This window comes from Globicephala melas, chromosome 12, assembly GCF_963455315.2.
Source record: "Globicephala melas chromosome 12, mGloMel1.2, whole genome shotgun sequence".
Classification (NCBI taxonomy): Eukaryota; Metazoa; Chordata; class Mammalia; order Artiodactyla; family Delphinidae; genus Globicephala; species Globicephala melas.
Window position 1 is genome coordinate 64,815,365 of NC_083325.1, and position 72,089 is coordinate 64,887,453.

A 72,089-nucleotide genomic window follows, 5' to 3' on the forward strand; every position below is an offset into this window, starting at 1 on the left:
GGAACAAAAGAAAGTGTATTAGTGTTCTCCAGAGAAACAGAACCAATAGGAAGTGTGTGTGTGTGTGTGTGTATGTGTGTGTGTATAATATTTTGCTCTTATAAAAAAGATCCCAGAGAGGTTCCTAGTCCCATCTGCCATGTGAGGATACAATGCGAAGTCTGAACATAAAGAAACAATAGCTGCCAGAGACAAACACTTTAAAAAGCGTATCTATGATCCCAAGAAGCCCAGAAGTCTAGGGATATTTTACTATAACAGCAAAAAGCTGAATACATCTCAGTGACCTCTAAGAAAGGGCTAAATTATATTGTAAGTTCTACTTAACAGTAGCAATAATAAAATCCCTCTACAAATATTTTTGTTTCTTTTAAAATGTGAGGCCTAAACTCTCACTGACACATACATTTAGACATATATAGAGATGCAAAGAGATTATAATAAGGAAGTAGCTCACAAGATCATAAAGGCTGACAAGTCCCAAGACATGCAGGGTAAGCAGGTAAGCTGAAGACCCAGAAGAGTCAAAGGTGCAGCTCCAGTCCAAAGGCCAGAAGGCTCAACCCAGAAAGAGTTGAGTCTGAGGCCGGGGAAAAAACAGATGTCCCAGCTGGAGGCAGTCAGCCAGGAGGAATTCTCTCTTACTGGGAGCAGGGAGAGGAGAGTAGGCCTTTTTGTCCTATTCAGGCTTTCAACTAATTGACTGAAGTCCACCCACCTTAGGAGGGCAATCTATTTTACTCTGTCTATATTTAAACATTAATCTCATCCAAAAAACATTCTCACAGAATGTTAGTATCTGGGCTCCACGTGGCCCAGTCAAGTTTACATATAATATTAACCACCACAAAATAGAATACATAAAAATGTTATCAATTTATTAGATAATAATAGTTTCACTTGAATTGGCCTTATATTTTATCTCAAATGGCATATTATATTTCCATATTTTATTTTTAAAATTTTTATTGAGTTATAATTACCACACAATATCACATGTATTTCCATTGCTTCTTTTTCACGTTTTTAGTTTCAATCACTTTTAGTTCCTGTCAAATTAATTTATAAATCTTAATTAATAAAACATTCTATTCTGGAAAACCTAAATAAAAATAAAACCTTTTAGTAAGGACAAATTTCTAAAAATATTTTCATATTCTAAATGTTTGCTCTGATTTCAAAATCTCTAATGAAGAAAATATACAAGGCTTGATAAGATTTCCAAATTACCTTTGTAGTTCTAGCACTACAGGCTGCCACTGAAACCAAAATATAATTCCAATTATCATTATCACAATTCTAAGCTCTTCATATATTATTTAACTTTCTCAGAAAAATTTTACCTTTATTTGCTATCACAAATTTACGATAGTAAATATATAGTTTACTGGGAAAATACTTAAAAGTGATTCATTTATTTACATCCTTATTACATCATTTGGAGATATTTGAATTTAGTGTCTTTGGGCCAAGTTAAAACATCTGGAAATCTTTCTAAAACTTTGGCTAAATTTCCAGATTTTTCCCCTAGCATTCCATAGTACTGGCTGTTCAAAACCCAGTAAAATTTCTATATAGTTTTTATTGGAATCATTTCACTTGAATGCCTGTAATAAATTTTGATATCTTCCCCCAGATGTTACTTTTAGCTCCACAGCATCTAAATCTTATTTTGCCTTTTAAGTAAATTAAGACACTTTTATGTGTAACAATTGAAGCTGTGCAATAACGACTGAAGTTTTTCTTTCCTGTTTTTGTCAGATACGTTTTATAAGACCATAAATCTAAATTGCAATAAGTCTGTATTAATGTTTTGTTAAACGTTTCATGCCTAAAAGTCTTTTGATTATACTTAACATTAACAACATAGTAGATGGTGTTAACAATTTGAATGGTATTTAAAAATATTTTTTGTTTGATCAGTTGAAACTCTTAGGTGAAATTCTCAGAAGTCATTATTTCAAATTCTTTATTGTTGAAAATGATTTATGATTATCCTTTTCTTTTCTCACTGATGATTGCAAATCTTTGTTTGAACCATGAGCTTTAAGTGAACATGATGGCTTTTTGGATGAAATATTAGTTTAGCACTTTCAACACTACAATTTTGAAGAGTGTCTGCATTCGACATTCATGTCACTTGCAATGTCATGTTTTCATTTCAGAAATGAAAATCATTTGTTTTATTTTATATTAATTCTTACACAATATCAAAAGACATTTCAGGACGTTTTAAGAAATGTTCCAAGCTATAGTTCATTATCATGTTCTTCCACAGTTTTAGAATATGAATATTTAAAGCATTTAAAAGGAATGTTAAGAAGCTTAACAACACTTTGCTAACACTCATTCTGGGTGTTTTTTTCTCTCTCCAATTTACAACTTTTAACTCAAACACAATACCTTTACAGAAAGGTGTACATGTAAAGGTGTACATGTTACATGGTGTACATGTAAAGGTGTACATGTTACAACAGCTTGATAAATTTTCATAAATTGAACACACCCATATGATTAGCACCCAGATAAAGAAATAGAACATACCAACATCCCAGAAGCCCCAATACCCATACCTTCTCTGTTATTTCCTTCCCACTCAAGAGTAACCAACAGCCTGTTTTTGTACATTACATAAATAGAATCATAAAGTACGTATTTTTTTGTGTATGGTTTCTGTTGCTCAACATTAGGTTTTTGAGATCATCCGTAATCTTACACGTAGTTATACATCTTTCAATCTTATTGTAGTCTATTGTGTGACAACACCATAATTTGTCCATTTGGGTTGTTTCCAGGTTTGGATATTACTAATGGCACTGCTATGAACACTCACTGCTCTGACCAATACAATAGCTACTAGCCAAATGTAGCTCTTTAAGTTTGAATAAAATTAAATTGAAAATCACTTCCTCAGTTGCACTAATCACATTTCAAGTGCTCAATAGTTATGTGGCTAGTAGCTACTGTATGGACAGCACAGAATAGAGCACTCGCATCACTGCAGCAAGTTCCATTGCACAGTGAATTCACGTGTTGGTGAACATATGAAACTGCTGGGTCAAAAGCTATGCATATGTTCAACACTGACAGCAGATACTGTCAAATAGTTTTGGGGTGTTCATTATTATTTTGTTATAAATTCTTCTATTTTAAAATATTAAACCACTGTATTTACTTTTCACCTAAGAATTACAATGCACTAAAACAGTAAAACCAAATAAAAAATTAAACTACTTAGGAGCAGTAACAACTGTTAGAACATGGAATGATTCGTAGGTAACGTACAAGGCAGTGACATTATTTACTATTATTTACTATAATTTACACAGGCCAAGCTAACAGATGTTGCAAATGTTTCTCAGATGTCATTACAACAAAAGGTCTGTTATCAATGGCTGTCACAGAAGAACTAATGAACTTATCTTAGAATTTACACAATCTATTTATTTTAGTGCTATGACAGTTACAGTAATACTATTTACCACTGGTACAAATTTCAGTACTTTAACTGAGACAGCTATGCTGGTGTCTATCAGCTAAATATCAGATCTGCTCATAATCCCAACCAATTAACACTGCATATTATCAATCTTTTAAAGTTTTGGCAAACGGAGGGCCAATGTTGTTGTCTAAACTGTATTTAACCATGAATTTGTGCACCTGTACATATATATGTTGGTCTTTATCATTTCTCCTGAGGTGCTCATTTATATTCCTTGTCCATTTTATCAAATTATACTTTTACTATTATATATTATATACTGTATGATTGCCCATGTATATCCTTTGCCCATTTAAAATTACTAATTTGCAAATGTTCTTTTTATATTAAGGAAATTAGCCTTTTGTCTACATGTCTTACAAATATTTCCCTCCAATTTGTAGTTCATCTTTTTCCTATAGAATTGTTTTAAATGATATGTAATCAAGTTTCTTAATCTCTTTTTTGGCTTTTGTATTTTATGTCATGCTTTGAGAGCCTTACCTTCTCAGAGTATATGAAAAATTCGTTTTTTTCTGACTTTGTTTTTAAAATATTTGATATATCTGTAATTTACTTTGGCATAAGAAGTACAGATCTAGCCTTGTATTTTTCTAAGTGGCCTATAATATTTTTGTTAGACACTGCTAGTTACCTACCTGGCATCCATTCTTCCTTACTAACACAATGTGACTTTGTTTAGGGCAGCAACTGTGCCCAGCTTAAAATACTTTCCCAGACTCTCTTGCAGCAAGGGGTGGCCAAGTGATTCAGATCTGTCCTGAGCTATAAGGGGAAGTCACTGAATGTGGCTTCCAGACAGATTTTTAAATAAAGGCAATTTTGACTGACATGCTCCATTTGACCTTCACCTTTCTTCCTGCTTAGAGGTGAAGCAGCTACCTTGAGACAAGGATGAAAGCTGCTCACCAAAAATGGCAGAGTAAAAAGATAAAAGGAGCCTGAGTCCTTGATGACATTAAGCTGCCATAGTAGTCCTGTATTATACACTCTTGGATTACTTATGAGAAAAATAAGCTCCTATTTACTGAAGCCATTGATCATAGGGTTGTTTCTTGCAAACAAATACATTCTTATTGATGCAATATCTCACTTATTTAATAATCCATCTTTTTATACCAATTTGGCACGCTACCTCTAACTTCTAACATACTAACTTCCTATATATAATTGAGTATGTTTCTGGAAACCCTCGTTTCATTGATGTAAATGACTTCAGCTTAATAGCTACTATTTACTAAATACTAGGCTGATTCTATATGCTTTATATTAACTAGATCGCTTAAACCTCACAACAGCCCTTTGAACCTTAATTATTTAATATTAATGTGTAGCACTTGTAAGCCTAGAGCTAATAGTGGATTTTTGTGTGTGTGTGTGTGTGGTACGTGGGCCTCTCACTGTTGTGGCCTCTCCCGTTGCAGAGCACAGGCTCCAGACGCGCAGGATCAGCGGCCACGGCTCACGGGCCCAGCCGCTCCGCGGCATGTGGGATCTTCCTGGACCGGGGCACGAACCCGTGTCCCCTGCATCGGCAGGCGGACTCTCAACCACTGCGCCACCAGGGAAGCCCAATAGTGGATTTTTAAAAGTGGAATGGAAAAGATCAAAAAGTAAAGAGAAAGAAAGGGTGTTTCAATAATCTATATGATGGATTAGAGCTGAAGGCAACTATCTATGTTGCTCTCTTAACTGGCAACACTGTTGTTCCACATTGTAATGGAAAGAGCACTAGACTTAGGGTTTGAAGACATAAGCTCTTATTCCAACTCTGCCGGTCAACAGTGTTACTTTAGACAAGCCTTCCTTAGGCTTTACTTTCCTCATCTGTATAGTGACGTATGATTACACTCATTAGTGATCTCTAGAGTTTTGCCTAACTCTAACAATCTATGAAAGACTATAATTAAGCTATTGGTTTTGAAATTCACTGGATCCGAATATGATTTCGGGATTCAATGACCAGGTTCATGTATTCATTCAACAAAAGTACTGAGGATACACTGATGAACGTGTCCGAAAATGTCCCTGCCCCAATGGAGCTTACATTACAGTGGACGAATGAAAAAAATAAAAACAAAACCTAGACACCAAGAGTAGTAGTACTACAAAGGAAATAAGCCATGATGTGATAGAGATAAACTGGGGCACATGGTTGGACAGTTACAAGATTCAGGGAAGATTTCTCTGAAGAAATGGTTATGAAGTTTGTATGACATGAAGATGGCTATGGCATAATAATACATGAAAAAGAGTAAAATGCAAAGTGGCAATTTAACTACGTTAAAACAATTATAACAATGTAAGGATGCACTGTAACACACATACAGAAAAGTACATGAAACATACAGCTTAATACATCATTAAAAACCACCCATTAAAGTCCCTCAAGAGTCTTTCCAAATACAACTCTTCTCCCTCTCCATTAGGGATAAGCATTAAGACTTTTGGTGGTCACTTTCTTGCACAAGACTCTATTCATTTTCATTGCATAAGATTCCACCATATAATTGTACCATTTTATGTTGATGGATATGCTATGTCCAATTTTTCATGTTACTCTGCACATGTCTTTTGTGGCATATGTACATGCATTTCTGTTGGGATATATCAAGAGTAGAATTGCAGACCTTGGCCTTAGTTTTAAAAGCACATGTTTCAGATACCGTATTTCTAATTAAAAGCTCTGACAAAGAAAACATAGCTTAGAATGTCAGGTATGGTGTGGTACCAATATACCCGCTCAATTTCACAAACAACTAAACTTCAGCCAAACGAGTTTTCGTTTCCTTCTACTCACCTGCTATTCCCTCTGTCTGTTAACAGTCTTCCCTCCCTTCTCTGCTTAGTTAGCTTTTACTTATCCCTAAGGATTTCAGCTTAAGCATCATTGCCTCAGCAAGGCTTTTCTTGTCTAATTCCTCTGTTATACACTCCCTTGCCACCACAGGCCTTTCTCCATTTGTTGCAACTGTTTTACACTTCGTTAAACTAATTGTCTATCTTTCAAAAAATACTGGCTCATTAGGGTGCATGTGTGGTCTTTGTTGCACATCATTGTATTCCTGCACCTAGTGTAGTACCTGGCACATAGAAAGGGGTCAATTAATAGCTGATGAATATCTACTATCTCTTCACATTCAAGTTACCCAATTCGAATGCTGTTTCTTCTGAACGTTTCATTCTTGGGGCCATCACCAGTACCATCCTTGGAAAATAAATTTGTATTAGGCTAAAGAGTTTCCTAAGTCCCATTTAGCACAGAAGATGGAGTATGAGGGACTTAGTACCTAGGCCCATCATCATCAACAAGAATATTTTCACTGTTTTCTATGGAGACACTAAATTATCAGAGTGTAATTCAGCATAAGGATTACAAAACATATGGGTTGTTTCATTATCAAATGGTGCACACAATTTAAGTGATATTTAAATAGCAACTGATTAATTCCACAAAAGAATCACTATAAAACCAAGAAAAATGTAGAATTTCAATCATTTATCTTCATCAGTGAGCACTTATTTGTGAATAGCACCAATCTACTTTTATATTAGCTTTTTCTCTTTATTACCAGATGACAAATTTCTCCCATAACCAGTCATTCTGTGTAATTTCATTTGATCCTGTATAAGTACTTTGGTAAGATATTTTTGCTTGCTTGATTTTTAATAAAAACAGCTCAGTGGCAACTATTATAGAAAAACTAAGGTTTCTACTCCTGATAAATCTAATTTACTTATATTCCAAGTGTTAATTTAACAAAATTATTACAGGTAGGAAAGCTTACTTTCCCCACCCCATAGGCATTAATAACCTTCATATACTCTAATTACAAGTAAATTCAAAATATTTCATTAAAATTTTTTTCATATTAATATCTAACTTAAATCTCAGTGACAGCATTAGTATATCATCGAACTGTTCAGAAGGGATGTTTCAGGAATTTTTTCCAAGCACTTGCAAATTTCAAATTAAGTATCTTCAAAGTAAAAACCTGTGGATATCTTGCTGAAAATTAGAAAAGTTGAAACCATGGTTACTACTAATACAAAATGTAAAATAGGAAATTATTTTACTAATGCCATCTTAATCATCCTGACATTCTTTCCTTAAATTAATCTCCAAACTGCAACCTCAGCACATCAAAAGAATTTCAAATGAGCAACCTAACCCTAAGCTGCAATAATATATGCTTTGCACCAGGGAATAAGTATTCTCTTAACCATTTCTCTTCAGACCACTATACCCCATAAGACACAGTAGGGCCTAAAATTGTTATAAAGAAAATGTACAGGAAGAAAGTTTGATATAAAGAAAATGTATTCACAAGCAGACTTTCTTCAGAAAATATAATGATTTCTAGTGCAAAGATATAAGAATGTCTAGTCTTTACTAATGTCAAAAATCATATTTTGGAATTTATTTGAAAAGTGACAACAGATTCTCAAACACACAAAGTACTGTCAGGAGATTAAACAAATGAGGAATAGAGTACTTGTAATTCAGTTTCTAAAGGGAAATTAAAATGTACTACTAGGTACAGGGTTCAGTTAAAGAAACCTTTTATGAAAGATAATAAAACACTTATATTGTTTATGTGACTAAAATTTCAGAGAAGAGAATACCTGAGGGTGATTTTTGGCTCTATTAAGACTTATTTCAGACTGCCATGAATTGTATTAACACAAGCCTAAATCCTGTAATAGGGCCTTTTAAACACTCTGAGACACCCTATGGTTGGTTCCCCAAGATGTGTGTTGTTCTCCTCTGCTGCAAAGAACAAAACAAGAAAACCAATTTGTTCAATTACCAAAAAAAACTGTATGGAAGTAAGACATTTTAACAAAACTTAACAAACGTGTCACAATTTCCTGAAGCCTAACACTAGCTAAAATATGTACTGAAAATGTAAAAGATAAATAAATAACAATCATTTTAAAATACTGTTCTGTTGAATATGAAAAATATTGTTTTTATTGTTTGTAGAAGCATTCTTTTATTCAATGTTTTATTACATCAGAATTTTTTAAATGAACTAAATTTTAAACAATATTTAAACAAAAATATCTACCTCACATTTTAAGTCAATGCAAATTTTCACTAATTTAGAATATTAATATATTAATATTGGGGGAATTTTTGGAAATAGATATATATAAAACTGTCTTATAGACCTTAGAAATTAGCAGGTTTAGTAATGGTTCATAAAACTTTACAAATCTCCCTAAACTGTATTTTAATACAAAGAAAATTATATATAGACTTTGATTTATATTCAAAATTTCAGTTATTTTATAATCAATTTAAAACAGAAGTAAATGTCTCATAATTCTTTTCTTTTTTTTTGAGGATTAACATTCATCAGGATTACTACAACTGAAAACACTTAAAACATGTATACGCACACACAGACACCTAGAAGAGGCTATCTGGGTAATTGTTTTAAAAACACTAATGAACTAATAATTAGGCTGGAAATCATGATTTACAATCAATATGACATAAAATATTATTATATATAAATTCAAGGAGAGGACATTGTAGTCAGCTTACCATTATTAGCTGTAGCAGTACTGTATCTTGCACACATTTACAAGTCATGTTTTCAAACTAACAATCTGTTTTAACTGCTTTGCTCATTAGCACATGAAGACATTGGCTGAGCTTGAAACATTATAAATTGTATTTATATATATCCTAAATTGGACAGGTCCCAAGATTAAATGCTGTTATTTTTAGAACACAAATATCTCCTTTTATCTTACATCATCAGGAATAAACGTGATTCATATAAGTGAACTTTTTATTCACATCTTAAAGAAATGATAGCTTAAAAAATTTTTAAACCATCTTTTTGATGGAGTTGGTCCTAAAATGCCTTGGCTTATTGCTTAGTAAAATTCTACTGCCGGGTGTGGACCCCTAAGCTTTCTGAGGAAGATTTCAGGGTCAACACTATGACCATCAAATATAATAATCTACTATAATAAAGTACTGATCTCAGAAACTCCTGAAGTATGACAAATGTTCATTTTACAGTTGCTGCTTCTGTAGCTGTAGATCCTTCCTCACTATTCCATATTATTTTAGGTTCTAGAGGTTCTATCCTGTTGCTTCTAATCTGCTTTCCTAAACTTATTTAAATAACCAGCATTATGTAATTTTTCCACATTATTCTGGCCCAAAGGTAGCTCCATAGTTTTCCTTAAAATAAGCTTTTTTTTTCTTTTTCAGGTGGGGGAGGGGAGAGGGGAAATGGAAGAGAGATGGGCTTGATATTTTGCTAATCTGTAGGCTTACTTCAGAGTTGCTGGATATTTCCTGACAGATTAGGTTGCTAAAGGAATACATACCAAGAGGTGGCCACATTACCATATTGAAGACAGCAGTTAACTCTTCCAGCTGAGACCAGAAAGGATAATATAATAATATGCTAATGGTTATTAGGCATTTGCTATTTTATCGATATAAATTATTTTATCTACTGTACAAACTAAGATTAAACGTACATCTACAGTCTATGAAATTATTTGCCAAAAAAATTTCTCTAGTTAAAATTTAATACTTTCCTTTGTAAATATTATTGTATTCTTGTTAAAGAGTACCTGATACTTGTTAAAATATCAAGTAATACAGGACAAGGTGTTATAAAAACAAAACACACAGCTGGGAAGCATTTTATTTTCTTCTACTTCATATAACATTGTTCAGGACCACAAGACTCTAATGGTCTCTTTCCAGCAACTTTTATGACTTCGGAGTACCACTTAAAAATATTTACTGATGCTATAAATATTACTGTTTTTCTACATATTGACAATTTTAATGAATGCCATATCCATCATATCTCTTGCTTTTTTGGTCAGAAAGATAAACAGAAACTTTAAATCAAATGTTTAGACATTCAAAAGTGGTTTTTAAAAGCACACCCAAATCAACCAAATCTACATCAGCAACTGTTATTAGTTTCAATTGTTATTATTAAGAATTCTTAACAAGGACATACTGACTGAAGCATGTATGAGATTTTTTTAATTATATATAATTTAAAAGCAAAATTAAATTTATAAATAAAAAGATTAATGGCCAAATTAAATAAAGTTTAAGCATCAGATTTAAAATATCTTAATTTTTAGGTTATTCAGAAATACATTTTGTGAATAATAAGAATTACTTCATAAATATATATATAAATATAAATATATATCTACAGGATCTGCAATGCAGGAGAAAACCCTTTAAAGAAAAAAATTGCACTTTTGGATTATCAGGATGCTGTCATATTTACCCTTCAAGTGAAATGTAATTACCATTCCAGGTGCTTTTGGCACAAGTTTTTAGGAGAATATTGACACAATCTTAAAAACACAATGCTTTTATATTTTATTCACTGGAATATGATGAATCAAACAGAATTCAGAATTCTGACCAAAAATATTCAGGTAACTGCAATTGCTTAATTAAATACAAAAAAAAATATTGTTTTAAAAAGACCTTAGACTGCCTTTACATCTGGAACATGTAAAATTTTACCAGCAATACGTTTTTTTCAATCCCCTCAAGCAAGAATTCCCAGCCTACACAGAAAGGTAACATTGTCTTTTTCTACTCATATATGACTTAGATCACACCCCAGTATATAAGGACAAAAAATAAATGTATAATAAAAAGATTGGATAAATCAGGAGAGGCTTTTTGGTCTTGAATTCTTCACCCACTAACAATGAAGCAGCACTGTAGGCAGCCCAAAACACACCAAAGAGCTTTAAAAAAACAAACAAAAAAGACAAAAGGCAGCATATTAGCAAGTTAATTAACATTTTGGGTATCATAAAAATAACATTTACAGTATTTTTTTAAAACAACCCTAACAACCAATTGTAGAAGCAGTAACACTTATTGAGAATGTTTAAAACTTGTTAGGAATATTCATCCTTGCTCTGCTCCCTGACTTCTGCAAATGAAGTCTTTTGTTATCAAACTTGTCTAATCATAGGAATCACCCTGGGTGCCTATTAAAAAACAGAATCCTGGGATTCATTCTAGTTCTCCTGAATCAGAATCTTTAAAGGGAAGAAGGGTCTAATTATCAGACTTTTTAACAAGTGTCCCTGGTGACTTAAGATACGGCAACTTTCGGAAAAACTATTATAGGGATAGGCAGCTGAAAGATATTTGTTTCCTGAAAGAAAACTAATTGATCTTCACAAAATAGAAATTTTTCCTTTTTTTCCCCCAAGAAGTAGAAAAACATATTAAGTGAAAATTTTACACAACATTTATTAAGTATCAAATCATTTTCCCAGGACAAGGTAGAAGTATAGTGTTACATGGAAAGGAGGAAAACCATAACATTTTGGTTGAGTTTTCTTTTTTTTTATTGTTTGAAAATTTTTCATAATAAAAAAATTTTTTTTGCTTTTTTTAAAAATTGAAGTATAGTTGATGTCCTAATGTATAGCACAGGGAACTATATTCAATATCCCATGGTAAACCATAATGGAAGAGAGTTTTCTGATTATGCACGTGCTTAATTTTAAATTATTTCAACTAGAAATTTATATAATACTTATCAATATAGTCACTGAAGGCATTTTACAGAATAAAATGAAAGGAAGAACTATAACGGTAGAAATCAGGGAAACTATGACAGAAACAGACCTGGCACAGACCAGGGTTTCTCAACCATGCACTAATCAAAATAGTTGTGGGAAGTTGTCCTGTGCACTGTAGGATGTTTAGCAGTATCCCTGGCTTCTAGTCACTATATACTAGTGCCATCCCAGCCCTCCCCATTTGTGATACCCAAAAATGTCTCCAGACATTGCCAAATGTCCTAGGGGGGCAAAATCGCCATCAGTTGAGAACCACTGGTACAGAGGTAAAAAATAAATACTGGCAGACTGACTGAAAATGTATTTGAGATGGTCCGATTTTATATTGTGCTTTTTAAACTAAAAACATACAAAAAAACCTGCAAGATATTTTAAACCTACAAAAGTATAGGGAAATAAATGAAGTAAAATTATAATCAAATTGCATTTGTATGGCATGATTAAATTTTTTTTGTAAATAAATGGTTAAAGATTGGTAAGAGTTACAGAGATTTAATGTTAAAAAATGAGTGCTTGTAGATTAAACTGTATTCTAATGCTAGAGTTAAGTGATGAGAGTTTTGCAACGTTATTTCTCAGCAAACTTTGGACTAAAACAAGAAACATGTAAAACAGATTGCTACACACAGAAGATTAAGTGATTAGGGAAAGAAATGTGGGGAAGAAAATCTAAAGTTTAAAAAGAATTGTATCCTAAACTTTTAATGATATAAAAAAGATTCTTCCGCTTTATAATAAAACATTCACATGTTGCATAAAGAACATTAAGACCAATTTTCAGTTGAACTCAATGACTAAAAATAACCAGAGGACAGTTTTAGCAATTTGGGCAGTAGTCTCAGAAGCATTCAAACATGCTTTAACCCAAGTAAAACAACACACAAGCAGTGATCCTGAATGATTCAGTAAAGTGGTATGTTCACTAAGGCTAGATAATTAAATGCCAGCATGGGGCTAGCTCTTGTACTGTAAGACTTTTAAACTAAGTGCTAATAATGACAATTAAAAAAATATTTAGGATTAGAGGAAAGAAAGCTCTTCTCCTTGGTCTCTAAAGTGTTCAAACAGTTCAAACATACAGAGATGTTCTCAAAATATTCGATTAACATTTATAATAATAACAGCTACCACTTTGCCTACTCTGTTAAGCACTATACTAGACATTATTTATACTTTAAAATCCATAACAAACCCTAAAAAGTAGTTAAGACTCCCAATTTGCACAGGAGGGTACTAAAAGATATCTCCCCAAGGCAAACAGCAAGTAAGTGGCAGAACCAGAATCTGAATTCAGAACTGACTGGTTCCAAAATCCAACTCTTCTCAATACCCAAGGCTTATATAATGTCAGTATTAGCCTGTAGTTACTCAATTCTAAAAGGAATAATTTTATATTGGAATTAGTAATAAACTTTAAGTAAAACCAAAACTCATAAAAGTTACTCTACTTAAAAATTTAAGTCGAAGTTCTATTTTCCATAAAGAAAAAAAATTATATTCACTATGTTATATACATACATGTGTTAGAGTGGTCATTTATTTCCAAAAGTTGTTCAAAATTAATAAATGCCAAAATTTAAGTTCAATCACTACTCATTAATATTTAATATTATCAGTAAATGTTTAAAGTGGGTACATATGTTAATATAAGCTTAACACAGCACAAAGAAGTCCTGATCTCTGCAACACAGAAAAGCCAATTTATTAGAACCATATATATCATATTTGGTAAAGAACTTACTATTCAAATGAGTGACAATTATTAAATAAATGTCCAGTCCCAGTGGAATATTATTTTATTTATTTTTAGCGAGGTTTTTTTTTTATTGGAGTATAATTGCTTTACAATGTTGTGTTAGTTTCTGCTGTACAATGAAGTGAATCAGCTATATGTATACCTATATCCCCTCCCTCTTGGACTTCCCTCCCACCCCCCTTCCCAATCCCACCCATCTACGTCATCACAGAGCATCAAGCTGAGCTTCCTGTGCTTTATAGAATATTCCCGCTATCTATTTTACGCATGGTAGTGTACATATGTCAATCCTAATCCCCCAATTTGTCCCACCATCCCCTTCCACACCTGTATCCACATGTCCATTTTCTACATCTACGTCTCTATTCCTGCCCTGCAAATAGGTTCATCTGTACCATTTTACTAGATTCCACATATATGCGTTAATATATGATATTTTTTTCCTCTTTCTGGCTTACTCCACTCTGTATGACAGACTCTAGGTCCATCCAGATCTCTACAAATGACCCAATTTCGTTCCTTTTTTATGGCTGAGTAATATTCCATTGCACATATGTACCACATCTTTATCCATTCATCTGTCGTTGGACATTTAGGTTGTTTCCATGTTCTGGCTACTGTAAATAGTGCTGCAATGAACATTGGGGTACAGGTGTCCTTTTGAGCCAGTGGAATTTTAAATAAATACCTCCCACAAAATCTAAGTCAGATGAACTAGAAGAAAATTTTAACATTAAATTAAAAAATTCTCTGAGTGTAATACCCCAAGGTCTGATTTGCTCTTTGTTCTTTATTCTGCCATAGACATACATTATAATTTATGGCAATTAAAAGGGGAAAATAAAAGAAATACAACTGGTATAATTAGTGAGTAAGGTCCCTGTTCCAAAACACTACGAACTGTTTGATAAACAGTTATAGATTACAAGATTCTTAGCCAGAGAACTAGTACAGTCAGCTCTTATTACCTGTGGGTTCTGCATCCACGGATTCAACCAACTGTGGATCGAAAATATTTGGGGGGAAGAAAAAATACCAGAAAGTTCCAGAAAGCCAAACTTGAATTTGCTGCACTACAGACAACTATTTATATAGCATTTACATTGTATTAGGTATTGTAAGTAATCTAGAGATGATTTAAAGTAGATGGAAGGATATGCACAGATTACATGTAAATACTACACCATTTTGTACAGGGAACTTAAGCATCTGCAGATTTTCTTGTCTGCGGGGGGGTCCTAGAACGAATCTCCCATGGATACGGAGGACAACTGTATACTTTTTTTTTTTTTACTGGGAAACAGTAAACTACTTTTTATAACACACTACTTACTTTTATAAGTGTAGACACCACTTCAAATGATCCAACCACCAAAAGTATAGGGGCTATTACAATGAGAGGAAGTAATGAATATCCTATAACTCCAAGAACTTGGCCATATGCAACCTGTGAATTTTCAAAATGTTAAATAAATATCACAGAAATCAAGATACTTATTTTAACCACTATTAAACATCATATATACTTTGTTGTACTTACATAAAGGTGAGAATTAAGAAAAAAGTATCATACCCATTATATTTCAAATTATCATATAGTCTCATATTCGTGGACAAGGTCAACAACCCACCGTGATTTCAATTATCAATTCTGATAATACCCAAATCTACATTTCCTGCCCTCTCTCTTTTGAGCTTCAGACTTATATATCCAATTATCTTGAGTATATCTCTTAGTCACTATTTCCCTTGTTGTAGAAGGAGTATTTAAAGGAACCACAACCATCTTATTTTGATGAAAAATTCCAGTCTAGAGAAGCTAGATGTGACAAATGCAGACTAGAAGGGAAGGGAGAGAAGGTAGGAGGACTGAAGAGAGAAATATTTTTTAGTGGCTACTGTGTGCCACACTCCGTGATAGAGCTTCACATATTGTGAAGATCAAAGGCACTAACAACCCTATGTGGTATTACTGTCCCCATTATGAAGAAAGTGATTCCAGAGAGACAAAGAGCTTTGTTCAGGAAAGCAAAGCTAGTTGGTAAGAGTTCAAATTAAGATCTAGGTCTTTTAACTTCTCTATCAACAGTCCTAAATTACCAAAACATTTAGTGACACCTTTTTTCACCTAAAAATTATATGAGGTTTTGTCTAGAATGTAAGAAATAATATGCAAACAAATGTCGCTGTTAGAATTATTTTAAATTTTCATAAGCAGAGTGATAAAATTACATAGATAAATGTTATTCTACATTTATTCAAGAGTTTTAAGTTAAGATGATGGATTGAGTGCATATATCTAATACCATTCCTTCATGAAACTCCATTAAAAGGGAAGAAAAAAAAGAAAACTCCTTTTTATAAGAAGCATAAACAGGAGATTAGAAGACAGGACAAGAGCAACTTAATTTTGGAAACTGGAAAGCAGAAGAACAAGAGCTTGGTGGAGACCTTTCCACCAAGTATGAGAAAAAGGCTCAAGAGTTCTGCATTTAGCATTCAGTGTTCATAGAGCAAGCCTGATATGAGTCAGCACCCACATGATATAGTAACTCTGCCTGGCATCCCTTGTGCTTTACCCTCTTCACAGAGAGTTGAATTCCAGAGTGCTGGAATTCCTAGGTTTATAGTAATTCATAAAGTCTAATTTAATGGAGCAGTGATTCTCAAGGTGTGACCCATGGACCTCTGGGGGTCCCAGAGACTCTTCTTAAAGACTGGAACGTCAAAACTATTTTTTGTAATAGGGGACTTCCCTGGCGGTCCAGTGGTTAAGACTCCACGCTTCCACTGCATGGGGCACAGGTTCAATCCCTGGTCGGGGAACTAAGATCCCACATGGCACAAGGCACGGAAAAAAAATAAAATAAATAAAACTTAAAAAAAAAAACCCAGGGCTTCCCTGGTGGTGCAGTGGTTGAGAGTCCGCCTGCCAATGCAGGGGACACGGGTTCGTGCCCCGGCCTCAGAAGATGCCACATGCCGTGTAGCGGCTGGGCCCGTGAGCCATGGCCGCTGAGCCTGCGCGTCCGGAGCCCGTGCTCCGCAACGGGAGAGGCCACAACAGTGAGAGGCCCGCGTTCCGCAAAAAAAAAAAAAAAAAAAAAAAACCCACAAAACTATTTTTTATAATAGTAATAAAATATTATTTGCCTTTTTAATTGGGTTGATATTGGTACTAATAGAACAAAAGCAATGGGTAAAACATGCTGCTTTAGCACAAATAAGGTGGCATGAAACATACTAGTAGTTACTGTGTTCTTTACTACCCCACACTCACAGGAAAAGAAGAAAAAAAGCCAGTTTCACTTAAGAATGTCCTTAATGAAGCAGTTAAAATGATTAATTTTATTAAGCCTCAACCTTTGAATATGTCTTTTTAATATTCTGTGTAACAAAATGAGAAGTACACAGAAAGCATTTCTTCTGTATCTTGATTCAATGGTTATCCCAAGGAAGAGCATTTGTACAACTGTGTGAGTGAAGAGTTGAATTAGATGCTTTATCCATAGAATACCACTTTTACTTGAAAGAACAACTGAAAGACAAACTATGATTATTCAGAGTTAGGTACTGACAGGCAACATGAATGAAAATGAATGAAGTGAGCCTCTTATTTCAAGGAAAACTGACAGTATTTCTTCCAAATTACAAAATTTCTCTCAAGCAAAAAGTAGAATTTTGGAAAACTTGTATCCAACACTCTTATCTTGATAGTTTTCCAATACAGATTTTTCTGATGAAATAGGTGGTGATATTAATGAATGTGATTTTCTGACATTGTACAATAAAACGAGTCAACATTTGGAAGATCTACAAAGCTCAGGGAACTAATGTTTTCTTAGTAGATCGTGCATGGGTAAAAAGATCCATCCAAAGTGAATTTCAATGATACAGTGTATAAAAAGTTCACTGATATGGTTTGAGATTCCTCACTACAACGAACCTTTAAGAAAATATTACTTGTTGAGTGTTGATGTAGTATCAGAGTAGAATAATCATAATCATCCAAAACATGTATTAAAATACTCTTCCTTTTAAAATTATATACCTGTGTGAGGCCTTATTTTTTACTTTAACCAAAATATAGCGTAACAATTGAATGCAGAAAGCAGATATTAGAATACAATTTCCACTAACCCAGACATTAAAGCTACTTGCAAATATGTAAAACAATACCTTTTTCTCACTTTGTTTTGAAAAATAGTTTTCATTAAAATGTATTTTTTATGTCAAAATGTATTTGGTTTACTTTTAGTTTTAAATGAATAAATATATATTTAAAATTTTTATTTTAATTTCTAACATGGTAAACATCAATAAATACAACCTACAGAAAGAAATCTCTTTGGGGACCTGAGATCAAAAAGTTTGAGAACTGCTGTAACAGAGAATAAATTGCATGCTTCCCTAAAAAGCTATACATTATTTATGAGTGAAATTGGATTTTCTTTCCTCTTTATTTCTCATAACATTTATACTAATATTTACATCACCTTAAAAGAAGTAGCATAACTTAAAAGCAATTCTGGGACAAAAAGCAGTTACAATGAACATAGCTACTGATACTACCTGCAGTATCAAAAATAAAGCTTACCATAAAAAACAAAGGCTATTTTCAAAATTAACCACTTACTTCTCCACCAAGAACTCTGGCCAGTAAAAAAATTGTTAATGAACCAAATATCCAAATGGTTATAATCCATGAGACCACCTTAAGAGAAAAAAAATTCATGCAGTTATTATCTGTGTACCAAATAAGCTGATAATTTCCCACGAACTCAATCCTCTACCATATATTTTGGTATACCCAACTTCAGGTCATAGAGAGTTTGGGTTCCCAGGTAAAACTTAATAAGAATATAAATGTGTAATGTAATTTTACATCCAAACTGAAAATTTAGCAATGATCAATTGCCTAAGGAAACCTTAGTATTTTATGATATATAATAAAAGAACTGCAAAGAAAGACCAAACTGTTGACTCCCAACCCCTGCTTTATAGCATTTTGGAAGGTAAATTCATCTGTGAAACAAGTTACCAGTCTTCTCAAGAGGTCTCTAAAATTTACATTAATTACACATTTATCCAAGTAATAGAATGTGGACGATACTTCACACAATTTTAACTCCTGAGACTTGACATAGTAATGATATATGCATATATTTCCAAGTTCTGTCTGCTTGGGGGGGTCTAGAAATAATGACACCCAGTAGCAACATAAGCACACTTATTGCCCAGATCCTGGTTTCTAAATATTCCCCAAAAGGCACTAGGACTCCCTAGAAAAATGACTGATTCTGGGCTGGGACAGGGACAATACAAGGTGAGCCCAGAACACTCTGTGGAGTCAGAAAGAAAGGAAGTACTCAAAAAAGATGGGGATATGGCAAAAGGATACAGAAGCTAACCTGAAGGCGCTCCCAATGGCTAAAACTGCAACAATCTGAGCAATAAAATAAATGACAGTATTGTATTATAGTCCAGAAAATAAAATAAATATCCATGAGTCCATACTGACAAAAATAAATGAATGATTAAGTAATGACAAAGAAGCATTCTATGGAGATAAGAATCTTCTGTTTTTAGCCTTAGAACACTTTGTTCAAATGAAAGATTATATAAAATAGATAAAATTCATATAGAGATGTTCTACATGAAGGGTTGGTGGTGGGTAGGAGACCAGACCTCCATTCAACTTCTTCAATGGTCCTTATACTTGCAACAGAATACTTGATATGAACTACTGATCCAAGGTAAATACTAATAGGACCAGTATTATATAACGTTAAGGGTCTTGCTATGGAGAGAACACTCTGGATTATCTGGTGAGCACTAAATGTAATCACAACTGTCCTTTAAAAAAGGAGGCAGAGGGATATTTGACTACAGTAGAGAAGGCAATGTGACAAATGGAAACAGACTGCAGTGATGCAGCCAGAAGTCAAGGAATGTTGGCAGCCTCCAGACATGGGAAGAGGCAAGCAACAGACTGTCCTGGAGCCTCCAGAAGAACCAGCCCTGCTGACATTTTGATTTTAGCCCTTTAAGACTCAATTTGGGTTTCTGACTTTCAGAACTGTCAAAGAATAAATCTGCATTGTTTTAAGCCACTAAACTTGTGGAAATATGTTATAGTACAAAAGGAAACTAATTCATTTCCAAATCACTCTGTGGTAAAGAGTTATTTTTTACTCCCCTAAAGCCTTAAACTAGGGATGAGGGAATGATATGCATGTGCCATATTTTGATGACAGAGATAAAGCCTCTGAGAATAGGACAAAGTATTATATAAAAACAAAAACGGATGGAATTCTTGTCATCATTTATTAAGAAGCTTACTTTAAAAAACAGAACTAAAAATGAATAAAAGATAAGAACATGAGTATTGTGTTTCAAACTCTTTATCCTTGGGAGAAATCAGAAAGGGTATGGGCAGCTGGGAGCAGTCCCAACCATTTTACCCACTTGCCATACAAATACTAATACTTTTTATGAGAATGATGATGTAGAAGAGTTTGGAAATCATTAATCCAAGGCACTCCCCACTTATTTAATTAAGAACAGCTTGTAGGGATAAACAAGTGAGAAATAATGGGTAAAGCTAAAGCATTTCTCAAACATGAAGTACTACAGTTAATATTTGGCTATTTTCAATTTTAAAACTCTTAAACTATTTAGAATTTGTGAAAAGTAAGATATACTTACCCTAAACTGTCCATATAATGATATCATGGAAAAGAAAAGAACAACAGCCAGAGGACCCCAAAAGTCAGGATTGTCTCTCACCACTTGCCTATTAAAACCAAGTGATGGCATTGGCATCAAAACACATCGAATTTTGTAGTAAATATCCTTTAGGTCGATATCCAATTCTTCCCTATAATTTTAAAATAAGAATTCTTAAAAAGCACACACTTCTGAATACTGAGACAGTTGCAGCAGAATTTAAGAAAAGTTTAAATATAACATTACAGTCACCACAGATCAACAAAACATTTGCATTTGAAGTACCACATTTCACTGGTTCCATGATGAACATTTTTATCATTTCAACATCTCTAAAGTTGGGATGCATCTCACAATAGCTGGTGTCTTACAACTGCTGTCAGTCTGGAGTGAAGCCAAGTGCTTCCAAGATCTGCCTTTCCTTTTGCCAGTCTCCTGGAGGCACTATCAACTTGGGACTTTAAATAAAATTCTCTGCTTGAGACTTTTTGGGACCGTACTGATAAATCAGACTGCAATCCTATATTCTCACAGACACTTTTTCTTCCAACACCCCACCCAGTGCCAAACAGACAAGCAAACTTCCTTGCTGTCTCTCTTTGTATGGTAGGTTATTTCTCATTTATCCTTACACTAAGGAGATACGATAGCCCTTTGATGTCCTAGCTTTATGCTGTCTTAGGTACTTTTTCTGTTTTATCAATAAACGTGAAATAACTGCATCTTATAATCCATACCATCTTAGATTTGATGAAGTTCGGTATATTAACAGTTAAGAAACAGGATGTTTTAGCACTTGATCTACCAATAATTACTACAGAGAATAACTTGGTAATACCTTGATTTTACAAAGCTATAGGTTCTTCTTTCCAAAATTGTTAAATTCTTCACCTTTTTTCCCCAAGTGATACATAATCACTTAAAAATTTTCAAGTACTATGAAGAAAGTGAAAGTATCCCTATAGTCCTCCCAGTGGTAGCTCTAGAATTTCTATATAGGAGAGAGTTTGGAGGGGTAATCTTTTTGGAAATCTTAAACTGAACTTCCACAGCACGCACCCAAGCACCTTGCTTTTTTACTTACATTGTATGTTCACTTCAGATATCTATAGACCCAGGTAAGTCCTAACAGTTTGGAGTATATTTGTGTGTGATATAGGATTATGATTCTTTTAACTTTTGCCATTCAGTAGGTTAAAAATATTCTCTCATTATTTCAGTTTTACTAGTTACAGTTGACCTGGAACAACGTTGGGGTTATGGGTACCACCCTCAAAGATCCACATATAATTTTGACTCCCCCAAAACTTAACTAAAAGCCTACTGTTGACCAGAAGCCTTCCCAATCACATAAACAGTTGATTAACATATATTTTATATGTTACATGTACATCTACATATACTTTCTGCATTCATGACATACCTTTTTCTTAATTTTTTCGATACTTCTAGGCTGCATGGTTCGTCTGCGAGTTTTTTCACATTGTTGCAAACTCAAAAAAATTCCCAATGTATGTATTAAAAATAATCTATGTACAAGTAGACCTACACAGTTCAAACCTGTGTTGTTCAAGGGTCAACTATAACAGTAAAACTGAAAATAGCTAAAACTTTTGACCAAAAAGGTTAAGATTTTCTATACCTGTCTTAAACAATACGAAAAAATACAATCATCCCACAGACTAGCTCTAAAAAACCAAAAAATACATATTATTTTTACATACAAGAGTGGCTTGTTATCTTCAGGGTCATCATCTTCAACTTCCAAAAGCCAGCCATATCCTCTTTGTCTCAGAAATGTAGTAGCTGTAGACTCTTTGATAAAATCTCCACCAAGGTTTAACTTGACATCTGGGGATGCTATTGAACCACTGAGATCTAAGGAGAAAAGAGGACAAAACTATAAACCAAGGTAAAATGTGTGAATCCTAACTAACACGAGCATATATCCAATTAAATAATTATCACTTGAAGATCTCTACATATGAACATCTGCTACTGTATACAATCTTTGTATTTTATAGTTGACAGTGATAAAAACAAAACAGCAGGCCCAAAATGGAGTCACTTATGCTAAGTATCATGTCACCAAACCAAGACTTAATTACAGTTTTGGCCTCTCCCAGAAACAGAACCTTAAACTAGTGAATCAGGAATCACCTGGTCAGCACTAGTGAAGTAATGTGCCTGAAAGACCCCTGCAATCTCCTAAAGGAAAGTGACCTTGCCATAACTAATCCACTTTTAGCTAGTATAACTTCCTTGTCCCACTTCCTTCTGCCTAAAGTCTTTCGTTTTGTACAGCTCCTCAGAGCTCCTTTCTACCTGCAAATTGGAATGCTGCCCATTTCATGTATCACTGAATAAGCCAATAAAATCTTTAAAAGTTACTCAGTTGAATTTTTTTTCAGTAATGATATCTAAAAACCACTTTTTACTTTTACAACAAGAAAACGAAAACAAGAGAGGTGAATTCACATGAAAGGTTTCACATCTAACTAGCTAGCCTTGTACCAGAATCTAGACTTAAAACTGTAACTTTAAAATTTAAATGGAAGATATATACAAAATATATTACAGGATATCACTTTGTTTTTTTTGTTTGTTTGGTTGGGTTTGGTTTGGTTTTGGCTGCACTGCGAGGCTTGCGGGATCTTAGTTCCCCGACCAGGGACTGAACCCAGGCCCGGCAGCAAAAGCACGGAGTCCTAACCACTGGACCCCCAGGAACTCCCAACAGGATATCATCTCGGAGTCCCTTCATTATTATGTACATTATGTGCTTCAGAACAAAGTGATGTATAAATTCTCTTTAAAGGCATTACATATTTATATATACAAACCATTAGACATAATTATTTGCTAAAGGAAAACCGCAGATAACTTCCCTTACTTTTTCATATATTTATTCATACATTATTTCTTTTAAAACTAAATATCTATGCTAAGTGCCTCATATATTAATGCTTAGTTTTGGATAAATCTGACTAGTAAGAGTTTCCTACTATTTCAGCTAACTTTTTTCTTTATATAATTACATCATTTATCTTTAGTTTTGGCAAAATAAAGGTTGTTGGGTTTTTTTAGGTCAATTCTAAAAAGCAGTGAAGGGCTTCCCTGGTGGTGCAGTGGTTAAGAATCTGCCTGCCAATGCAGGGGACACGAGTTCGTGCCCCGGTCCGGGAGGATCCCACGTGCTGCGGAACGGCTGCGCCCGTGAGCCATGGCCGCTGGGCCTGTGCGTCCGGAGCCTGTGCTCCGCAAAGCGAGAGGCCGCAGCAGTGAGAGGCCCGTGTACCGCAAAAAAAATAAAATAAATAAAGCAACAGAAGGGCTTCCCTGGTGAGCCATGGCCGCTGAGCCTGCGCGTCCGGAGCTTGTGCTCCACAACGGGAGAGGCCACAACAGTGAGAGGCCCGCGTACAGCCAAAAAAAAAAAGCAACAGAAAAGTAAAAAAACTCAGTAGTTAGCCTAACATGTGATCAAGCTAACAGGTAAAAAATAATGTCGGAAAACAATGAGAAATATTAAAAAAAAAATAAAGGGGGGGGGGTGTGTGTGTGTCACTCCAGGAGCACAGCTGTCTTACATTAAACCACGGTAAGAACCAGCTTGCTTGATCGTCAACTCTAGGACAGGTGTCCAGAATTATAAAACACTGATCTTAAATTAATCCTTTCTTACTACACTATAATATTCGTGTCATTTTCTAAGTAAAAAATAACATAAAGATAATAATAAATGTAAATGGTTTTAAGAGGAAATAATCTTTGAAAGAAATCTTAAAAATGTTTCCACTACTGTTTGGGTTCAGAGAGAGGAAAGAATATCAGTAAGTTTCAAGTTTTATTAAAAGCCACCTGGAAAAACTGCAGAACAAAACTTAACAGTAATCTTCCCTCCCTTTCAACTCAAGTGTATTACTGGGTGAGGGATCTTTTCTCTGAATCTTCTCCTCAGCCTGAGAACTTCACTTTGAAGAATTCAGTCAGTGTAGTATGAGAGTATACTCAGGGTGAGATTTACTGATCTGCCCCTACAAAAGTTCTAGATTTCTATGAAAGAAGAGTAATCTGCAATGAACATGAACATTTTGTTGGTACTTGCCAACTTCTTACATAACATGAATAAGCGTTTTCTTACTTAACAAGCAACCAAGAGCAAGGACAAAAATAATTCCATTTTATCTGAATGAAAATGAAATGAAATCCATGTGTGCTTAAATCTAAACCAGAATTGACTATTGTGCAACAAAATAAAACAAGCACATGTTTCATACTAAAGGGACAAATTCCACTGTTCCATTTTAGTTATAAAAACATTTTAATGCGTATATAGGCCAATGAAAGAGCTCAAGAAACCAACACAAGTATATAATGATTTTATAATTGCTAGACCTATATTGGAGTTGATTTTGTTACTCCATGAGAAAAACTTTTAAAGCCTTGTATAAAATTGTGTCCTAGGTTTTATATATATATATATATATTTTTATATATATATATATATATATATATATACTTTTTAATTTTTTATTTATTTTTGGCGGTGTTGGGTCTTCATTGCTGCGCGCGGAAGCGCCTTCTCTAGTTGCGGTGCACAGGCTTCTCACTGCGGTGGCTTCTCTTGTTGCAGAGCACGGGCTCTAGGCACACGGGCTCAGCAGTTGTGGCTCACGGGCTTAGTTGCTCCGCGGCATGTGGGATCTTCCCAGATCAGGGCTCGAACCTGTGTCCCAGGCATTGGCAGGCGGATTCTTAACCACTGCACCACCAGGGAAGCCCCTAGGTTATATTTTTATTCATATCATTTTGGTTTACGATTTCAGTAGCTTTACTATTCAATATTGCCAGTTAATTTTCATATTGCACATAATATTAATTAAAATCAATTACATCTCCTGAGCCTACCTTTAGAAAAATCAAATCCCATTTTGGCATAAATCAGTTATCTAACAGAAATTTCTTTTATTTGCCTTATGAGTCTTTTAAGTTTTATTTTGAAATAATTATAGATTCACAGGAAGTTGCAGAGAGGTTATATGCACCCTTCACCCTGTTTCCCCCAATGGTACCATACCATCATACGTACTATCAAAACCAGGACACTGACACTGATACAGTTGATAGACCTTATTCAGATTTTTACCAGTTTTAAGTGCACTTATTTGTGTGTATGTGTGTATAGTTCTATGCAATTTTACCACATTTATGGATTTGTGTAATGCCTTACAAGTTTAAAATTTATGAAAAGAAATAGATTAATTTTTTTAAAAGATAAATCTTGCTTAACTACCTTGTTTTCTTCCCAAGAAAGGTTGACTAAAAAGTCATTTTCAATTTTCAAACACATAAGAAAAGCTATTCTTGCACCCATTATATATCATATATTGTACTTCTTGAGCACATTGTATAGAAGATACTTGTGATAATATCTATCTGGATATAATTTTTTAAAAATCAAGTAGGAAACTTTTAAAGAGGAAAAACTAAAGATTCCTCTATCAACACTACTAAATTATATTAGAAGTGACATCTTTCCTGGGGAGGGAGAATGTCACACAAAGTAGGCTAAATGGACACCTTAACAGAGTAACAGAAAATTATTGTTTACTCAAAAAAGCCTATTAACACAAAAATTATTGCATTATTATGTCTATAAATTACTGATCACAATAAAGTATTATGAGTTGTATATACTATCATTTTTATATAGGAGTGTCTTAGTCTGTTTAGGCTTCTATATAACAAAATACCATAGACTGGGTGGCTTATAAACAATAGAAATTTGTTTCTCACAGTTCTGGAGGTTGGAAGTCTAAACTCAGAGTGTCAGCATGGTCAGGAAAGGGCTCTCTTCTGGCTAGCTGACTTCTCCTTGTGCCCTCACACGGCAGAAACGGGTAGGGAGATCTGTGAAATCTTTTTTATAAGAGCACTAATCCCATTTATGAGGGCCCCATCCTCATGACCTAAGTACCTCCCAAAGGCTCCACTTCCCCACTGGGCATTAGGATTTCAACATATGAATTTTGGGGGACACAAACATTCAGACCATAAAAAGAGGTAAAAACACTGAGGAAGGCTGAGCTCAAAAAGCAATATATTGAGCCCAGTCCTCTTCTGTAGACTTATACAATCAAGTGTCAGTTTAACGTTGTAGTTATTTCAAAAGCATTTAAAACTCAATATTCCAAAACTGAATTCTTGATAGTTAAGGTCTTCCTCCAGTTTCTTATTTCAGTGAATAGTACCACTAATCCCATCCAGCACTGTAAACCAGAAGTTTAATTATCCTTGACAATTTCCTTCATTCACATGCTCCCCACACCATTCAACCACAACTAAATTCTATCGCTTTTACCCCTAAATATTTTTTGAACCTGCCCACTTTTCTCCATTTCTACCACCTGCACCATGCTCATGCAAACTAACATCTCCTGTCTGTATGACTATAATGGTCTACTAACTCCTCTCCCTAGTCATTCTCTTTCCAATCCATTCTCACCTATAGGCAGAAGAATATTTTTAAAATGCAAATCTTTCACTCTCCCGTTTAAAATCCTTCAGTGGCCTCCCTATACTTTTTCAGCTCAAATCTAACAATCTCTACATGCCCTATCTACTTCTCCAGAACAATTTTCTGCCTCCCTACCCACCGTGACCCTATGTTCTAGCCATATTAAGCCTCTCAGTTCTTTGAATGAACCAGGATCCCTTGTACCTCAGGGACTTTGTACCAGGCTGTCTCCCCTAACTTCAGATAATTAAATGCCACCCATTCTTCAGTTCCTAGATATACTTTGTTTTTAATATATAAATTTATTTATTTTATTTATTATTTTTGGCTGCACTGGGTCTTCGTTGCTGCGTGTGGGCTTTCTCTGGTTATGGCGAGCAGGGGCTACTCTTCCTTGTGGTGCAAGGGCTTCTCACTGCGGTGGCTTCTCTTGTTGCTGAGCACGGGCTCTAGGCAAGCAGGCTTCAGTAGTTGTGGCATGCGGGCTCAGTAGTTGTGGTGCACAGGCTTAGCTGCTCTGCGGCATGTGGGATCTTCCTGGACAAGGGCTCGAACCCGTGCCCCTTGCATTGGCAGGCGGACTCTCAACCACTGCACCACCAGGGAAGTCCCCTAGATATACCTATTTAAAGAAATTTTCCATGATCTTCCTGACTAGATTAGGTTCCTTTCATAGTCCCCTGGACTTTTCCTTCATAACATTTATCACTGTTTATAATAATGTATTTGTATGATTATTTGGATAATGTCTGTAAGTTCGCTGATGGGAGGAACTAAGGTGTGTTTGTTGTAGTTTTGTTTTGAACACGTATCTCCAGTACCTATAACAGTGCCTGGCCCATAGTAGGCAACCAATAAATGTGTGCTGGTTGGATGAATTAATTAATATAAGGGCAAATAGTTCCACAGAGCTTATATCAAGAAGAGACATCAGAGGTTTTTAATAAAGTAAATATACAAAATCAGATTTGCATTGTGTAAACATAATCTTAGCTGCACTGTGGAGGGCTGATTTAAGTGGGGGAGAGATTTGAGGAGGGAGTATGGTCAGCAAAAAGTATAGATGAGAAATGGAAAGGACTTGAACTAAGGCAATGTCAGTAGAAAGGGAAGGACAGATTAATTACATAGCTATTCTGGAACTATTCTGAAATAATTTGATGACCAACTGAATATGAGAAAGTGAGAGAGAGACTAGAGACAAGTTTCTGGCCTTTGGCAAAAGGAACTATATCACAAACAATAAGTCATTTTCACTTTAGTACCTTTCTCACTTTCAACATTGGTTAATTAATCCACCAATAAATATTTAAGGATTACTTATTTCTATAATGCCCTGAGAGTGATATAAAGAAGTGAGATACTTCAAGGAGTTCAAAATCCAACTGACAGTATATCCAAGCAATGGAATTTTATTCAGCCAGAAAAGGAATGAGTTACTGATTCATGCTGTAACATGAATGAACCTTGAAAGCATTATGCTGAGTGAAAGAAACCAGTCACAGAAGGTCACATATTGTATTACCCCATTTACATGAAATATCCAGAATAAGCAAGTCGACAGAGACAGAAAGTAGATTAGCAGTTGCCAGGGACTGGAAGGCAGGGAGGGAATAGAGAGTGACTGAAAATGGGTACAGGGTTTCTTTTTGGAGTGCTGAATATGATACAAAACCCTACTAGTACTGTAAAACACACTCTTGTGTAGGTAAATGACAATGCCTATTGCCAACAGATCATAGGTGCCATAGGAGTAAAGAGACCTAAGCTATCAAAGAGGTGGTCAGGAAGGCTATGTGGAAGTAGAACTGGAATCTGGCCATGAGAGATAAGTGGATGAGCAGAGAAGGAATAAGAAATCATTCCAAAGATGGGAGAAAATATCTGCAAATGATGCGACTAACAAGGCCTTAATCTCCAAAATATACAAACAGCTCATGAGGCTCACTATCAAAAAAACAAACAACCCAACTGAAAAATGGGCAGAAGACCTTAATAGACACTTTTCCAAAGAAGACACACAGATGGCCAGTAGGCACATGAAAAGATGCTCAACATCACTAATTATTAGAGAAATGCAAATCAAAACTACAGTGAGGTACCACCTCACACCAGTCAGAATGGCCATCATTAAAAAGTCTACAAATAACAAATGCTGGAGAGAGTGTGGAGAAAAGGGAACCCTCCTACACTGCTGGTGGGTATGTAAGTTGGTGCAGCCACTATGGAACAGTGTGGAGGTTCCTCAGAAAACTAAAAATAGAATTACCATATGATCCAGCAATCCCACTCCTGGGTATATATCCGCACAAAACTGTAATTCAAAAAGATACATGCTGGGACTTCCCTGGCAGTCCAGTGGTTAAGACTTCGCCTTGCAATGCAGAGGGTGCAGGTTCGATCCCTGGTCAAGGAGCTAAGATCCCACATGCCTTGGGGCCAAAAAAACAAAACATAAAACCGAAACAATATTGTAACAAATTCAATAAAGACTTTAAAAATAGTCCACATTAAAAAATCTTAAAAAAAAAAAAAGATACATGCACCCCTATGTTCATAGCAGCACTATTCACAACAGCCAAAACATGGAAACAACCTAAATGTCCATGGATAGATGAATGGATAAAGATGATGAGGTACATATATACAATGGAATACTACTCAGCCATAAAAAAGAATGAAATCATGCCATTTGTAGCAACATGGATACAACTAGAGATTATCATACTAAGTGAAGTAAGTCAGAAAGAGAAAGACAAATACCATACGATATCACTTTTATGTGGAATCTAAAATATGGCACAAATGAACCTATCTACAAAACAGAAACAGACTCTCAGACACAGAGAACAGACTGGTTGCCAAGGGGGAGAGGGGTGAGGGAGAAAAGGACTGGGAGTTTGGGATTAGCAGATGTAAACTATTATATATAGTATGGATAAACAACAATATCCTACTAGCACAGGGAACTGTATTCAATAACCTGTAATAAACCATAATGGAAAAGAATATTAAAAAGAATGTCTACATGTGTATAACTGAGTCACTCTGCTGTACAGCAGAGACTAGCACAACATTATAAATCAACTATTCTTCAATAAAAAAGAAATAAAATTTTTAAAAATAATAAAGAAATCATTCCAAGGAAAAGAAAGGGCAGAGACAAAGGCATGGAAGCCCAAGGCTTATAAAAGGCACAGAGTTCAAAAGTTGTGGAAGATAGGTTGGGGACAAAGTGTTAAGAGAATAAATATCAGGCAAAAAAACCCTAATATTTTTAAACTTGTCTTTATAGGTAAGTGTTTCTTTATGCATGTTCTGTGGAATCTGGATCCTATGAGATGCCCTCTACAAAAAGCTTTTGATATTCACTAAGTTTGGAAAACCCTGCATACTACAACCTCCATTTGGAGTTTCAGAACTAATATTGTCATATTAAAGGCTCTGGGAATTCTGCATTAAGGAAACTGGTTTAACTTAGCTTAACACATTATTTACCCAATTTTTGTCATGCAACCTTTCCCCTTTGGGAAACACTCCTGAAGGTCCTTCTGTAGATGATAGGAAGCAAGTCAAGTTCCAGCAGAATGGTAGGAATTGCTGGATGCTGAGGAAACAGGAAATAAGAGATAGTTTAGCTGTGAAAGTAAGGAAAAAGGGAAGTAGTAGATTTAATTAAAAATTCTGTCAATTAGGAGGGGACCTGTGAGTGATGATCGTGATGGAAGAAACAAAGGAGAAATAAAAAATGCTAGAGAGAAAAACAAAGAAAGGTTCCAAAAGAGGCAAGAAGATATGCGAATAAAAGCACTAGTAGAGACTTATCCTTGGAAAGGAAGAAAGGTTTCCTTTAAGATTTGGAGGAAAGATGAATGTTTTTTTTGTTTTTTTTTTGAAAGATGAATGTTTTGATATACATAAAATGATCATTAGAGGGAGAAAAATATGAGGACGGGAAAATGGCTATTGGGTGGCTTAGATCATCTTTCTTGGTTAGTTGTCTCTGTTCATGCCCTTTCCAACCACTTGTTGGACTTCTGTTGAATTAGTGTTGGCTTCAGTTCTAGCAGCACAACACCTTTATCTTAATCAAAAAGTATCATGTAGTCATCGAACATTTATTAAGTTCCTGCTATATACCAGGCTCTGTGCTAGGCAGTGGGTATGATACTGGTAGACAGTAAAACACAGCTTCTAACCCCAAGGGGCTCATGGTCTAAATCAGCATTGTTTTAGGTCTGTGAAGATTGAGAAGTATAAAATACAGGGACTGCTTCGACCAATTATTGCATTTGCATAATTTATAAGTGAATGCTCTTCCCTTTTTTCAACCTGAAGAACTCCTTTTCCTTCAAAATGTACCTCATCTGTCTCTGAAGACTTCCTTGATCCCTTCCTGCAGTTAACCACTTCCACCTTTGAACCTCTTTTTTTTTCAATTAATTAATTAATTTATTTATTTTTGGCTGCACTGGGTCTTCGTTGCTGTGCGCGGGCTTTCTCCAGTTGTGGTGAGTGGGGGCTACTCTTCACTGTGGTGCACGGGCCTCTCATTGCAGTGGCTTCTCTTGTTGCGGAGCACGGGCTCTAGGTGCGTGGGCTTCAGTAGTTGTGGCACGTGGGCTCAGCAGTTGTGGCTCATGGGCTCTAGAGAGCAGGCTCAGTAGTTGTGGCACACGAGCTTAGTTGCTCCACAGCTTGTGGGATCTTCCCGGACCAGGGCTCAAACCCATGTCCCCTGCGTTGGCAGGCGGATTCTTAACCACTGAGCCACTGGGGAAGTTCCTGAACCTCCTTTTTATAGCATTTATTATGTATGATGAATTCTTTAAAATCCCATTCTTATTAAGCCATTTCTTGGTTAGGGACTTCCTCATATACAGTCCCTTGCATATGGACATACTCCATCCTACATATACAAAACATTACCTATCTTTCAAATTTTGGCAAAATATGACCAATATTAAATTGTCCCTGATCTTCTAGCTATAAAAAATTTCCTCCTCTTTTTGTTGATCTTTCATAATATTCTAAATCAGTGCCTCTCAAGCTTTAATGTGCTTATGAATCACTTAAGGATGATCTTGTCAAAATGTAAATTATGATTAAGGCAGATTCTGCATTACTAGAGCCCAGTAATGCCAATGCTGCTGGTCTGTGGAAATAAAGCAGGCAAAGAACTACTTATTTGTGTGACACAAAATAAAGTCAAAGGACTGTCTTAAAGACGTCTATATTATACTTAATGGTATCATTACTTTTTTTTTTTTTTGGCTGCGTTTGGTCTTCATTTCTATGTACGGGCTTTCTCTAGTTGTGGTGAGTAGGGACTACTCTTCGTTGTGGTGCGCGGGCTTCTCATTGCGGTGGTACATTCTTGCATTTATACACATGCATTTCATTACTGCTTTTGGATGTAGTTTTACACCACAGAACTGAATATAAAGTCTGGATTTCATTATTCATTTATTTATTCATTTACTAGCTTATTCACATAGTCTACGTTCTTTTTTTTTTTTTTAGTCTACGTTCTTTTAACTTGTACTTATGGACCTTGCTTTTATACACGTTACCTTAAGTAATTTTCACAATATTCTTATAAGTGTGATTTTCGTTTTATGGATGAAAATGTGAGTTTATAGAAGCTATGTAATTTGGCCAATATCACATAGCTTCTGTAAGAGTCAGAACTTTAACTGAAGTCTTCTGGCTCTAAACCAGTAACTTTTTAGTTATACCATCCAAAATGTGCTAGGTTTTATAGTCCCAAGTATCAATGTCATAGGAGATAAAAGAAAGCAGAAATCATTTATTCCTTCAACAAACAATTACTTTGTGATGTTAATATTCTGGGTTCTGTGCTAAGTGCTGGGATATAGAAAAAATTAGGGACATTTCTGTTTCTGAGGAACAGTTAAGCAAAGTTTCAGCAAGAAAGGAGTATTTGAATTCAGCCTTAAGTTTCATCTTGGGGGTTTCCCTGGTGGCACAGTGGTTGAGAGTCCGCCTGCCAATGCAGGGGACACGGGTTCGTTCCCCGGTCCGGGAGGATCCCACATGCCGCAGAGCGGCTGGGCCCGTGAGCCATGGCCGCTGAGCCTGCGCGTCCAGAGCCTGTGCTCCGCAACGGGAGAGGGCCACAACAGTGAGAGGCCCGCATACCGCAAAAAAAAAAAAAAAAAAAAAGTTTCATCTTGGGGTAAGAAGGAGAAAAGCATTCTAAGCATGAGGACCTTGATACACATAGGTTTGGAGACAAACACCAAGGCACATTTTAAAACAAAGGACATGTACAAATTAGTAATGATAAGTATCACTGAGAAAGAGACTTGGACAGAATCTAGAAGCAAGGTATACAATAAAACCTCTACAAGCTAAAAACATCCATGGTTAGATAAACACCGTAAGAGGGGAAAAGCAAGAATTTACGTGACACGCTTAGAAACTAGAGAAGAAACTTGGTGTTGCAGAGTCAAATGTTTATGTTAGAGAACAGTAAAAAAATAACCGTGGCACCAATTAATAATGAAATCCAAAGCAGCAGCAACACTGCTAACAAATACTGAGCACTTAACTCTTCTAGGTGTACTAAGTGCTTTGCATTTGCAAAATGTTTGAGCACTTGGGTATTATTATTCTCATTTTATGTATACGAAAACTGAGGTTAAGAGAGATTAAGTAACCTGCCCAACATCACAAAGATAGTAATTGGTAAAGACAGGATGCAAATCCAGGACTCTATACTTCAGATACACTTTTCAGTTTACAAAAATATATGTCAGACTCATCATGGTTTAGTATAAAGAAATCTTAGGAAACAGAACGCTAGCTCTTAATTCCAGATCCTTCATGTGGAGGTTACTGAACTTCTCTAAGCCTCAGGTTCACTAGACCTAGAGTCTGTCATACAGAGTGAAGTAAGTCAGAAAGAGAAAGACAAATACCGTATGATAACACATATATATGGAATTTAAGAAAAAAAAATGTCATGAACAACCTAGGGGTAAGACAGGAATAAAGACACAGACCTACTGGAGAACGGACTTGAGGATATGGGGAGGGGGAAGGGTGAGCTGTGACAAAGCGAGAGAGAGGCATGGACATATATACACTACCAAACGTAAGGTAGATAGCTAGTGGGAAGCAGCCGCATAGCACAGGGATATAAGCTCCGTGCTTTGTGACCGCCTGGAGGGGTGGGATAAGGAGGGTGGGAGGGAGGGAGACGCAAGAGGGAAGAGATATGGGAACATATGTGTATGTATAACTGATTCACTTTGTTATAAAGCAGAAACTAACACACCATTGTAAAGCAATTATACCCCAATAAAGATGTTAAAAAAAAAAACACAGGAATAAAAAAGCTCAGCAGGATTCTTAGAAAGATCAAACAAGCCGTTTGCTTAAAATACTGTAAATTTAAACTGTATAATGTTATAAACTTGAGGGTATTATTATACAAATATCTATCCTTGTCTGTATATCCCTGGATATACAGGAGTCTATACAATCTTGGAGACTATACGGAGAAGTCTGAATAAATCTTACGGATTTTACTTATTCCAGGTTTCTTGGTTTAATATATGGAGTCAATGGATTAGCTTGTTATATTATTGTCAGATTTCTTAGGCATATTTAAGAAAGGTAATTCCTGGAGGAAGTGGGGGTATTAGAACTATAAACACAGATATATAAGTCTGAACAAACATCAGGTTGTGATACTCAATTTTTTGTGTATACAGACAATTTTTCCTTAAAGTCTGGAAAACTATGGTTGGTTATTCCTCCCCAAGCACTAGGCTACCAAATGTAGATGAAACAAACTAAAATATTTTGGGTTGCTATATTTCACCAAATTTCCATATTACATTTAAATGTATCAGCTATGTTCTCTATGATAAAAATTGTATTTTGCATTTTAATATAACCAAAACTACAGTACTATTTTTGTTTTTAAACAACGCCATTCAAAAACCAATACGAGGAAAGCAAAACAGAAAAAGGAAAAGCAAGCTATATTAACTGATGCATTACAAAACTCGATTTCTCAGGAAACACACTAGGTCCTTCTCTAGAATGTAATTTCTATAGTTAAGTATAACTTATTTTTCCATATCCAGCACTTAAGTCTGGTCACTGGAAAATTACTGGTATACTGGTATACAAAGTCTAACAAAAGTAGCAGAGAAAGATTTCAGTTACAAAGAGTCTGGTAAAGTACAGAGGAAAACAAATTCTCCCGTGCTGTAGAAAAATCTCTCCAGCACAAATGCTTCCTCAAAACAGTACATAAGGAAATCTGGAAAGCAACTGAAACTTCTTGTAATCCAGCTGGGTGTTCCCAAATATATCTGGGTCTACTTCTCTGAATATTGAGGTCAAACACCATAAAATAGGAGGAAAACTGTAACGTTGGCAAGATACCAGGTTCCATAAAACCTACAAACTCCTCGAGGGAAGTTAGTATTAGCAGCGCCTAATTTAATCTCAGCAAAAAGTTATGTGCTGATAAATAACAAAGCAACAAGCTCTCGTTCCTCGTTCTCATTCTTTGACACCTAGCCCGGCCAATCTAACCATCCCTTTCTGAGCAATGCCAAGTCACTTTAGAAATAAAATCTTGGGGTCCCGTGGGTGCCCTCGAGGTGGGTAAGTTCGCCAGAAAAACCTGCCACCAGACGGTGTAGCGAAAACCAGAAGCTGACCGAGTCACTTGGAAAGTTCCCCACACCCCACTCTCGGCCACTCGGGCCTCTGGGAAGGCCCGGCGGGAGCAGAGGGCTCGAGTCCCCCATGGGTCAGCTTCTTGCCCGTCCCCACCGGGCCACAACCGCCTCGGCCCCAGAAAGACACTGCCGCGTCCGCCCGGCGTCCCCCAGGGCGACTCACGGGGCTCAGTCTCACCTTCCGCGTCTGCTGAGGAGACAAAGGTGAAGTCCCCGTTAGTGGGGGAATACGCAGGGGGAGGGCCCGGCGGCTGCATCTCGCGGCCCCACCGAGCCCGCGGCGCAGGAGGAGGCTGTGGCTGGGCCCAGGCCCCAAGGCGGCCGCGGCACCGACCAGCACGCGCGCCCGACGGCGCGACCCGCGAGCCGAGATATGTAGGCTGGGAACGAGGCCGGAGACGAGCGCAGCTGGCCGGGGGGCTGCCCCTGAGGGTCCCCCACCAAAGTCCTCTCGGTGGCTGCCGCCCAGAAACCACAAAGCCGGCGCCCTGACAGGACCATAACAGTGACAGCGTCGCTGCGATTGGCTCTTTGTAATGTACTCGCCCATTGGCTCCCGGAGGAAGGTTCTGATTGGCTCTCCCTGTTGTTGATTCCGGAAGTTTACCCAGGACAGGAAGTTCACTTGTAATTCGTGGAAAGCTCGAGCTTCCCGCTGATTTTTGTTTCCGTTAAGTCTATTCTCTTGTGGCCTTTCTTTATTTCCTCTGCTTTTGTTAACTGGGCGGGTTAAAGAATTTTAGAACAGGGAGTGTTTTTAGAGGTCAGCATTGGTCCGCACCGGTCCAAGATCCCAAGATTCCGTTTACCTTAGTCATTAATTAATTGTATAGTATCTTAACTTAAATTATATATCATCTCTGAGACTCAGTTTCCTCATCTGGGAAATGAAGGGGGCTGGATTGGACTAATAAAAAAGAAGATAAACTGTAAATTGCCACCCAAAGACTAGGGCTGTAGTCAAGCCACATTCCTTTATGAGGGAGGTAATTGAGGCCAGAAAAGGTGAAGAAGGAACAGAAGTACCTAAATCTTCTGAATTCTAGTCCAATGCCCTTTTCTTTCTTTCTTTCTTTTTATAAACTTATTTATTTATTTATTTTTGTCTGTGTTTGGTCTTCGTTGCTGAGTGCGGGCTTTCTCTAGTTGCAGCGAGCCGGGACTGCTCTTCGTTGTGGTGCGGGGACTTCTTATTGGGTGGCTTCTCTTGTTGCGGAGCACGGGCTCTAGGCACGCAGGCTCAGTAGTTGCGGCACATGGGCTCAGTAGTTGTGGCTCACGGGCTTCGTTTCTCCACGGCATGTGGGATCTTCCTGGACCAGGGTTCGAACCCGTGTCCCCTGCATTGGCAGGAGGATTTTTAACCACTGCGTCACCAGGGAAGTCCCCAATGCTGTTTTCACTACAAGGTCCTGTCTGCTGATAAACTTACAAATCCATCTAATTTTTGAAGTTTTAAAATAGATATACTTAATTTTAATATCCAAGCTACATTAATGTGACTTCCAATTTGGAGAGGGAGAGTTTGAGGGTATATTATGAGGACAGCCTTGGAGAAATAAATGATAGATCAGCGGTAGAGCAATGGAAAGTCATGGCCATTAATGTGTAAAAGGGAATATTGAAAAAATTCTCACAGGAGGTAACAATTAACTTGGTACTTAAAAGATGAGTAAAAAATTTCAGCCAAAGAGGTGTGGGGGGCTGACAGCCTGGGTCATAACATTCCAAAGATCATTTAATGGACTTGGGAAACTGGAAGTCATTTAGTTTGCTTGGACCTTAGTTTACATGGGAGAGAATGGCTACAGATGAGACTGCATGAATAGGTAAAGAAGAAATCATGAACAATCTTGCATGCTATTCGAAGGATTAAAAAATATTTTTATGCAAGTGTTGGGGGAAACCATTAAAGGAATTAGAGCAAAGGAGTGACATATCAGATATTCTTGTTACAATAATTACTTAAACTGTCCACAGTAGTGGATGTTTTGGTTTGGGAAGCAGAGACTGGTATTTTTTTTTTACATAAATTTATTTATTTTTGGCTGCGTTGGGTCTTCGTTGCTGCGCGCGGGCTTTCTCTAGTTGCGGCAAGTGGGGGCTACTCTTTGTTGCGGTGTGCAGGCTTCTCATTGGGGTGGCTTCCCTTGTTGCAGAGCACGGGCTCTAGGCGCCTGCGCTTCAGTAGTTGTGGCTCGCGGGCTCTAGAGTGCAGGCTCAGTAGCTGTGGCGCACGGGCTTAGTTGCTCTGCAGCATGTGGGATCTTCCTGGACCAGGGCTCGAACCTGCATTGGCAGGCGGATTCTTAACCACTGCGCCACCAGGGAAGTCCAAAACTGGATACAATTTAAATGTCCATGAGAATGAGTAAATAAATTTTGGGATAGCCATTTAATGAAATGATACACTGAGAATCATCTTTTAGAGTTATTTCATGATATGGGGGAAAACAATCTCAAAATTCTTTATGAAGTGAAAAAAATCTGTTTTTTCACTTTCACTTTGATCTGCTCGTGATCTCAATTTGCATATGCTCCCAATATTATATAGATACAGAAATATAAAAAATATAACTGAAAGTATAACATCTCAAAGTGTCACAAGTGATTATTATCGTGGGTGGCTTCTGTGCTTTTCTATATTAAGCTTTTCTATGTTTTCCAAATTTTCTGAAATTAATATGTATTACTTTTTTAATTAAAAATATTTTATAAAGATAAAAGCAGTTTAATTAGTTTCAAATGGTATAGAAATATATCCCATTCAGCGCTTGCTGTATTTGCTTCATTGAGCCAAGAGGTAATTATCTCATTAATTACATACAAAAATGCTTTTGCAGAATCAGCTTTTTAAAAACTAGAAAATGGTATGTTCACTTTTCAAACATAAATAGCTTAATCCAGGTCCATCCTCAATAAAATGTGGCGGATGAATTATTTTAGATACTAACCAGCAAGCCTGATCGTTTTTTCTCTCAAGACCTTTCTCAGTCAATAGTCCTGAGTCCATTGACCCAGATATCTAGAGCATCCGTGGTTGGGACGGGGATGACCCTACTCCCTAGTTTCCGGAGGCTTTCCTGTAGCATTCAGGAAGTCTGAAATTCCCAGTCTTCTGTGAGGAGATGGGAGAAGCAGAGAGACAGACAGTGTGTAAGGCAGGGGTGGAAAACATGCATTCAAAGGCTGAGATGTAAACTGCTGACTTGGAGCAAGAGGAGGAAGGAGCCATATCTTAGCAGTTTCCTGGCAGCGGGCAACCAGATGGGATCCACACTGGGAAACAGAAATTACACACCATCCAAGCCAAGTGTAACACTCAGGATGAGTATACCAGCGACAAGTTCCATCATAGGAACTGAGCTGAGGAGAGGATTCTGATCCCCCTTATTGCTGTTAGAGGCAGAACTTAGACTACATCCTAGGAAGGAGAGAGGGAAAAGAAAAAGTCAACAGGAGTTTTAAGTTGGAATATGACTAAACTATAGATCTGGATAGACTGAGGGCTCACTGAACTGGAGAAACTGACCTCAAAATGAGTAGATTAGAATTCTCCCATCAACTTAAATGGAGATTGTATCAGACAGCAGCTTGATTTATAGAGAAATAAAGTTTGCATCTTTTCACACCTGAGTTTGAAATTCATACACTAAATCAAAGGCAGTAGAATCATCATAGACTCATTCCAAAATATTTCCATTGTAAAAATGGACTGATTGGTTTGTGCTTTACCTAAAGGAATTATTATATGACTAATGGTGGAATATTAGTTAAGCCTTGGCCTAACTGTCTTCTGTATACTCTTGCTTAAATTTTTAAATCACCTGTGGTGGAGAAGTAATCACAAATTTTTTATAGGACACTAATCAAATTTACTTACCCAGATTCCTACTTGTCATCCCCTTACCACTCTTATTCAGAGAATCTTAAATTTGATAGAGATCAGAACTAATTCAACTTCCCACATAAAGCAAATACTAACCTCCTAAAGAATTCATGCCAATTAGCTGCTAAGACAATAGTCAATGTGAAAAAGTAAAACAGAGCCCATTTCAGTGGGTTTAAGCAGGAAAGAACTTTATCGAGGATGTCAGGTAACTCACAGAATCTTCAGGAGGGTCCAGAGAACCAGGATTGGGAGGTTGTGCAAGCAAGAGCAGGTGATTTCAGGGCTGGATTGCTCACTTGGCAACCCTACTGTCTCTGCCATTGGACACAGGCTCTGCAGGACACCAGAGCTGGAGCAACTGTGCTACTGCTTCCACAAGCTGGATATCTCTTCGCTATTTCACCAGGATGGCTTTCACATTGGCACCATGTTGGCTCCAAGTGCAGTCTCATATTGGTTTCCAATTGGCAGAACCCTGGGGGCAAGTACGCACTAACTTCAAGGGACGCTGTGAAAAAGGGCTTTTGGCTTTTGCTTTGGGAATGTGGGTTTCATAATTTGGGAAACCCCAATTATTGGAAGGGTGTTTTAAAATTCAAGGAAAGCAAAAAGCATGACCAGTTACCCTAAAGCAGTGCATTTTATCTTTGGCAGTCTTTGGCATTTTGAATGAAATATTGATTCCTTGTAAATAACATTTATTTGTCATAAGCATCTGAAACCTGCTCCTTCTTCCCTATGCCACGCCCCTGCAGACATCTGAACACAGCTATCGAAACTCCTTAAAGTTTTTTTTCTTCTTGACAAATATCTCCAGCTATTTCAAATGTTAATTTTAGGATAGGATTTCAGTCACCTTGAAAATCAACAATCTGTCCTCCCACATTCAGTTTCTCTTACTAAAGCCTCTCTTATATTAGTGTATCTGAATTATTAGACAGGCCAATTGTAAGGAGTGAGGATGGGGAATTATATATTTAAAAAATATATATTTTATATATATATATATATAAAGCTGAGAATAATAGACATGATATACCCCTACTTCCTAAAGGAGTTAGTTACTCAAGAAGGTTTGGCCTTCCTTTATTAAGGCATACTAGGAAGTTGCCAAAAATGAATTGGCCCAATAGCTTCCCCTGCCACTGACTTTTTGGGCAGAAGACTAGCAAAATTCTAGAACAATTATTAGAGTTAGGAGTTACAGGCCCCCAGGGAGCAAAGTATTGTCACTTTTCCCCTCCCTCCCCATTAAATTGAGAGTGAAAAGCATGAGCATCTATAAATGTTTAAAGTCACCAAATAGCACTCAGGTGGTACTTTCAGATACAGTAGCTCAGATGATGTTCAAACAATCCTGGAGCAAGCTGGGGATTGTTTTACTGCTAATAGGCTTAAGCCACCACTTTCCTGCTAAGAAGCTTAAGTGACTTGTTTTAGAAACAAGATGAAACCCACACTTGAACTCAGGTCTTTTGGCTCCAGAGCCCTAGGCATTTCCACTTTGCCACACTCCCAGGAGAGTAAAGGGTGGGAAGAGACTAGGAGGAAAAGCAAAAGGCAAGGGACATAGCTCTTGGAACTTCTTCAAGATGCCAAGATTTTTAGTACGTTATCCATTCTAAATTCATTGAAAACAACTGACTGCAAATCCGTTTGCAAAGGAAAGTGATGGGGCCACATGGAGGATGTGCATGAATGAATGTGGATATAATTTTGCTCCTTTTACCATGATATTCTACAGCATTAGTCTCCTGCGGGTGCTGTAACAAAATACCATACACTGGATGGCTTAAAACAACAGAAATTTATTCTCTCACACTCTGGAGGCCAGATGTCCAAAATCAGCATCACTGGGCTGAAATCAAGTTGTAAGCAGGACCATGCTCCCTCTGGAGGCTCAAGAGGAGAATCCATCCTTTGCCTCTTCTAGCTTCAGGTGGCTGCCCCTGTTCCTTGACTCACAGCCACTCCAATATCTGCCTCCATGGTCACATTGTCTTCTCCTTTTCTATCTCTTTCAAATCTCCTTCTGCCTCTCTTTTATGTGGACACTTTTGACTGCATTTAGTGCTTACCCAGATAATCCAGGATTATCTCCTCATCTCAAGACACTTAGTTTAATCAAGTCTATAAAGATACAACATTTACAGGTTCCAGGGATTAAGACTTGATATATTTGGGTGGAAACTACAACCACATTTCTACACTTCCCCTTTCTATCCTGTTTTACATCATTTGTTACTACAAAAGTAATAGGTGTTCGTTATAGAAAATCAGAATATATGGATAAACAAAAGAAAAAAATTTGAAATTACTCCCCAAAGATAAGTAGTATTTATATTGTTGGTGCCTGTCTTTACAGTTTTTTCTCTGTGAACACACATTTACATATAAGTTTCACTAAAATTTCAGAAATCCAGCTGATGGCACAGCCCTTAATCTCACTTCAGAGACGCCCACCTCACAAGTTGGGAAACACTGTTGTTACTCCCATAGAAAACCCAGAATGTAGAAATTTATTTAGGGTAAAACTTAGGTATCCTTCTATGTCAGGTAAGTTAATGTCGGAATGCTCTTTTTGAAATAAGAAGTTTTGTAACATAAAAATCTCATGATAGATTGTGCAAAGATGGGGAAAATGTATGCAAGAATGTCATTCTCAAGAGAAGTCCTGGGAGATTTCTCCATTCTGGGAGCTGAGTGTGAACTAGCTTCCTGGAGTTTGTGACCACAAGCTCTGAATGTGTGTGTGCATGTGGGAGCCTGTGGCTCTTCATAGTTGGAGGATGCCCTGAGCACTATCAGTTGGGTGGGCTGATAGTGGTGGTCCATTTGCTCTGTGCTCACCTTGCTGAGGACCCTGGTGACTAAGAGTATGCATTTGCTAGAAGTCTCCTGGGACCCGAGGTACAGATGATAAGCATGACTTTGGCTGCTTTGCAATAAACTTTAACTAACCAAACCAGTTTATTTCATTTCTTTCTCTTTCTCTCTCAGTTAATGACAAAAATTAACGCACACTAAGTGTTCAAAACACTTTGTTTTCATTTTAAGCTATAGAATAATAAACTAACAGCAGTAGGATTCATATGTTGTGAATAAACAGGGAACAAATGAGTAATTCCTTTCTTGTTGTGAATTTCCAGCTTTTGCATCTTTAAGCTCGTTTCACTTCTTTCTCCAGCTACTTGTACTTACACTCATCTTCCCTTTTTGATCCCTTTTGAACACAGTTTGAGCTGTGTCCAAACCATTCTTACTATGCTTTGAAAAAAAAAAAAAGAAAAGAGGAACTTGTCAGTGTTTGCCGTTTTCTTACAATCCCCTGCCACAGAATGAGACTTCAGACCTACAGGAACACCAGGCTTTGCTGTGAAACAGAAAGCAAATGAAAAGAAACTTTATTTTAAAAGTGTCTTTTGATCCACCAAGAAGAGGGCAACTGGATTGTTCATCCAGGTACAGTGGGGAGAGAGAATGGGGTTTTAAGTGGGTTTTGGAACCTAATGTTGAAATTTGGATTTACATTCATTTAAAGTTTGTGTCTGGTGGGTATGAAAGCCTTAACACTGAAGAATGCAGTTTTGCTTGGCTGGCTGGACTTGCCTGCAGGGAGACTTTTAGGGGTGGTGAGTCTGGTCTGCTGGAGTTTCATGGGGTTCTTCAGAATTGATGTTTAAATGCATGTTAAGTCAGAGGGATGCATTTGTGTTTACTGTGAGGGAAAGGACTTTGAAAATACTTTTTGGCTTTACAGAAATGAAACCTACTGTTGTTAGTGAGACTGCTATTAGAGTTGCAGGAGGTCAGAGCTGAAAAGCCCTAGGGGCACTGCTCAGTCCATGCACTCCCCTGAATTACAAGAAACCTGATATCTGGACAGAGCAGTGAAGGGAACCGCTGCTTACAGGACACCTATTATTGATAGGGTCTTTACAGACTTTATCTCAGTTAATCCTTACAACCCTGGAGGAGAGAGGTGGAAAATGTAGAGAGAAGTCAAGTGACTTGCTGTAGGTCACGCAGCTAATTGTCTACAGAATTAGGATAGAACCTCGTCTCCTGTCACTGTTCTCTTAACAGTTCAGCGCCCTTCTATAATACTAATTGTGTTAGTCTGCTCGGGCTGCCATAACAAAATACCACAGACCGGTTGGCTTAAACAACAGAAAGTTATTTCCTCACAGTTCTGGAGGCCAGAAGTCCAAGGTCAGAGTGTTGGCAGGTTTGGCTTCTCCTGAGGCCGCTCTCCTTAGCTTGAAGACGGCCGCCTGCCCACTGTGTCCTCCCATGATCTCTCCTCAGGGCGTGCATCTCTGGGGTCCTCTCCGTGTGTCCAAATCTACTCTTCTTATAAGGACACCAAGCAGATTGGATTAGGGCCCATCCTAAAGGCCTCATGTAACTTAATTATATCTTTAAGGCCCCCATCTTTAGGTACAGTCACATTCTGAGCTATTGGGGGTTAGGGCTTCAAAATATGGACTTTGGGGGGAACACAATTCAGCCAATAACATTAACAGTAACAATAATATGTGAGATTGCTGGAGTCTATTGGAGATCTAAGAGCATTCTAGACTAGAGCCTTTTTACTAGAAAGGGAGACAGATAACGCCCACTGACCATCACTGTCCCAACTGCTCTCCTGTTTAATCTTCATAACAGTCCTAGGAGGTGGATATTATCCATGTCAGTGTTTCAGATAAAGAAATCAAGACTCAGATAGGTAAAGGTACCCATCTAATAAGCTGCACAGTGAGGATTTGAATTCAGGACTGCAATGCCAAAGCTCACACACATTTTCCACTTCTGTGTGCTGCCTCTCTGCTCCCATTATATATAACTTTTCTCTCATTTCATCTATAAGTTGTAGGAATGGCTCCATAGACGTGGGTTTATGGGTCCTGAGTAAATTCAGTTCTCTAAGGAGCTCATGTAACCATTTTGAAGAAAATATCCATTTTTAGAATTAGTTCTAAATATTATTTCCCAAAGCACAAATATAGGAAAAGGACTTCTTCCATGTAATTCAGTTATTCTCTAGACATCTTGCTTAAGGGTGGGACCTGGTGGGTGTTCAGAGCAATAGCCAGGGTCCAGGGGAGCAAACTGGTCAGAGCCTTATTCTTTATGTCAGTGGGTAACAATAGATGACCCGAGCTTCATACTACAGGCAGATTTTCTTCTTGAGATCAACAAATAACTAGTTGACTATCTCTGAGTAGGTTTCCTGATCTAGTCACAGACTTCTCTGTGGGTAGGAAGACTATTCAGTATCCAAACTGAATATGAATTTTTAGCATCTTCAGAATCAGCTGAGATTGCTGCCTGATGATCCACGTAAAGTTTTAGTTAATCATTTTAGTGGACGAAGTGACTGGATGGCTAACTCTGGGACTAGTTTATTCTCTTTACATGTGAATATAAAAAGCTTCTTGGCCCCTTCCTCTATCTTCTTCCTCTTTTTTCTGTTCTCACTTAAACTCTAACCTAGTCAGTGGAGGACTGATTCCTCCCAGACCCACCCTTTTTTCTGGGAGGTGTCTAGGAAGGGAGGGAAGAAACTGTAGTAGCTGCTATCCTTTCTGTGTGCCGGTCACTATCCCTTGATTGAGGACTCCCAGGCTGTCAGGGCTAGAGCTGGAATTTGAACTCAGTCCTGGAGTGAAAATAGGCCCTTGCTCACACCATGAGTTGTCTCAGTCCGTGTTTTCAGGCTCTTTCCCCCATGGCTCCTTTCCTATGCTGCTTCCTCTGCCAAGAAATAGCCTTTCCCCTTTACTGCCTGGTGAACTTTGGTTTCCTTTAAGAACAATTCAAAAGTCACCTCTTACAGGCAGAATTAAATCCCTCCATGGGATTCCTCCTACAACACTGAACTTCAAACTTTTACTGACTTCAACTCACAATAAGAAGTAAGACATCACTACCCAGTGCCAGGATATACAAGTAACTGTAACGAAACTTTCCTGAAAAAATACAGTACATTCTGATAGTTTTACTTCTATTTCATTTTTAAAATTATTCTAATTGTAACACACTTCAGTTGATATCATGACCTGCTAATGAGCTCACTAGTTTGAAAAACTGCCCTCAAAGAAACTCTTTCTTCCTTTGACAGCTTTTCTTGCTTCTCTCATCTCTGAAAGCCTCAGATCCTCTGGCTCCTCACACAGAGACAATGGGGCCCAGTTCTTTGGTGCCCCATCCATTAGCCATCTAAGTTCCATTTTAATCTCATTTATTTGTCCAGTGATGAAAAGTTTGGCCCTAAGAACATGACTATTTGTATCTCAGCTGGGTGTACCTAGCATATTTGACATTTAAACAAATCATTTTGTACACCTCCCTCCTCCATATAAACTAATTTTCAATAATAGTCACACAACAAGATTAATGATAGTAATGGCAAAAAAGGAAACTCAGACAGTGACAACTAATTTAATGTGGTAAAACACATGTAACATGAAATTTACCATCTTAACCATTTTTTTAAAATTAGACATTGGATTTTATTTTACTTATTTGTTTATTTTTTTGGCTCTGCCACATGGCTTGCAGGATCTTAATTCCCTAAACACGTGCCCTCTGCTGTGGAAGCGTGGAGTCTTAACCACTGGACCACCAGGAAACTCCCCCATCTTAATCATTTTTAAGTGTACAGTTCAGTAGCGGTTATGTATATTCACACTGTTGTACAATCTCCAGAACTTTTGTGTATTGCAAAATTGAAACTGTATCTGTTAAGCAACAATTACCCATTTTCCCCTCCCCACAGCCCTTGGCAACTACCATTCTACTTTCTGTTTCTATGAATTTGGCTACTCTAGATATTTCATTTAAGTTAAAGCATACAGTTTTCATCTTTTTATGACTAGTTTATTTCACTTAGCATCATGTCCTCAAGTTTCATTCATACTGCCGCTTGTGACAGGATTGCCTTCCTTTCCTTGCAACAGGATAATCTTTAGGTCCATCCATGTTGCTGCAAATGGCATTATTTCATTCTTTTTTATGTCTGAGTAATATTCCATTTTATATACGTACCACATCTTCTTTATCCATTCATCTGTCAATGGATGTTTAGTTCACTTCCATGTCTTGGCTATTGTAAATAGTGCTGCTATGAACACTGGGGTGCATGTATCTTTTCAAATTAGCGTTTTCTCTGGATATATGCTCAGGAGTGGGATTGCTGGAGGATTTCCTTCCTTTTTAAGGCTCAGTAATATTCCATTTTGTGTTTATACCACATTTTGTTTATCCATCCATCCATCAATTAACACATGGGTTGCTTCTGTCTCTTGGCTATCATAATATAATATTGCTATGAATATGGGTGTACAACTTACAATGAGACCTTGCTTTCATGATTTTGGATATATACCCAGTGGAATTGCTGGATCATACAGTGATTCTATTTTTAATTTTCTGAAGAACCACCATACTGTTTTCCATAACAGCTGCACCATTTTACTTTCTACCAAAGTGCACAAGGTTTCCAATTTCTCCATATCCTTACCAACACTTGTTATTTTCTGTTTTTGTTTTTAACAGTAGCCATTCTAATAGGTTCAAGTGATATCTCATTGTGGTTTTGATTTGCATTTCCCTAGTGATTAGTGATGTTGAGCATCTTTTCATATGCTTTTTGGCCATTTGTATACCTTCTTTGGAGAAATGTCTATTCAAGTTCTTTGCCCATTTTTTAATCCTGTTGTTGTTTTAGTAGTGACAATTTTCTTTTATTGAATTTTGTGTATGTAATCATGGCAGTAAAAACATACAAACATACAAACTAGAGTAAATATTGAGGTACAAAAAAAGGAAAAACCTATATCGACATATCAGTCCAGGATAGTAATGAATAATAAAATCCCTTCTCAAGCCTTACCTTCTGTACCTTTGTCAATGACTTTAGCAAATTGATCATTTTGTGTATTTGTGTTCAATGGAGTCTTGCCAGAATTGTTAATATATCTTTGATCATAGTTAAATGAAGAACACTTCTTAAAAATTTTAATTTCAAAAAGTTTTTTTCACTTAGGTTGAATGGAATATTATTCAGCCATAAAAAGAAATGAAATTGAGTTATTTGTAGTGAGGTGGATGGACCTAGAGTCTGTCATACAGAGTGAAGTAAGTCAGAAAGAGAAAAACAAATACCTTATGCTAACACATATATATGGAATCTAAGAAAAAAAAAGGTCATGAAGAATCTAGGGGTAAGACGGGAATAGAGACACAGACCTACTAGAGCATGGACTTGAGGATATGGGGAGGGGGAAGGGTAAGCTGTGACAAAGTGAGAGTGGCATGGACATATATATACACTACGAAACGTAAAATAGATAACTAGTGGGAAGCAACTGCATAGCACAGGGAGATCAGCTAGGTGGTTTGTGACCACCTGGATGGGTGGGATAGGGAGGGTGGGAGGGAGGGAGACGCAAGAGGGAAGAGATATGGGAACATATGTATATGTATAACTGATTCACTTTGTTATAAAGCAGAAACTAACACACCATTGTAAAGCAATTATACTCCAATAAAGATGTTAAAAAAAGTTTTTTTCACATGAAGCAACAGAAAAAAAGACTTATTGAAAGCCTTAAACATGATGCTAGGTTTAGCAGAAATTCATAAATATTCTATTTCACATTATGTTCCAGAACTTGAAATAGTGTCCATGCTCTTGTTTCTTTGGTATTGATTGTAATGGCTCTTAAAAGTCTCTGTAGTAAAATAAATAAATAAAATATTCCTCCTCCTAGAGGAGGCTGGAGCTGGGTATTTCCCTTCCCCCAGGTCAGCTAAGCTCTGTTAATATCTCAGTAGGTGAGGCTCTGGTAAAATAATTGATGTTGAGGGCAGGATTTTTTAGGAAGAATAGAATGCTCTGGGGGCTTCCCTGGTGGCATGGTGGTTGGGAGTCTGCCTGCCAATGCAGGGGACACAGGTTCTAAGCCCTGGCCTGGGAAGATCCCACATGCCCTGGCAATGAACAGTAGCTTCTGCTCGCCACAGCTAGAGAAAGCCCGCATGCAGCAGGGAAGGCCCAACACAGCCATAAATAAATAAATAAAAATTAAAAAAAAAAAAGAATAGAATGCTCTGGGCATAATTCAAAATGGCTACTTTCCCCCTCCCTTTACTGGAAGCAAGAGATTTTTCTCTGATCTACACTATGAGAACCTGGTAGGGCTCCTGGAGGTAAAACTCACAAAAGCATGGGGACTTTGCTAAACTGGATGCTCTTGGAGTTTTTAACTCACAGACTTGTCCACACTGATCCTCTAGAAATTCATCAATTACAGTTTAGGGTTTCCTACCTGGTTATGAGATCCTCTGAGGTTTCTGCTCATGAGTGTCTGCTCCTCCTGGGTTTCTGCTCCAGTAAGTTTGCAATTCTGTGTCTGCCTGACTGCGTCTTCAATTTTGCAGTAGCAGTTTGCTCTGTGACCTCAATTCTCTGATAGCTCTAAGAAGAGTTGTTCATGTTCAGTTTATTCAGCTTTTAACTTGACATTAGGATGGAGTAATGACTTCCTTACGTGCCCGGCCAGAAAGCAGAAGTCAAAAAATCTTCTTTTAAAAACAGAATTTAATAAACTAATTTTAAAATTTATATGTAAATGTCCATCGACAGAGGAATGGATAAAGAAGATGTGGTACTTATATACAATGGAATATTACCCTACCATAAAAAAGAATGAAATAATGCCATTTACAGCAACATGGATGGATCTAGAGATTATCATAGTAAATGAAGTAAGTCAGACAGAGAAAGACAAACATTGTATGATATCACTCATATATGGAATCTAATTTTTTTTATTGGAGTATAATTGCTTTACAATGTTGTGTTAGTTTCTGCTGTACAATGAAGTGAATCAGCTATATGTATACCTATATCCCCTCCCTCGTGGACCTCCCTCCCCACCCCCATCACACCCATCTAGGAAGTCGCAGAGCACCGAGTTGAGCTTCCTGTGCTTTATAGAATGTTCCTGCTAGCTATCTATTTTACACATGGTAGTGTATATACGTCAATCCTAATCTCCCAATTCATCCCACCCTCCCCTTTCCCTGCCGTGTCCACATGTCCGTTCTCTAATTTTTTAAAAAAAGATACAGATGAACTTATTTACAAAACAGAAACTGACTTACAGATATCAGAAACAAACTTATGGTTACCAAAGGGGAAACATTGTAGGAGAAGGATAAACCAGGAGCACGGGATGTACACACACACACTACTATATATAAGACAGATAACCAACAAGGACCCACTGTATAGCAGCACAGGGAGCTCTACTTAGTATTCTGTGATAAGCTATAAGAGAAAAGAATCTAAAAAAGAATGAACATATGTACATGTATAACTAAATCACTTAGCTGTACACCTGAAACTAACACAACATTGTAAATCAACTATACTCCAATAAAATTAAAATATTTAAAAAATAAATAAAATGTGATTCCAGAGGACAGGCAGCAGTCCCAGTGTTCTGCGTCTTGCACAGCCCTACTGCCCTGAGAAGCAGAAATTATATAACGTGTTTTCAGTTGTGCAGACTGGGGAGGATTCACATGTTCGGTCTGGTGAACTTCCAGGAAATAATTTTAAGTGTTTATCTAAAGTTCATTCAAACTTTCTTGATCTAGAAGTTAGACAGGAAACCTAGCAGAGAATTGAAACACACCAGGCTCTGAGGAGAGAGAACTCTAAATGTAGGCAGAAGGGTTGAACTGTGACACTCCGTGGCATTCATACCTCAGAAAGCAGGAGGTTCAATTCTAGGGTTTCTGTGATTTAGAAGCTGCATCAATATTAATGTTTGCCACCACTTCCTGTTGCTCATTGTCCTGGTTGCTTTTGCTGTGTAATAAACTGCCCTAATACGTCATGCTAAAAAATAAATAAATAAAATTAAATAAAGGGAATGTCCTGGCGGTCCAGTGGTTAGAACTCTGTGCTTTCACTGCTGAGGGCCTGGGTTCAATCCCTGGTCAGGGAACTGAAATCCCACAAGCTGTGTGGTGTGGCCAAAAATAAATAAAATTAAATTAAGTTAAATAAAAATAAAATAAAATTTATATGAGAATGCAAACAATTCTCAAAAAGAACAAAACTGAAGGATTTACACTACCCGATTTCAAGGCTTATTATAAGGATACGGTAATCAAGACAGTGTGATATTGGCATAAGGACAGGCATAAATCAGTGGAACAGAATAGAGTCCAGAAATATGCTCACAAGTTCAGTGGGTAAAAGATATTTTCAACCAATCATGATGGAAAAACTGTACATCCCTGTGGAAAAAGAGTGAACCTCAACTCCTTATCTCACATCATAAACAAAAAATTATCTCAAAATGGATCAATGACCTAAATGTAAAAGCTAAAATTATAAAACCTCTAAAAGAAAACTTAGATGAAAATCTTTGTGGCTCAGGGTAACAATGATTTTGTCAAGAGGACACAAATAGCATGAACAAATAGCATGAATCAAATAGCATAAAGAAGAAAAAATTAATAAGTTGAGCTTCATAAAAATAAAAATGTTTTGCTTTTCAAAAGACACAAAGAACAAAAGGCAAACCATTGTATTAATCATGTTTTTTATTTTCTATATTTTATGATGCTTTGATATCTTGGGGGCTTTGCTGGCCAAAAGAGGCTGCCCATACCAGGGCTAGCTAATTCCTAGGGATAGCAAAAAACTTGCCTGTGAGTGTGCCTTTCATATGCAAACAAATGAATCCAAAGACCGTATCTTCAACCACCAACTTTATCAAACTCTCACACATCAAGCCAATATTTCCCCTGCCCTAAATCACTCCCAGGCCACCCTTATAGTCCAGAGTCTACTGAAATTATTCAAACTATCCAATCCTAAACTTGCTGAACTTGCCTACCCTGCATCACCTGTTTCTTCCTGTGAAAACTGTTATAGAGGCTCTGGGCTAAGCTTTCTCCTTTGCTCCTTCTGCCTCCTGATCAACTCTGGTACTTCCCCATGAGGCCCCATGTGGTCCTGTGTGGCACAGCGGGCCCTCCTTCTCTTGCGAATCATAAGTAATAAAACATTTTTCATTGGCATTGACGTCTTCATTTTGTCACTCAGTTATCTCTGTAAATTAAATCCTAGGCACAATCAAAACAACCACAGATGAGTAAAAAATATTTATAATACATGTGTTTGACAAAAAAATTGTATTCAGAATCTATGAAGAACTCTTGAAAGTCAATAATAAAAAGACAACCCAATTTGTAAAATGGGCAAAAGATTTGTACAGATACTTCACAAAAAGTTTATGAATGAACAATAAAGTACATGAAAAGATGCTCAACATCATTAGTCATCAAGAAATGAAAATTAATATTACAAAATGAGATAACACTACCCATTCATTAGAATGGCTAAAATTAAAAAGACGGATAATGCCAAGTGCTGCTGAGGATTTGGAACCACTGGAACTGTTGATTTTATCTGCTGTAAGCATGTAAAATGGTATGACCACTTTAAAAAACAGTTTGGCACCATCTATAAAATTAACATACACTCACCATATGACCTAGAAATTCCACTTCTAGATTCTCACCCAATAGAAATGAAAACGTATGTCCACAAAGGAATGTTGATAGAAGCTTCATTCATGATAGCCAAAAACTGGACACAAACCAAAGGTCCATCAACAGAATTAATAGGTAAATTGATCTGTTCCTACAATGGAATACTGCTTAGCCATTAAAAACGACTGAACTACCAATTCCTGCAAACAGCAAGGAGAATCTCAACAGCATGATACTAAGTGAAAGGAGCCAGACACAAGAGTACCCCCTACATTTGTCCATTTACATGAATTTCTAGAACAGGCAAAAGTAATTTATAGTTAAAGAAATCCGATCAGTGGTTGCTTTGATGGAGACTAGGAGGAATGAATTATAAAGGGGCACAAGGGAACTTTCTGCAGTGATGGGAATATTCTAAATCTTGACTGGGGTATTACTGACTTGGGTGTGTACATTTGTCAAAGCTCCTTGTATTTTATTGCATGTAAATTTTACGTCAATGAAATTGATTTTTAAAATGAGGCAGTTTACTACTTAACTGATATAGAAATGTCTCAAAATATACTAAATGAAAAAAAAAACATGTCAAACATTATGTATAGTGCGTCCTTTTTGGTGTGGAAAAAAAAATACAAAAGTGACAATGGTTGCTGTCTTGATTGTTTCTGTTTTGTTAGTTTTACAGAATGAGTAGCCGTTTTACAGAAAGAAGAGGACAGTATTGGAGTCATCTTTGACTTCTCCATTTGGAACTAATATTGTCTATTGAGATATAGAAAGCTGGAAAGCTTTTATTCAGAACAAGTAAGTATACTAGAAATCAAATCTGCGTGATTGTAGAGTGTGTTTCCAAATACGGGTGATAGTGAGCAGAAAATCAATTCATGCCTTTCTCTGATCAGTTATATTGATATATGGAATGCCCATCAAATATTTTTCTGTGGTTCTGAGAATTCAGTTATAAACATGGTGGCCCGTGTTAAATGGCAGAACCACAGATAAGCTAGGACTTTCACAGAGAGTGATTGTTTTAAAATATTGGTCCCCTGACATCATGGGAGGCTAGATCCTGGGTTTGAAAGATGGCTTCTGGGAATTTCCTGTTTCCTGGTACATTGCCACACACTTTGAAAGGTTTTGCTATTAGTACTCAGTTCTAAATAATTTGGGACTTATGTGAGATAAAACACATACATTGTCCTAAAACCTCAGGAAAATCTGAAATAATATACAAATTTGGGGGATATTGATTTGCTTAAGGAACATTAAATAAAAGGTACCATATTCAAGGTCTGGGCTGCATGTTTAACTCTTGCAAGAATGTGATCCTAGATGACTAAGAATATAAGCCCAAACTATCCAATAGGTTTTTTGTTTGTTTGTTTTTGTTTTTTACTATTCCAAACACTTTATTTTTAAAAAATTTTTATTGGAGTGTAACTGATTTGCAATGTCGTGTTGGTTTCTGCTGTACGGCAAGGTAAATCAGTTATACGTATACATATATCACCCCAATGTTCACTGCAGCACTATCCAATAGTTCTAATGGTAAATGCTTTCTCACAACTTTTTCATCATGGTGAGGTTTTTCATTTTAATCTGTACCAAATTCATTTATTCAACAAATGTTAATTAATTAACCACAGTTCTAGGCCCTGGGGGTATAATATCAAAACAAAGCATGCTTTTTGTTCTCACAGTGCTTACAATATGGTGTATATTTGCGAGTGTAATTCAGGAATGGAGGGTACAGGGAGAAGGTGGAATAAGGGTAAAATAGACAATAAACAATATTTATGTGAAAAATGATAACACAAATAAAATATAAATAATTGGTAGGTGCAAAATGACATCTCATTATGTTAATTGTGTTTTTATTTCTGTGGGTGTTTCCAGAACACATCTCCTATTTGTAACAGTAATTGAATAAAGACGCTATTCTTTCTGATCTCTTTGTCAGTCCTGAAGATGCACTCAGGAAGAATATTACATGATCTATCTTTTTATCAAGTCAGCAATTCAAATCTGAGTCCCTTCAGAAGAAGGAAAGTTCAGCTCTGTTCCACTAGAAATTATCTCCTGTTGGAATTTTCTTATATGCTGAGAATATTGTAATACATTAAGATTTTATTCAAGAATCAAAAGTACATTTATATTTCCTATATTACCTGAAAGCATTTTTCCCCTTAGTGCAATTTGTTGCCCCTAATTTCTTCAATGATATGTCTAATTTTTTTGCCTATTGAACATGAATGTTCTTTTATACAAGCTTGCTTTTCATTAAACTCTCTGGTTTTTATGGTTGAAAAGGAAAAAATATTGGTCTCCTGCCATCACCTACTCGGGCTTACCCTCCTGGTCAGAAAGCAGAGAGATCTGTCAAGATCATTGTGAAGAAACACGGAGTAGATCTAAGTGGCGACCAAAATATAACTCTTTCCGCTTTGATGACTGGGTGTAGACTATGCTATCCAATGTAGTTACTAGTAAGTAGCTATATGTGTCTATTTAATGCAAATTTAAATAAACAAAGACTAAATAAAATTTAAAATTCAGTCGCACAGTAATTTAAATAAACAAAAACTAAATAAAATGTAAAATTCAGTCTCACAGTCACGCTAGCCACATTTCAAGTGCTCAATAGCCACACGTGACTAATGGCTCCACTACTGGACAGAGCAAATATAGAACATGTTTATCATCTCAGAAAATTCTACTGTACAGCACTAGTCTAAACAGAGATATTCTGCTAAGAATGAATACTGGATGAATGAATAAGCAGCATGGTTTTCACTTAACTACTTGATAAGAGAGGAGTATGGTAGTCCACACTCAGGGAGATACCATGGCTAGTAATAGGAACATCTTACAGTTACATAGCAGCACACTTTTCAAATTTTAAAATATTTTTATGTCTGTGCCTTATGTGACTTTATTCAGTCTTTTTCATGAGCCTTTTAAAGAATTAAAGTATCAATATCTTAATTTTACAGCTGAAGAAATGTCACCTCCAAAAGGCTAGTCCTGTGATCTTGCGGTGGTCTCTAGGCCTTTCTAAGTGACTAGAATCAGACTTAGAGGTTGTCTCCATAGGGAGGATGTAGAAGCCTAGAAAACAGATGAGACCCCAGAGGGCGAGAGAGAGACTTGCTGACCGGCCACGTAGACAGGGATGTGGTAACATTCCAGCTGAGGTTAGCAGTAGAGATCTGCATGGGACAGAGAGAAAGGGGACCTGAGGTACGATCCTGGGGGTCTGAGTGCCTGACGGTGTAATTCAGACCAGAGATGCCTCAGGGTCTTCGGGAGGAGGTATCCACTTGGATGAGTCAAGAAAGATTTGAAAACCAGGAGCAGCCTAGCCCAAGAGGAAAAGTAGTGCAGACAGTGTCTGAGAGTACAACACCAGGGAGGCACTTCTCCGAGCTGGCATGGACTGCCTGGGAGAGTTAGATCTTGGCAAGGCAGACACAGAAACGAGACAGCTTCTTCAGGGAACCTCACTGTGAGAGGTGAGAGAGCTTAAACTGAATACAGACGACTATTTTGCAGTGATACTCTTCAGAAAATACCAAATTCTATGGGAGATAAAATGTGCTACTCCTTTGAATGTTGACAGCAGAATAATGGCTAAAAATAGTAGCTAACATTTATTGAGCTATTACTTTGTATGAAATACTATACACGAGTTCTCATTACAACTTCATAAGTAAAATACTGTTCTCAACTCCATTGTACAGACAAGGAACCAGTGGTGTACTACAGCTGGTTCTTACTGTTTTGTGAGAACTCACTGTTAATTTTTATGATTTTTGTTAGCCAGTTGACATACATTGTTAGCTTGAATTTGGCCTCAGTGGGAATATTTATAACATGCAGATTGGTACGTGTTATGAATTCAGGCCTTTACCCCCAGAGAGGCAGTGTGTTCAACATTTATCAGCACAGCATTGAAATAGGCTCAAAGAGGTTTAGCAACTTGCCAAGGTTACACAGATGGTAATGGCAGATCGTACGCCAGTCTCCCTACTTGAAAGCGCATCGTCTTACCCCTATTACCTTAGTGGGGATGCTTTTATATCAAGGACAAGATTGCTCACTTTACTTTGTTATCAAAGAAAAAACGTCTTGCTCACCAAGGACTCTGGGGTCAGGAATGAGAGTCTTTACAGCTTTTCTTGAGGGCCTGGAATTCAAGCATTTGGCATCTCCATAACTCAAGATAGGTCCAAAGGGGAAAAAAAAAAAGCATGAACCTAATGCCCTGGCAACATAATGCTGATATGCACATTTTGTATAAATGAATAAATATTTATATTTCTCCCCCATCCCCTCAGTGGATTTCATAAAGGAGAACAGTCAAATTCTCATTCAAAGGATGGGAATGACTGTTATAAAGCAAATTTTGGATGAGCTATTTGTATGGAATGTTCTGAATGACAATGAAGTAAACATCATTTGCTGTGAGAAGGTCGAGCAGGATGCTGCGAGAGGGATCATTCACATGATTTTGAAGAAGGGTTCAGAAGCCTGTAACCTGTTCCTTAAATCCCTTGAAAAGTGGAACTATCCTCTGTTTCAGGACTTGCATGGACTTAGTAAGTATTAGTTTTCTTTTAGCTGTTCTACAAATAGAATAAATCATGAAGAAGATCCATAATCCCCATGACAGAACCTCTGCTCTCCTCCCTCCAATGCTCTCATATCACTGGGCATTGGGCTTTGGTTATGTTGAGGAAAAGCTCAGACACTCTCAGGAAAACAAAACAAAACAAAAAACTCCCACTAGGTCACTTGATGGTGAAGCCAAATAAGTAACTCCAGGGTAAGGGAATAAATGATTTAGCACAGGCTGACTTCAGAATCAAACTGGACAGTGAAGGCACTTAAGAAGCCAAGGCAGTAGGCAGTAGTAGTTGTCAACATTCCTTAGTCTGATGAGGACCATCTGTGGACAAGTGGCCCCCAGACTACCTACTCTGTAATCCAAGCACCATGGTAAAGAGAGCCTGACTGACTAAAGAAGCATGATTCTGCTTTTCATGAAATATTAATTTAGTTTTTCTTTCTTTAAATTAGTCAATTCTTTCCTGACAGATTTTAATCAAGGTTAAGGCTTGATTGGCTGAAAGTTACCCCTGACCATCATTCTCAACCATATCCCCACTATTCTCATGCACTTTCCTTAACCCAAACTCTGGCTCCTCTCCTTTCCAATCAGCTGCTACAAAATTTGGTGGTGGAAAGGAAGAAACACAAGGCAAAAGGGCAAGTAGGGTAAAGGGTAACAGGGAAAAGCAGGAGCAAATATTTGGAACCCTTTCTGCCAGCTCAGAACTGGGGAAGGAAAAGAAAGTCACCAAGGGAAGATTCTCAGCCTCACTCCTCCTTCCTCCTCCTGAACTCTAGGTTCTGGGGAGACACAGAATTGGATCCTCTTCAATTTCACCTCTTCTCTAACAGGTCTTTTTTATCAGATGTCAGAAGAAGACTTAGATGGTTTGGCTCAGGATTTAAAGGACTTATACCATACCCCATCTTTTCTGAACTACTATCCACTGGGTGAAGATATTGACATTATTTTTAATTTGAAAAGCACCTTCACAGAACCGGTTCTATGGAGGAAGGACCAACACCATCACCGTCTGGAGCAGCTGACCCTGAGTGGCCTGCTGGACACTCTTCAGAGCCCCTGCATCATCGAAGGGGAACCGGGCAAAGGGAAGTCCACTTTGCTGCAGCGAATTGCCATGCTCTGGGCCTCTGGAGAGTGCCAGGCTCTGACCAAGTTCAAATTAGTTTTATTTCTCCGTCTGAGCAGGGCCCAGGGTGGACTCTTCAAAACCCTGTGTGACCAACTCTTGGATATACCTGACACAATCAGGAAGCAGACTTTCATGGCCATGCTACTGAAGCTACGGCAGAGGGTTCTTTTTCTCCTTGATGGCTACAATGAATTCAAGGCCCAGAACTGCCCAGAAATCGAAGCCCTAATAAAGGAAAACCACCGCTTCAAGAATATGGTCATCGTCACCACCACCACGGAGTGCCTGAGGTACATCAGGCAGTTTGGTGCGCTGATTGCCGAGGTGGGGGACATGACCGAGGACAGTGCCCAGGCTCTCATCCGGGAAGTGCTGATAAAGGAGCTCGCTGAAGGCTTGTTGCTCCAAATTCAGAAATCCAGGTGCTTGAGGAATCTGATGAAGACCCCTCTCTTTGTGGTCATCACTTGTGCAATCCAGATGGGGAAAAGTGAGTTCCACTCTAACACACAAACCACACTGTTCTGTGCTTTCTACGATCTGCTAGTAAATAAAAACAAGCACAAACGTAAAGGGGTGGCTCCAAGTGAGGTCACTCGGAGCCTGGACCACTGTGGAGACCTAGCTCTGGAGGGCGTGTTCTCCCACAGGTTTGATTTTGAACCGGATGACTTGTCCAGTGTGAACGAGGATGTTCTGCTGACAACGGGACTCCTCTGTAAATACACAGCTCAACGGTTCAAGCCGAAGTATAAGTTCTTTCATAAATCATTCCAGGAGTACACAGCAGGACGCAGACTCAGCAGTTTATTGACGTCTGAAGAGCCAGCAGAGGTGACCAAGGGGAATGGTCACTTGCAGAAAATGGTTTCCATTTCAGACATTACATCCAAGTACAGCAACCTGCTCCTGTATACGTGTGGGTCATCTGCCGAAGCCACCCGGACTGTTCTGAAACACCTGGCATCAGTGTATCAACATGGCAGCCTCGGTGGGCTTTTAGTCACCAAGAGGCCTCTCTGGAGGCAGGAATCTATGCAAAATGTGAAAAGCACCACTGTGCAAGAAATTCTGAAAGCCATAAACATCAACTCCTTTACAGAGTGTGGCATCAATTTATTCTGTGAGAGTATATCCACATCAAACCTGAGAGAAGAATTTGAAGCTTTCTTTCATGGTAAAAGCCTACATATCAACTCAGAGAACATCCCTGATTACTTATTTGACTTCTTTGAAAACTTGCCTAATTGTGCAAGTGCTCTGGACTTTGTTAAACTAGACCTGTACGGGGGAGCTGTGGCTTCTCAGGATAAGACCACAGAAGACGCAAGCAGGGTCCACATGCAAGAGTCCTCAGGAACCTACATTCCCAGCAGGGCTGTGTCTTTGTTCTTCAACTGGAAGCAGGAATTCAAGACATTGGAGGTTACACTCCGGGATTTCTGCAAGTTGAATAAGCAAGATATCACATACCTAGGGAAAATATTCAGCTCTGCTAAAAGCCTCAGGTTGTACATTAAGAGATGTGCCGGCATGGCTGGAAGCCTCAGTTCGGTCCTCAGCACCTTTAAGGACATTCACTCCATCATAGTGGAAGCCAGTCCCCTCACCTTAGAAGACGAGCGGCATATCACATCTGTGACAAACCTGCACACCTTAAGTATTCACAACCTAGAGACTCAACAGCTACCAGGTATTGTAAACATTAGCAGTTTAAGCTATAATTAAACCCGGCTAGTTACTGTGGAAATATTAGATATTATTTGTTTTTCTTGAAATTTTCTAATAGTTTCTACTAGTGTCAGGACTTGGAAGGGAAGTGGAAGGGCTTGGGAGAGACTTCCATGTCAGGGGAAGGCTGTCAGATTGGGAGGCCCTAGGAAGGATTCCCAGAGCTGAAGCTCTGTAGTCTGACTGAATAGCTATGTAGTATATATATGGTAAAGTGTGTGTTTGTATGTTTGTCTGTGTTTGTATACAGTAGGTTAAGCTTGTCTTCTGTGAACCCTCCCTCTTGTCAGCATCTCTGTCTTAACCCAACATTCACTGCTTTCCTGCCAAGTAGCACCCCTCCTTCTTTGAAGTCTGGGAGGAAATCCCACCATAAACTAATCACCTGCAGAAGCTGGTGGCTAACTGTGTCACTAGATTCTCATCTAGGAAATTGCAGCACATCCAGCCCCAGCCCCACCCCAAATATCATTCATTTTGAAGGAAGATTTTGGGAACAGTTTTTGTCGAACATGAAGAAATTCCAGACTTCAGACACATACATGTGGGGTCAATCTTTCTGGGTAAAGGGGAGTTTTCCCCAGATTCACAATAACACTAAAGGTGAGTGTCTCCCTTACCTGTGTAGTCCAGCCACACCTGTGTAGATCAGTCCTGTTGCCCAGAGCAGGGGCTGCTGAGTTCTGTGAAGCTATGGGCCGGCAGGAGCCTTGTTCTATGTGACTGTAATCTGATATTCATTTTCATCCACAAGTGGCTTCCCATTAGGCTCTGCCTCACTTGTCACCCTGTAGAGGACATTTTCTATCATTTTAAGAATCTAGAACCTTTTGTACAGATAAGCTTTGCAACCTCCTACTCAATGCAGGAAGACCTTCTATAAGATTCTGGATAGTCACTCAGACTTTATTAGACTGCGTTCTGTGTTAGGAGGCTTTACCATCTTCTCTTGATGGCCATTTGTTTGTGCTGATATTGCAAACCGGTCACTTACATGCTGAATTTGACCTACATATAATTAAAAATTTTCTTTTTAATGTTTGCCAATATTTTGTTCTTAATATTTTAAATTTATTTTTTGAGTAATATATTTACATGGTCCAATTTATAAAACAATCTATGATGAAAAGTCTCCTTCCGTTCTCTGTCCCCTAGCTATGACTCTTCTCCCTAAAGGAGATGCCACCATTTTGAAATTGGGAAATATCATGTGAAAATACAGGTTTCTCATTCCTCTTGAAAATTATAGATTTGACAACTGCAGTTGGTAACAACTGGCTAGAGCTTCATGATCTGCTCCTACACTCTTTGGAAAGACACATAATCTCCAGTTGGGCACAAAGCCCATCTGTTCTACTTCTTATAATAACATCATCTCCCTGGCCCTCTTTGACATTTGAGTTTGCAATCAGCACTTATTTTTTCTTATAGCTAGAATCTAGTCACTACTGAAAGACATGTCGGTTATTTCCAGTTTGGGCAATTATAGAAAGAACTACTATAAACATTCTTATGAAAGTTTTTAATGTGAAAATAAGTTTTCAATTTACTTGGGTAAATATGTAGGATTAGCGTTGCTGAGCCATATGACAAGTGCTTGTTTAACTTTTTAGGAAACTTCCAAACTATTTTCCACTTTGTACATTTTACATTTTCAGTAGCAATACATGAGAATTTTAGTTGCTCTGCATTCTCACTTAATGCTAAGCATTTAGTATTATTTCTGTTTTTCTTTTTGTCATTTTACAATAAGAAAAAAAAAACCAGACAATACCAAGTGCTGATGAGGATGTGGAGCAACTGGAACTCTGTGTATGGTGTTATATCATCAGAGTTGGCTAATAAAAGTTGAAAATTCTTCATGTGCTTGTTTGCAACTTAGTGAAATGTCTCTTCAAGTTTTTACCCAGTTTTTAAAAAGTATTTATTTATATTTTTATTTTGGCTGTGCCAGGTCTTAGTTGCAGCACGTGAGATCTTCGTTGTGGCATGTGGGATCTTTAGTTGTGGCATGCAGGCTCTTAGTTGCAGCATGCAGACTTCTTAGTTGTGGCTTGTGGACTCTTAGTTGTGGCATGCATGCAGGATCTAGTTCCCTGACCAGGGATCGAACCTGGGCCCCCTGCATTGGGAGCATGGAGTCTTACCCACTGGACCAACAGGGAAGTTCCTACCCATTTTTAATTGGGTCAATTTGTTTTCTTAATGTTGAGTTTTACATGTTTTTTTAAAAATATATTCATGATACAAGTCCTTTGTGAGATAAGTGATTTGAAAATATTTTCTCCCAATCTGTAGCTAGTCTTTTCATTCTTTAACAGTGTCTTTCATAGAACAAAAGTTTTACATTTTGTTGCTGTCCATTTTTTTTCTTTATAAATCATGCTTTTGGTGTCATGTCTAAGAACTCTTCGCATAACCCCAGGTCATGATGATTTTTTTCCTATATTTTCTTTTAAAGTTTTATGTTTTACATTTAGATCTATGATCCATTTTGAGTTAACATTTGTGTAAGGTGTGAAGTTTAGATCAAGGTTCATTTTTCTTCCCTATGGATATCCAGTTGTTCTGTTTATTGAAATGACTATTCTTTCATGTTTGAATAGCCTTTATATCTTTGCCCAAATTTTTTGGCTATAGTTGTATGGGTGTATTTCTGGATACTATTTTCCATTGATCTTTCATTTGTCAATACCCTTGTCTATCCCTTGCAAATACTACATTGTCTTAGTAACTTTTACTTTATAGTAAGTCATAAAATCGGGTAGTGTTATTTCTCCAACTTTCTTCTTCTTTTTCAATATAATTTTAAAATATTCTAGTTCCTTTGTCCTTCCATATAAATTTTAGAATCACATTTTTTTTTGTTTTTTGTTTTTTTGGCTGCATCACACGGCCTGTGGGATCTTAGTTCCCCAACCAGGGATTGAACCTGAGCCCTTAGCAGTGAAATCACAGAGTCCTAACCATTGGACTGCCAAGAAATTCCCAAGAATCACATTGTTTATATCGTCAAAAACTCTTCTTGGGATCTTGGTTGGAATTACGTTAAATCTATAGAACAATTTAGGGAGAATTGACATTGTTATTATGTTGAATCTATGACCATGGTTTCTCTTTCCATTTGTTTAGATTTTCCTTGATTTCTTTTTTCACCATTTTGTACTTTTCATCATGTTGATTGTGTATATGTTTTTTAGATTTATACCTGTTTCATTCATTTGGTAATTTAAAAAATCGTAATTTAAAAATGGTAATTTAAAAAAATTTGGTTACCAATTATTTATTGCTACTACAGAAATACAGTTGATTTTTGTGTGTTGATCTTGTACTCTATACCTTTGATAAACTTATTTCATGTCCCTTCCAAAAAGATTATTTTCATTTCTTCCTTTCCAATTTTGTATTCCTTTTATTTATTCATTTTTTAAAATAAATTTATTTCGTTATCTTTGGCTGCGTTGGGTCTTTGTTGCTGCGCGCGGGCTTTCTCTAGTTGCAGCGAGCAGGAGCTACTGTTGGTTGTGGTGTGCAGACTTCTCATTGCGATGGCTTCTCTTGTTGCAGAGCACAGGTTCTAGGTGCACAGGCGGGCTCTAGAGTGCAGGCTCAGTAGTTGTGGTGCACAGGTTTAGTTGCTCTGCAGCATGTGGGATCTTCCCAGACCAGGGATCGAACCCATGTCCCCTGCATTGGCAGGCAGATTCTTAACCACTGCGCCACCAGGGAAGTCCCTGTATTCCTTTTATTTCATTTTCTTGCCTTACTGCACTGATTATGACTTGCAGTATGGTGTTGAAAAGGAGAGGTGAAAGTGAACATCCTCCCTTGTTCCTGATCCTAGGGAGTAAGCATTCAGACTTTCACCATGAAGTGTGATGCTAACTGTAGTTTTTTTGAAGGTGCCTTTTATCAGGTTGGGGAAGTTTCCTTCTATTCCTAGGTTGCTGAGGATTTTTATCATGAATGGTTATTGGATTGTATCAACAATTTTTGCTGTATCAATTTATATGATCATGTAGTTTTTCTTCCTTAGACTGTTAATATAGTGAAGTACATGGATTGATTTCCAAATATCAAAACAGTCCTGCATTCCCTGTATGAAGCTCACTTGGTGGTAGTATAATATTCTTTTTATATATGGCTGGACTCCTTGGTAATATTTTGTTGAGGATTTCATAAGTGATATTGGTTTGAAGTTTTCTTTTGTTTTATTCCCTTAGTCTGGGTTTCAGATTGGTTAATGGTAGTGTCATAAAATGAGTTGGGAAGTGTTGTCTGTATTTCTGTTTCCTGGAAATGATTGTGTAGAATTGGTGTTATTTCTTCTTTGAAAGTTTGGTAGAATTTTCAAGTCAAATTATCTGTCCCTGCAACTTTCTTTTTTGGAAAATTTTAAACTACAAATTCAATTTCCTTAGTTATACAGGACTATTCAGATTACTTATGTAATGTTGGGTAAATTTTACTAGTTTGTGCCTTTCAAGAAATTGTGCAATTTTGTCTATGTTGTCAAATTTATGCATGTAGATTTGTTCATATTATTCTCTATCCTTTTAACATCTGTGATTTCTGTAATGATATCTTCCCTTTCATTTCTGATATTGGTAATTTGTTATTCCTCATTTTTTCTTTGTCAGTCTTGCTAGAAATTTATCAATTTTATTGATCTTTTTAAAGATATAACTTTTAATTTCCATTGATTTTTCCCTATTGTTTCTGTTTGTGATTTGTGATTGATTTCTGCCCTTATCTTTATTATTTTATTGCTTTGTCTTGCATTGGGTTTATTTTGCTCTTTTCTCTCTAGTTTCTGAAGTAGTAAGCTTAGGTTGTTGATTTGAAAACTTTCCTTATTTCTAATATAAGCATTCAATGCTCTAAACCTCCCTTTAAGTAACTGTTAACTGGAGATTTTGATATATTTTAATTTCTGTATTTTTCAAAATATTATCTAATTTTCCTTGAGACTTCCTGTTTGATCCATGCTTGTTTAGAAGTGCGTTGTTTAACATCCAACTGTTTGGAGATTTCCCAGTTATCTTTCTGTTATTGTTTTCCATTGTAATTCCATTATATTTTTAAAACATGTTTTTAGCTAAGGAAGATCTCCATCTCTCACCAAAAAAATATATTTTTGTGTCAATTTCATGAGCATTTCTTGCCCATAGTGACAACTAAAATCTTTTGATTGGTAATAGAAATATAGTAAATGACAGCTGAACATAGTCCAATCCCTTTTCTTTGGCAGGTGGTCTGACTGAGAGCTTAGGTAATTTGAAGAACCTTATGACGCTCATACTGGATAATATTAAGATGAATGAAGAAGATGCTATAAAACTAGGTCAGATTTTTGTTTTCTCTAATATATTTACTAATACAAGTTTGATAATAAGAACAGCTAAGATGCTTTAACACTGGCTGTGTCTATATAAGGCAAGGATGCCTTTATGTACTTGGTGACTTAATGCATTTCCTTTCCTTTTTTTTTGCAGCTGAAGGTCTGACAAATCTGAAAAAGATGTGTTTACTTCGTTTGACCCACTTGTCTGATATAGGGGAGGGAATGGATTACATAGTCAAGTCTCTGTCAGCTGAACCCTGTGACCTTAAAGAAATCCAATTAGTCTCCTGCTGCCTGTCAGGAAATGCTGTGAAAACCCTAGGTAACTGCTGCCTGCATTATGAAAATAGTGTAAGAAAACACGCGATATTTTCATACTAAGGCATGCTAAGTCTCTCAAATGGAAATTTAATTTTTAGGGAAACTGGAAAAGATAATAAAGACTTCTAGGTAATATCTAACTTGTTTTTAATGACCTTCTTCATGACTGGAATGAAAATTTATTATGGATAAATAATAGGAGAGAATTTCAGGATAATTGAAGATGTTGTCATTTTAAGAAAAGGTAAAGAGGAAGAAAATAAGAAATAGGTGCTTGAAGCTTGGCACATATTCTGTTATATAATAACTGCTTAATAAAGATTTGAATGAATGGATAAAGAAGTGATTGAGAAGCAGAGAGAGAAGGATTTCCTTAAATGTTTTCAGGCTTTCCAAAGCTTACCTATTGCCCTGTAAAGAAGGAGTTAATGTGCATCAATATGAGTTGAGTCTTTTGAGTTCTTAAAGTGTGCATATACCAAGTATGGAGAAACCTTTGCATATTTAAGGATAAACTAGATATGTTCGATTCAGATTATTTTTTAATTTAGATTTTGGTAAAAAAGATGGTCTAGCCTTTTAAAAACAGAATACACAACTGCTAGGAGTCTGTAAAGTTTCCTAAGGAAACTATTTCTATGCCAACATAAACCAAAAGCTAGAGAAACCCAGGATTAGAAAAGGCCAGATAAACAACGGAAAGCATGAGAATGATGACCATACTACTTTACTTCTCTACTTGCTCTGCAGCGAGAAAGGCTTAGAACTTAAAATAGCAGCTGTACCCTTTTTAAGAGGAGTTCTGCAGGTTATTTTAAACCAAATCCCAGAAGATATTTTATTATAAGAAAAAGGGTCATATGATTGCTTAAAATTAATAATAGTGGGCTTCCCTGGTGGCGCAGTGGTTGAGAGTCTGCCTGCCAATGCAGGGGACACGGGCTCGTGCCCCGGTCCGGGAAGATCCCACATGCCGCAGAGCAGCTGGACCCATGAGCCATGGCCGCTGAGCCTGCGCGTCCGGAGCCTGTGCTCCGCAACGGGAGAAGCCACAACAGTGAGAGGCCCACGTACCACAAAATAAATAAATAAATAAATAATAGCTAATATTATAACAAGAGTATATATTCATTAAAAAATTGACTATTTTTTAAAGGAGATTTTTCTCATTATTCTTGATAGGAAAAACTTCAACTAGATTAAACAACCATGATAAATATCTGAAATGAAAAGAATTAAGCAGTGATCAGCTAGAGTGATAGCATTTTATGATTAATGTTTACATGTAATATAGTTTTCCAAATTTTAACCTCAGTATATTCATGTCTTTGTCATTAAAATACATGTCTTGTAGATGGAGTTGGGTCTTGCTTTAAAAAAAAAAATCTAGTCTTATTAATCTCTTTAACTGGAGTGTTTAATCCATTTACATTTAATGTAATTATTTATAGGACTAGATTTCCATCAGTCATTTTGCTATTTGTTTTCTATTTTTCTCATCTGTCTTTTTTTTTTTTTTTTTTGCAGTACGCGGGCCTCTCACTGTTGTGGCCTCTCCCGTTGTGGAGCACAGGCTCCGGACGCGCAGGCTCAGCGGCCGTGGCTCATGGGCCTAGCCGCTCCGTGGCATGTGGGATCTTCCCGGACCGGGGCACGAACCCGTGTCCCCTGCATCGGCAGGTGGACTCTCAACCACTGTGCCACCAGGGAAGCCCCTCATCTGTCTTTTTTTAATTTCTAAGTTTTTATTATTAGTATCACCACCATGACATTAACAAAATCATCTAAACTGAGTACACAAAGAACATCTCATCTCATCTGGTTTTTGTTCCTTTGTTTTTCCTTCATGATAGGGCATTTTAGAATTGTAAGCACCCTCACAGTTTATTTAGTTCACCTTCCTTATTCTAAAGATGAAGACACTGAGGCTTAGAGAAATGGAGTGACTTTACTAAAGTGACATAAAAACTATATTCCCGGATGCTTTAGGCTTTTTGTGAACTCAATTTTTTTAGTCAGAACTTAGAACAAGGAAATATCTGTGCACTAGTCACAGTCGTGGCAATTGGGGGTTAAACCTATCCAGATACTTTTTGAAATAAATTAATTAATCAAGGCAAATAATGGTTTGTATACTATCAACAAAGAAAACAAGGACTCAGAATTCTTCTAAGGATTTTTAAAAATGCATTTATAGTTCCCTGAAAGTCTTGTTGTTTTGGATTAAAAAATTTTTTTTGCAGCTCAGAATCTTCACAACTTGGCCAAACTGAGCATTCTTGATTTATCTGAAAATCATCTGGAAAAGGATGGAAATGAAGCTCTTCATGAACTAAGTAAGAATGACAATTTAGGGACTTCCCTGGTAGTCCAGTGGCTAAGACTCTGCACTTGCACTGCAGGGGGCGGTGCAGATTCAATTCCTGGTCAGGGAACTAAGATCCCACATGCAGCACTGTGTGGCCAAAAAAAAAAAAAAAAAAAACAAAACGAATTGACAACTTAGCCAAAATCAAATACTCAAATAGTCATCATTATCAGGTACTCAAATAGTCTTTTATCCACATATGCCTTACTAGATGGACCTTAAGTAAGTCATTTAGCCCTTCCTTAAACTGCCCTTGAGGAATACAGGCCCATGGTTTTTGAGTTACCAGTTTTCCCATACTCACTGCACCTGAGACTCCCACCTGCTTGTCTCCTTCTAGTGAGCTAGTGTCTGAGAGTGATATTCAAGACATATCTGCTTAAGTTACTGATAAGATTTTTTTTAAATTAATTTATTTTTGGCTGTGTTGGGTCTTCGTTGCTGTGCGTGGGCTTTCTCTAGCTGCAGCGAGTGGGGGCCACGCTTTGTTGTGGTGTGCGGGCTTCTCACTGCAGTGGCTTTTCTTGTTGCGGAGCACAGGCTTCAGTAGTTGTAGCACGTGGGCTCAGCAGTTGTGGTTCACGAGCTCTAGAGCACAGGCTCAGTAGTTGTGGAGCACAGGCCCAGCTGCTCCACGGCATGTGGGATCCTCCCGGACCAGGGCTTGAACCTGCATCCCCTGCACCAGCAGGAGGATTCTTAACCACTGCGCCACCAAGGGAAGTCCCAGTGATAAGATTTTTAAGGTGTGATAATGCTACTGTGATTATGTTAGAATTAAAAAACCTGATACTTAACTGTCTGAGATTTGCTTCAAAATAATATAGAAGGGAAGGAATTTGATGACGATGAAGCAAGGTTGTCCATGATTCAGAGTTTGTTGAAAGTTGGCTTATTAGTACATATAATTTCATTATACTGTTCTGTATGTTTGTATATTCTTGAACACTTCCCGTAAAAATATTAACAAAAATCCCAAGTAGATCCTTATTGCACATTGAGCAGCCTGCAGAGATAAAAATCATTCCTTCTCCCACATCAATTTTGAGATGGATCCAATTCCTGAACTGCTCTCTGGTTCTTCAAGTTGACAGGCTGCACATCTTGGAACAGCTAAATGTGCTGATGCTGCCCTGGTGCAGTGATGAACGAGTCAGCTTGGACAGGCTGCTGGAGCAACTGAAGGGGGCCCCACAGCTCATCAAGCTTGGGCTGAGAAACTGGAGACTCACAGATGCAGAGGTTAGAATTCTAGGTAGGTATACGCACGGAACCAAGAGAAAAGAAGTTAGCCCTCACAAAGTTCTTCAGTTGGCTTGCTCTATTTAGTTAGTTAGCATCTTTATTTATTTATTTGCCTCCTCTTTTTTATATAAATATATTGAAAGAGGGTTCATACATGTTAAGGAGTAAAATGATTGAAAACACTGGCCTGCCTTCAGGTTTTTAAGCATTTCACCTAACAATGTTAAAAGGAAAAACATTCACGTTATCTGACAAGGTGTATTGTGTTAGGAATTGCTCTTCTAGTCTTAACTGTCTGAAATTCAGCAATGCCCTTCCAATCTTGGGAAATATTTTTACGTCACTTGTTGGGTATTCAAAACATGTAAAGGTAAGTGCAACTTTATGTAAATGGGGTCATGGAATATCTTTAAGTAGCTGTGATATAATCCAGGAACAAACAGAGATACATAAATGACTGAAGACAATAGTTTCAGGCAGTTGATGAAGGGTCTGAACGCTCTCTGTATTAGTTATCAATGTCTGTGTAAGATTACCCCAAAACTTAGTGGCTTAAAACAACTATAAACATTATCTCACATTTTGGTGGGTCAGGAATTTGGAAGCAGCTTAGCTGGGTGGTTCTGGCTTAGGCTGTCATGACTGGGACTGCTGGAGACCTGCTTCCAAGGTGGCTCCTCATTTGGTTGGCAGGTTAATGCTGGCTGTTGGCTGGAGGCCTTAGTTTCTCATGCCTGGACCTCTCCATAGACTGCTTGCATGTCCTCATAACACGGCAGCTCACTTCCTCCAGAGCAAGAAATCCAAGGGAGAACCAATTAGAAGTTGCAGTATCTTTTATGACCTAGCCTTGGAAGACCGTTTCTGGTCACCACTGCTGTGTCCTATGGGTTACCCAGGTCAGCCCAATCCACTGTGGGAGGGGACAACACAGAGGAGTGCATACTAGGAGATGAGAATTATTGGAGCCAACTTGAAGGCAGACTACCATATTACCTGAGGCAAAGGACTAGTGAAAACAGCCTTGACTGCCTTCATTTCTCTCATGCATTTTCTAGAATATATTCGTAGTATATATAACATAAAACTTACCATTTTAACCATTTTTAAGTCTACAGTTTTGTGGCATTCACATTCTTATGCAACCACCATCACCAACCATCTCCAGAACTTTTTCATTCTCCCTGGCTGAAACTCTACCCATTAAAGACTAACACCCCTCTTAAAAACGTTCTCTCTTAGAGATACGTATGTCTTTAAGTCCTTACGCTGTCCAAAGGGTTTTTTTTTAACATCTTTATTGGAGTATAATTGCTTTACAATGGTGTATTAGTTTTTGCTTTATAACAAAGTGAATCAGCTATACATACACATATATTCCCATATCTCCTTCTTGTGTCTCCCTCCCACCCTCCCTATCCCACCCCTCTAGGTGGTCACAAAGCACTGAGCTGATCTCCCTGTGTTATGCAGCTTCTTCCCACTTGCTACCCATTTTACATTTGGTAGTGTATATATGTCCATGCCACTCTCTCACTTTGTCCCAGCTTACCCCTTCCCCCTCCCCGGGTCCTCAGGTCCATTCTCTATGTCTGCGTCTTTATTCCTCTCCTGCCCACAGGTTCTTTGGAACCTTTTTTTTTTTTTTTTAGATTCCATATATATATGCTAGCATACAGTATCTGATTTCTCTTTCTGACTTACTTCACTCTGTATGACAGTCTCTAGGTCCATCAACCTCACTACAAATAACTCAATTTTGCTTCCTTTTATGGCTGAGTAATATTCCATTGTATATATGTGCCACATCTCCTTTATGCATTCATCTGTCCATGGACACTTAGGTTGCTTCCATGTCCTGGCTATTGTAAATAGAGCTGCAATGAACATTGTGGTACATGACTCTTTTTGAATTACGGTTTTATCAGGGGATATGCCCAGTAGCAGGATTGCGGTTGTATGGTAGTTCTATTTTTAATTTTTTAAGGAAACTCCATACTGTTCTCCATAGTGGCTGTATCAATTTACATTCCCACCCACAGTGCAAGAGGGTTTCCTTTTCTCCACACCCTCTCCAGCATTTATTGTTTCTAGATATTTTGATGATGGCCATTCTGACTCGTGTGAGATGATACCTCATTCTAGTTTTGATTTGCATTTCTCTAATGATTAGTGATGTTGAGCATCCTTTCATGTGTTTGTTGGCAATCTGTATATCTTCTTTGAAGAGAGGTCTATTTAGGTCCTCTGCCCATATTTGGATTGGGTTGTTTGTTTTTTTGATATTGAGCTGCATGAGCTTCTTGTAAATTTTGGAGATTAATCCTTCGTCAGTTGCTTCATTTGCAAATATTTTCTCCCATTCTGAGCGTCGTCTCTTCATCTTGTTTATGGCTTCCTTTGCTGTACAAAAGCTTTTAAGTTTCATTAGGTCCTATGTGTTTATTTTTGTTTTTATTTCCATTTCTCTAGGAGGTGGGTCAAAAAGGATCTTGCTGTGATTTATGTCATAGAGTGTTCTGCCTATGTTTTCCTCTAAGAGTTTGATAGTGTCTGGCCTTACATTTAGGTCTTTAATCCATTTTGAATTTATTTTTGTGTATGGTGTTAGGGAGTGTTCTAATTTCATTCTTTTACATGTAGCAGTCCAGTTTTCCCAGCACCACTTATTGAAAAGGCTGTATTCTCTCCATTGTATATTCTTGCCTCCTTTATCAAAAATAAGGTGACCATATGTGCATGGCTTTATCTCTGGGCTTCCTATCCTGTTCCATTGATCTATATTTCTGTTTCAGTGCCAGTATCATATTGACTTGATTACTGTAGCTTTGTAGTATAGTCTGAAGTCAAGGAGCCTGATTCCTCCAGCTCCATTTTTCTTTCTCAAGATTGCTTTGGCTATTTGGGGTCATTTGTGTTTCCATAAAAATTATGAATTTTTTTGTCCTAGTTCTGTGAAAAATGCCAGTGGTAGTTTGATAGGTATTGCATT

General features: G+C 37.3%; 3 protein-coding genes across 8 annotated transcripts in view; 1 reads left to right on the plus strand and 2 right to left on the minus strand.

The window, feature by feature from the left end:
* Positions 1-10,519: 10,519 nt before the first annotated feature.
* Positions 10,520-36,356, minus strand: YIPF4 (Yip1 domain family member 4). Its single transcript, XM_030857986.3, has 6 exons — positions 36,028-36,356; positions 22,328-22,481; positions 20,583-20,754; positions 18,511-18,588; positions 15,208-15,321; positions 10,520-11,266 (listed from the first exon to the last, which is right to left on the minus strand). Exons 1-6 carry the CDS (start codon positions 36,104-36,106, stop codon positions 11,129-11,131), a joined length of 735 nt encoding a protein of 244 aa, XP_030713846.1. The 5' UTR covers positions 36,107-36,356; the 3' UTR covers positions 10,520-11,128.
* Positions 36,357-43,086: 6,730 nt separating this feature from the next.
* The window catches only part of NLRC4 (NLR family CARD domain containing 4), a 47,456-nt gene continuing 18,453 nt past the window's right edge, over positions 43,087-72,089 (plus strand). The window contains exons 1-8 of one of the 2 annotated variants that reach the window (XM_030857987.2): positions 43,087-43,203; positions 53,001-53,127; positions 56,661-56,921; positions 57,787-59,781; positions 65,071-65,163; positions 65,315-65,485; positions 67,728-67,820; positions 68,940-69,107. In XM_030857987.2, the coding sequence (XP_030713847.1) occupies position 53,127; positions 56,661-56,921; positions 57,787-59,781; positions 65,071-65,163; positions 65,315-65,485; positions 67,728-67,820; positions 68,940-69,107 (2,782 nt within the window). In that variant the 5' untranslated portion in view covers positions 43,087-43,203; positions 53,001-53,126. Of the gene's footprint in view, positions 43,204-53,000; positions 53,128-56,501; positions 56,922-57,786; positions 59,782-65,070; positions 65,164-65,314; positions 65,486-67,727; positions 67,821-68,939; positions 69,108-72,089 lie in introns of those variants that run through there. The other variant, XM_060309762.1, reaches the window with a different exon arrangement.
* The window catches only part of SLC30A6 (solute carrier family 30 member 6), a 76,067-nt gene continuing 53,825 nt past the window's right edge, over positions 49,848-72,089 (minus strand). For 3 of the 5 annotated variants that reach the window (XR_009566268.1, XR_009566270.1, XR_009566272.1), the window contains 3 exons: positions 69,677-69,880; positions 60,440-60,607; positions 49,848-59,530 (listed from right to left, as the gene is read on the minus strand). The gene's annotated coding sequence lies outside the window, so the exon portion shown is untranslated. Of the gene's footprint in view, positions 59,531-60,439; positions 60,608-69,676; positions 69,885-72,089 lie in introns of all 5 variants that reach the window. The other 2 variants (XR_009566269.1, XR_009566271.1) reach the window with 2 other exon arrangements.

Excerpts from the sequence above, each read along its gene's own strand:
- YIPF4 (XM_030857986.3), bottom strand. The coding sequence starts at position 36,106 with ATGCAGCCGCCGGGCCCTCCCCCTGCGTATTCCCCCACTAACGGGGAC. Across the intron at positions 20,755-22,327 it reads GAAGATAACAAGCCACTCTT|GGAAGAATTGGATATCGACC; the intron begins GTATGTAAAAAT and ends TTAAAATTATAG. Across the intron at positions 18,589-20,582 it reads CATTATATGGACAGTTTAGG|GTGGTCTCATGGATTATAAC; the intron begins GTAAGTATATCT and ends TTTTCTCTTAAG.